Genomic DNA, 72,089 nt, shown 5'->3' with positions numbered 1-72,089 from the left:
GGAGTTTTGAACTTCAACGAGTGTGTACTTCAGATCAGGAGTCTTCAAATGTTTGGAAAGGGGAGAGGCATTAAGAATTCTAGACTTAGTGGGACACTTGGTCTATGTTGAAACTCTTCAGTTCTTCCATTGTAATATAAAGAAAATATGAAATGCTTCAGTATAGCTGTCTTCCAACAAAACTTAGTATACAAAGGCAGAGAGCAGGATGTATTTTTCACATAGGCTGTGGCTTTCATTCCCTAACCTAGAAGAGCACTGTCCAACAGAACTTTCTGAAATCATGGATGCATCCCTTGGCTCTATCATAAACATAGTCATGAAGAGCTATGTGTAGCTATTGGGAGTGTCAACGTGTGACTAGTGTGACTCCAAGGAACTACATATTAAGTCGTATTTCATTTCAGTTAATTTTGATATAAACAGCCACATGATGCTAATTATTATTTATTGATCAGCTCTGATCTAAAGGAATAGACAAGCCTGGGGGAAATTATTCCATTGCCACCCAATAAAGTCAAACATTCAAAGACAGGTAATGGGTGAAGAAGAGCTTTATTGGAAATAAGTCAGCAATTTAAAAGATGAGGACACTTATCTTTTAAAAAGCCATCTTTCTTGGGGATTGTAGGCACCACACTTTTACAGGGATTCTCAGAGGGGTATATCAGAAGGGTGTGTGTGCCAGGGTAGTTATAACTTTCAGGAGGCCTGCTTTTCAGGCACACTGCCTACTGTTTTCTGTAGGTCACCAGAGGTTCTGAGTTCTGTAAATCTAAAGGAAATGTACTGATTAGAAAGTCTTATGACTTATGTCCCATTTCATTCCTTCCCCAAGAATAGTCAACTCTGCAGTTAACTATCAGGATACAAAAAAAAAAAAATACTAAACAACATTTTTTTCATCAGAACAGGGAAAGATTGTGAAAGATAACTGTGTCCCAAAGGACAGGAAAAGATAACCGGAAAGACACTCTCATCAGACAAGATAGTATAAGGCAACTTTTCACAGAACAGTTGTAACTGGTTAGGTAACATCAGTCATAGGTATCCTCTATAGTAGAGCTACTCAAAGAGCCCTCCAAAATTAGTGATCAATGAAAAGCAAGGGGAGTTACAGGATTTATTTAGGTTTTCCCTTGACAACAACTACATTACCTACCAATGCTTATGTTGGGCAGATTTTCAGTGCTGTGACCAAAATACCCAACAAGAACAACTTAGGGAACTTTCAAGCTAGTTCTTTCAGAGGTCTCAGTGCATAGATGAAACCTCATAGATGGTTAACTACATTTGTTCTAGACCCAAGGTGAGATATCATATTATGTTGGAAGGGCATGGTGAAGAGAAGATGCTCCCTTCACAGCAGCTAGGGAGCAGAGAGAGAGGGGTAGGGGCCACAGGAAAGATCCCCATTCCAGGCATGCCTCCTTCAGCCATGTTCCACCAGATTAAAGATACACCCAATTAGTCCATTAAAACCAAAATAGACCAATTAGGTTATAGCTCTCATAATCTAATAATTTGCCCTAAATATTGATGCATTAACAAAGTAGCTTTGAAGGGAAACCTCATATCCAAAATATAATATTCCACCCATCATGTTCACCTCATAATGTAAAATACATTAATCCACTTCATAGAGTCTCCAGAATCCTAAAAGTTTCAATATTGCCCAAAAGTTCAAATTTAAAGTTTCATCTGAGATTCAGTGCAAGCTCTTTTGGCTGTGAGCCCCTGTAAAAATCAAAAGCAAGGTACATATATCAGCATATAGTAGCACAGAGTGAATATTCCTCTCCCAAAAAGGAGAAATAGGCACATAGAAGAAGCTATGGGACCAAACTAAGATTAAAACCCACGTAGGCAAACAGCTCCCCAAATTTCGTATACAGCATCTGGACAAATTGGGGCCAGATCTTCTCTCCAAAGGGCTTGGGCAGTCTTGCCTCTAGCCTTACAGGTTACAGTACATATAGGCTCTCTTTTAGCCTGGCTCTTTCTATAGCCATCACTTTGCGGGGGCAGGTAGCCCATATTTCATATTACTGGCATCTCTTAATTCCTGAGCTCTCCATTTCAGATTTGGCTTTACCTTCAAAGTTTCATGCATCACTCTCTCACGAGCAGTCCACAGGGATTCTGACATTGGTATACTTTGCCTGGAAATCTTCCTTTGAAATTTTTCTTTGAAAATCTCAGTAGAAGTCTCCATGACCCCTTAACTTGAATATGCTGCAGTCCTGCAGAACCAACCAGCACTATATGGATAATGCCAAGTTCTGCTGTCAGCTTTCTCAGTAGCTGGGCCCCTTGGGATCACAGATGCTGTGGCTTCTAACTGCTTGGATAGCTGATTAGAGTGAAACAACTTCCTAGCCACCCTCCCCAAGCAAACAGGGTGCACCCAGGATCTCTTATCAAAGGATTTTTCCCTTCTATTCCTTGAACCTGCAATGGATGTGATCTTGTATATTCTTTAGATGCCCTCAAGCATATTTCCCATTATCTTTTTGCAAAGTACTTACCATCTTTTTAATGGCTATAATCTCTTTAACAACCACACTTTCCCTGGCCCCAGTTTTACATGCATTTTTCCAGCCAAACTGCAGGTTTTTAAAATCCTTCATTCTACATTATGAGCCTAATTCTCACATTAAACTTGGATAAAAGCTGCCAGAATTATCTAAGCAACAGCCTAAATGCTGTGCTGGCTTGAAATTTCCTACCTAAATTAATTAGTCCATCATATTTAAATTCAGCCTCACACAAATTTTCAGGACATAGGCAAAAGTTCTTTGCCTCAGTATAGCATGAATGACCTATAATCCAACTCCTAATAAAGTCATCACTTCCCTTTGAAACCTCTTGAATGCAGTCCACATTTCTATCCGTTTTCTGGACTTCTAAGCTCCAACTAGAATAGCCCATTAAGCTCTTTTCACAAAATTCTAAGACATCTCCAGTCTGGCATCACCAAATTTTTTTCAAACTCTTCCCACAAACCACTTCCAAATGCTTATGAACCACACGGTCATGCTAGTCACAATAATGATCCTATTCCTTGATAATAATTTATATGTTAGTTATCATTCATCCTGTGACCAAAAATCCTGAAAAGAACAACTTAGAGGAGAAAAGGTTTATTTGGGCTTGTGGTTTCAGAGGTATCAGTCCATAAATGGCCAATTCTCTGCTTTGGGCTCAAGGTAAGGCAGCACATTGGGCAATATGGTAGAAGGGCATAGCAGATGGAATCTCAACACCCCCTGCCAGTCAGAAAGCCAAGGGAGGGAGGTAAAGGGGCTAGAGGAAAGATAAACTCTTTCAGTATGCCCTCAGTGACCCACTGTCTAGTGACACCCCATCTACCTACAGTTACCACCCAGTTAGTCTATTCAAACTTGGATGGGTTAATTAGGTTATAGCTCTCATAAACTAATAATTTCACCTCTGAATGCCCCACACTAACACAGAATCTTTTGGGGGGACATCTCATACTCAAACCATAACAATGCCAGAAGTCATATTATGTGAGAAACAGCTAAAGCTGATTAGGAGTTAAATTGATGGATTCAAGGACCAAGTGTCATTTGAAATGGGTCTTGAAAAATACACTTCAGTAAGCTCTCTTTTAACCTTGAATGCAAAACCAAAATATAAATAATCACATCTACAATAGGGCTTCTTTACAATGTATTTCTGCTTATATCAACAACGCTTCATAATCAAAAAGTATTTTATACTTAGAGCCACTTTTCAGGTACTCCACTAAGTTTGAGAGTACTGTGTCACAATGGAATGAGTACAAGATATACAACTAAGAAGAATTCATTTAAAGCTTTGTTCTGAATTTTACTTACCATGTAATTTTGGATAAGTCCCTTACAATTCTCAGAAGATGCTTTTTCACTTTTACAATGGAAAAGGTAATGATCTCTTGGATCATTTTTTAAAAATTTAAGCTAATTCGGTTATAATACTTATAATAACACCAGGAACTTGGGATCAAGTTACTGAGTTATTAATCATTGTAATTCTATAAACATCCTTCCAATCAATTCTCAAAATTCCATGTAAGGAGGAGTGGGCATTATCACCTTCTTTAATAGGAGAGTCATTTGTGTATGACGTGTTAAGATATCTGCCCCAAGAAGACAGAGCTTATAAATGGTAAGACTAGGCTCCGAAGGCTCAGCCCCCTTTTGATTTTCCAGTGCTTTTATCACTACCCGTGATTAACTACCTTCTCAAGACAAACTAATGAAATACTTGGAATATCAGTGCTAGTGTGAACCTGTCTTCTGTGTGGGTTATAAGAGAGATTCAGGGAATGCTGGGGCTTTGTCCAACTAGTCAATTATAGTTACTAGTCAGGCTTCCAGTGCTGATATAAATTTGTCCAGACTTCACTTCAGTCTTTAAGTAGTTTTTACAAGATATATCTATCTGTATAATCATTGCTCAGTGCCACACTCTAGAGCAATGAATCTAGATGTTTGGAAGCATTATGCAAAACAAAGCAAACATGCTAATACATAGGGCTTTGTATCTTAGGCCTTCCTTGAGATGGATTTGTCTTAAATTCCATCCTTTATAACAGTTTATAATTAATTTATATTTTTAAAGGAAATAAACTACTTCAAATATAAGTGATTTCATTTCAAGTCATCTCCATCCCCACCTTGATTCTTAACTTTTACTAACACAGGCACCAAGCAACACAGTAGTCTTTCTTGCTTCCATTAAGGAAATAATAAAATGACATAAATAATTAGGTTCTCTTTCTTTACATTCTAGCAGAACATAAATTAATAACAACACACACTGTAGAAAGTGCATATGTTAAAAGGCAAGACAATTTTTATGTTTGACTTACTCCAACTTATTCAACTACTGTTTAAGTTTCTCTTATTAAGTGGGATTCTCCAGCTCTCACTTATCCTTATGGGATGGCATTCCTCTGGGAGTATATGGAAGAAAACTTAATAGTAATTTCTAAGATACTGATGTTATTTCCCACTGAAATAAACTGCAAGTGGAGGGAGAAGCTGCCTAGTTCAAGGATAAAAGTGATTGGATTAGAATTTCTCTTTCCAATCCTGACAGCAAAACTTCTCCTTCACATAAGGCATAACCAAGTACTTCTGCATCTATCTTGTGTTAGTTTGATGTCTCATTATGGAATTTGAGGTTGGGATACAATGCACCATGTCACTGAAATGAAGATTGTCAAAGAAAAGACAAAGTTATTAGTTTTTTGGTTGGATTTGAAGTAGGTACATTTCATATATTTCCAGTTTACCTCAGCTTCCAGTGAACTTTTCTACATTCAAAATTATTAGTTCATTATTTCCACACATTTTTTTAGTCATTTCAAAGAGAAATTAAGAAATGAAGATCAGGAAATGAGCATTGAATCAATTGGGAAACATTATTTATTTACTTGTTTTATTTAATTCATTCTTCTTTTTAAATTTGCATTTCTTTTATTATGAATGAGGCTGAGCACTTTTGGCTCCCTGAAGTTCAGAGAGGTGAAGCTCTTTGCCAAAAGTTTAATGCCAATTAATAGTAGAACTGTGTTTAGCATCTGTGTCTAAAAAGTTTCAGTTCAGTAATTGCTCTATTGAACATACTGTTCCCTTTATATATAGTCATCTCCATAAATATACCATATTATTTTAAAATATTTTTAAATAGTACAGATAGCCCATATATCCCTGACCCAGTTTCCTTTAATGTTCACCTATTGCACAGTTATAACAAATTTCCAGAAATTAGTCAATTAAAATTGGTGCAATATTACTACATAATCACAAGATCTTAGTCAATCTCTTAATATTTAAACTTTTTCTTTTTAAATTTTTTAGTTTGTTTTAATTAGTTACACATGACAGTACAATGATCTTGACATATCATATTTTTTTTATTTTTAAGAAAAAGCATAATGTTCTAAGATGTGTGTGTGTGTGTGTGTGTGTGTGTGTGTGTGTGTGTGTAAAAATCTCTTCCTATAAGCAATCTGTCTCTTTTAGGTAGTTAAATATAAATTTTCCATTATTGAGAAGTTATAGAATTTTATAGTTGTTTTAATGACTTCGTATAGATCTCCCTGTTTGTATTTTCCTACCTCTTTCACATATGCAAACTGGTCAGTTGTTCTATGCCTAACTACATCCTCTTCTTCAAAGAACCTAGCCTTCATGGCTTTCCCTTTTAGTCATTCCTGCATGCTTCAGCCCTTAATGACACATGCACATTGCAATATCAATCTGCGGTCCTCAAACAGATCCTATTCAACATAAACCTAGAAGGGGAATGATTCCATATCCAGTTTGTGTGTGTGTGTGTGTGTGTGTGTGTGTGTGATTTTAGACATAATCATTTCTCAATTATATGTGACTTCAAAACATATAAAAAGACATTGAATTGGTACTTTGATTATTTTAAAGAATGTCTATAACTTCCTAAATTACTCTGAAATAGTTCTTATAGCTGGTTTACTAAGTAGATGATGAACCTCAAAGTCTACTGTAGGATTGAATGCAATTACTTCATTAGTATTCTTGCCTCCAAATACTTTACCACATGTAGCTGAGCCAACAACCTCCACAAACATTGATGTTTCGTTCACATTATACTTCAGGAAGCTTTGTTTCTCTCTTAATTGCTTAGAATAAAACTTTAAAGGAAAACATCTCTGTGGGACATCCAGCATTGCTTAGGGATGAATAATCTCTGGCTGCCAAAGAACATTACTTATCAGTTGAATTTTTGCTTGCTCCTCAGTTTCATCCCATTAAGTATTTCTTTTATTCTCTCAGACCACCCCAGACTGTTGTTCTCCCTCCTGGATCTCTCTGTGTCTTCCAGATATTTGGCAAGTTGCATATTTTGATTGATCCCTGTTTTTTTTTTCTTCTCCCCAAGTGCTAACTTCTATCTTCAATGAATTTCTGTCTATTGTTCTTTGAGATTAAATCAATGAAAATTACAAAAGCTAAAGAATTCTCTAACAGCCACTTTGCCCCTCCTTTCACTTTTATATAAAGGATTTTTTTCCATTTTATCAGTTTCCTTCCAAAAGTACCATATACCTTAATTAAATTATTACAATTCTTTTGAGGATTATGAATAAATCTTCATTTGTTTTCTTTATTAGCATTCGATCTGCTTTTGTTAATTGTGTAAATGGTCCCCATAGGCAGAAAAGCAATATAACTCAAATGAAGCAAGGCTTTTTGTTAAGGATAGTCAATTTGATTAACATCACCGTCAATATGATGAATGGAAGCATTTTGGAACAAGTTGCCCAGTAACTTGAAATTGACAATATAATGTGTGTGCCATTAGGACTAGAACAATAAATTCAACAATGTATCATAGCATTGATTTAGGATGCTCCTGTGTTTAGGATAAAATAATGATTCTCTGCATTTACATAATATCATTCATTCCTAGATTCAGAGCTTATAAATAGATTTTGTCATCTTAATGCTTAAATAATATGAAAACAAGTGGACTTCATCAGGGCTGAAAGAATAAAATTGTAATCAGGGATCTGGATTCAGGGCTTATAGTGATAGAAATTGATTACCCCTGTATAGCTAACATTATGGAGTTAATAAGGAAGGATTTATAGCAAATATAAGTAAATATTCATGGGAACTACTTAAAATGCAAACCAAGAAATTGCAAACTTCCAACTATAAACTTCTTCTGTGTCAAACAGATGCTTACAATATTCACCAGTTGCTAAATATCTGACTGACAATTTTCTTGTGATAAAGAAGTAGATGAAGGGAAACATACCTAAGGGTTGGAATAAGACAATTCTGAAAATAAGCATTCTTCCAATTGTCTAAGTCTCATTAATGGATTCTGTTACCTTCTATAACTAGGATTCTAGATCTTTAAAAAATTATGAAGAAAATACATTTGGTTTTTCTTCAGTGTTTTCATGGTGGTGTTGTGGTGTTGTTTTTTGAATTTTGTTTTTAGGTAGGATTGCAAAATGTTTTGTTTCCTGGGAAGGAGAAGGCAATTCATTAGGATATTGAAAGTGAAATATCAACAAAGGAAGAAAGATGAAGAGAGAAGAGTGTAATGTGATATTTATTTACCTTGTGGAAAAAAATAAAATTAGTATAACCATGAAACAGAGAAGCAGCAGTAACAAAATAAATCTGTTCTATGTGAAAGAAAAATATTCATGGAAAGAACACCATAGACTTCACACATGAAATCTAATTTCATTTTTCCTAGTCTTCCTACAAAGGAAAAAAAACCCCTGACTCTTAAATTAATAAATATATACAAATCTGCATCAAGTTATTATCAATCCACAGCTACTCTTCATCCAAACTCTTGTTTTCACAAACAATTGCTGAGATAACCAGATTTCTTATTTGTCATTTTAATTTCACTATATTCTATTTATTACCCCCATGGACTTACTGGTAGACTGTTTGAAGAAATTACTACATATTTCTCTTTTGATAAACTGACACAGACAAAACATATAAAATTTCCTTTTATATTTTATAATTTTTTCTACATATTTTTATTGGTACATTATAATAATATATAACAGTGGGTTGCATTATTACATATTCATATTTACACATGCTATAACAATAATATTTGGTCAATTTTGTTCTCTAGTATTTTTCCTCTCCTTCCTGTCCTTCTTCCCCCAATCCCTTTCCCCTACTCCACTGTTCTCCCTTCACATTTTATGAGATCGCCACCACCATCTTTCATTTCTTCCGTCTTCTCTAGCTTCTACATATGAGCGAAAACATATGACCTTTGACTTTATGAGTTTGGTTTCTTTTTCTCAACATTTTCAAGTTCCATCCATTTTCCTGATAATGACATAATTCCATCCTTCTTTATAGTTGAATGAAATTCCATTGTGTGTGTGTGTGTGTGTGTGTGTGTGTGTAATATATATATTCTTTATCGATTCATCCATTGATAGACAACTAGGTTGTTTCCATATTTGGGCTATTGTAAATTGCAATGCTAAATACCTGAGTATTCATATATCACTATAGTATGTTGACTTCAACACATTAGTGTATATACCCAGGAGTGGTATAGCTGGGCCATATGGTAGTTTCATATTGTTCTTTTGAGGAAACTCCATACTGATTTCCATAGTGATTGTACTAATTTAACAATCCCACCAATAGGGTAAAAGTGTTTCTTTTTCCATATCCTCCCCATCATTTGTGGTATTGTTGATGGCTGCCTTTCATAACTGGAGTAAAATGAGATCTCAGTGTAATGTTGATTTGCATTTCTCAAATTGCTAAAGATGTTGAATAAACACACACACATATACATATTTCATTTAACAATTTATTAATTGACCTATTTGGCTTTTTAATAGTAATTTTTGAGTTATTTATTATATTCTAAATATTAATTCTCTCAGAAGTGTAGCTAGCAAAGATTTTCTTCTATCCTGTAGGTTCTCTCTTCTCATAGTTTTAGTCAGCATTTTGGCTGCTGTGACCAAAAGACCTGACAATAACAATTTTAGAGAAGGGAAATTTTATTTGGCATTTGTGGTTTCAGAGCTCTCAGTCTATATATGGCCAAATCTGTTGCTCGGGGCCCAAGGGGAGGCAGAACAGCATGGTGTAGAGTATGAAAGCAGCTCAGGACATAGCAATCAGGAAGGAGAGAGCTCCGTTCATCAGGAACAAAATATGAACTCCAAAGGCACACCCCAGTGGTGCTACTATACTAGATACACCCTACCTTCCTACAGTTACGGTCCACTTGATCCATATCGGTAGTTTAAAATAATTCAAACATTTTACTTCTAAACTTTCTTGCATTGTTTTGCATATGAGCTTTTGGGGAACACCCCCTATGGAAACCATATAACACATTATTAATGATTTTCTTTGCAGTAGAAATGCTTTTTAATTCAATGCCATCCAGTTTATTAATTCTTGGTATTATTTCCTTATTTAGGAGTCCTAGTGAGGAAGTCATTGCCTACATCTATATGTTGGAGTGTTGACTGTATGAGAAAACCTCTTAATGGATCTAGAATTAATATAACTCTTAAAAGAAATTCTGTTGTAGATTAAGAAATTGGTTTCAGGCTATAAATTTTGGGAGGTACATGGAGCTCTTATGAAGACAAGTTATATACAAATGCAGAATAAGCATCTTTAGGGAAAAGATAAACTTCAAAGTTCCTTGGGGAAAGAAAGACAACATAAATCAAAATCCTCTAATAGCTCCTCTTCTAATCACAGTTTTCCCCTATTTTTATTTTATTCCCCCATGTATTTATTCAATGGATGGTAAAGGATACCAAAGAATGCATTTTGTAGGCTCCTTTCTACTTTAGAATGTACCGTGCCTTTCTTGATAGGCAAAAATTGAGATAAAATAAAAATCTATCACAGAAGAAAAACAGATTTTGAATAGTAGCCAAAGAAATGGGGACTCTTAAAATCAATGAACAAGGCTCAAAGAAAATTTTAAAATTATAGCCAACTGAAATCAAGAAAGTAATCGTCATTGTATGAAATAGTGATTCAAACACTTAAACCTTGAAAGACATATATTTCTTTAAGCTTTGTTATGAATTATATATAAAAAGAAGATAGTATGATCAATATACTTGAATGTTATTTTAAAAGTATTATTGTTTTTTAATAATCTACTTAAAAACAAAGGAGCAGTTCTAGGTTTACAACAAAATTGAGAAGACAAGAGATACCCCAGAGCCCACTGTCCCCCATATGCATAGCCTTCCCAGTTATGTGTGTCTCCACTAGAGTGGTTTGTTTATTTAACCTACCCTGGCACATCACAGTCACCCAGATTCCATAGTTTACAGTAGAGTTCACTCTTCCTACAGTACATTCAATGGGTTTAGACAAACATATAATGACATGTACCTACACAGAATGATTATAGTAACATACAGACCATTTTCACTGCCTCAAAATGTTTTGTGCTTTACTGCTGACTCCAAACCCACCATCCTTGGCAACAACTAATCTTTTAGTGTTTCTGTAGTTTTGTCTTTTCCAAAATGTCATATCCTTGGAATAATATACAATACAGCTTTTTTCTGATTTATTTCTTTCACTTAGTATCATACATTTAAATTTTCTCTATTTCTGTTCATGCTTCATATATCTCATTTTTTAGTGTTAAGTCATATTCCATTCTCTAGATGTACCACAGTGTATTTAATCATCTAAATACTGAAGGATATCTTGGTTACTACTAGATTTAGGCAGTTGCAAAAAACCTTCTATAAATAATCCTTGTGCTGGTTTTTGTGTAAACATAGGCTTTCAACTCCTTTGGATAAACATCAAGTATGACTGCTAGATCATATGGTAAGAGCTTGTTTAGTTTTGTAGGCAACTTCCCAACTGTTTTCTAAAATAGCTGTGCCACTTTGCATTCCCTTCAGCAGTGAATGGAGTCCCTTTTTTTCTATATTGTTGCCAGTATTTGGTATTGTCAAGTTTCTGGATTTTGACTGCTCTAATAGGTGTGTAGTAGAATCTAATTATTGCTTTAATTTGCCTTGATGATATGGAATGTGGAGCGTTTTCTCACGTGCTTATTTGTGAGTCTATATATATTCTTCAATGAGGTGATTTTTCCACTAATGAAAGTGGAAAAGCATATATTCACTTTTTATTTACTTTAATATGAAATATAGAAAGCATGATTATTTTGACAAAGAAAACCAAAAACCTGCTAATCTGCTAGCATCCTGTCTTGATTCCAGATAAAGCATCCAGGAGAAAAATAAAGGCTGCGGTTTTACAAGTTTGAGACTGAACGAGCATGATTGTAGAAGTTAATGCCATAGACTTCATCAGGACTTCGTCTATACTGTTTAATGTTTTCACATTTCTTGGATAAACGTGGGTGTCATCACTTTTTCCCCATGCACACATTTCCTATCATCCTTGAATGGAGGATACAGAGCCTCTAAGTCCAAGAAAATGAGTGAGGAAAGGATCATGAAACCTGGCTTGTACTTTCATTTCATCATATGCCCCCTCCCTTGGCAATGGTCTCCCCTGAAACGTTTAAATAAGTGAGGAAGCCCAATGCCAGACTCATCTATTTTGTTATCCCATCCTCAGCTGGGACTTTGTCCCTTTGCCCTGAACTTTCACCCTGAGGAAGGATTCAAGGCAATGACCTTTCCTTTCTTTCTCATCAACTCTTGTTTCAGAAGGTTATTGCTGCCAGTGCACTTGCTCATCTCTTTAGTTCAAATGTGCCCCATACAAAAAAATGTCTACTGACCCTGACCTTTGAAAAGAGCAAAAGGAGTTTTTAGCCAGAGCTAACAGGGAGGAGATGAAAGGCTTGACAGTCTCCATGGAACCCAGGGATACTGAAATTTCTCAAGGTGCATCTCTTCTCTCTCAGTTGCCAAATCATTGTGCTTCTTGAACAACCGGAGCTAGTAAATCGCAGCAGAGGTTAAGAAAATTTAAAAAAAAGGAAAATGGCCCTCAAAGTGTAAATTATAGCCTATAAAGGGGGAAAGAAAACTTGTCATCTTTCAACCTAACTTTCCTTAGCAGAAATAGCCTTTAAGAATTCCCTTTAAATGAGTACTCAACTTCTGGCAGGCTTCTTGCAGTGCAGTTCCCTTTGTTCAGAAATGATTGTTTAAGATTCCCAGTTTAGCTTCATAGAACAGTTTTAGGAAAGCTTTTTATTTTTTCAAAATCTTTTTTTCTTATCCTAAAACAATTTTTTCTCCCCAATACCACATCACTTTACAAGGAACTGAACTAGCTCTAATATTGAGTTTATGACTGCTTTTCATGCTTAAACTATTTAAACTTGTTTCTCTCTCTCTCTCTCTCTCTCTCTCTCTCTCTCTCTCTCTCTCTCTCTCTCTCTCCCTCTCCCTCTCTTTCTGTCTCTCATAATCTAAAGAGTATGTTTAATTGTGCCTTTCCTTTCAAGATCAGTGCAAGACTTTTGATGCAATACTTAATTAGCAGCAATACAGCAAAAGATAGCTGACTTTCAGGAACTAGAAACTCACATACAGGCAGACTCTCCCTTCCCTCCTCATTATCTTTGGTGTGTGTACTTTTAATTAAATATCCCAGGTCCTGGTGATATTACAGATGTTTAACATAATACCCGTTCATTAGAAATGCTTTATACTTATCACATCTTGAAGATGGACTTATCAGCTCTCTCTTTCAACCACATGTCTTAGATTAATATGCATTGTGAGAGAACTTATTTGACAGGTTCAGAAGAGTCGAGCAGCAAAGATAACATTACGAATCCTACTAGAATTAGTAAAAGGAGGCAGAGAGGCTGCACTAAGTCCTAGTCAATAGTTCAGTTTGAATGAGTACATGTGCTATTATCTTACAGGCACATAAAAGAGGAAGGAAAAAGATAAGAGAGCTGCATTTTCCACCTGTTGGCACATCCCTGGTTTTATTCTAATCCCTGTATCTCTCCATGCCCTTCATGAGGGCTTATTCATTTAGCTCCAGTGGGCCCACTGAGCGTGGATATTTTAGATGACTGCTAATGAGACAATAATCCTCTCATTTTGAGGTTCATAACAACTCCAATTCAAAATATGCATAGATGCCCCATTTCAGTTCTTATTGGACAGGTGGCAAACCATTTTTCCTTTGGGTCTGTGTTGTCTCTCTTGCTTGACAGCTCCATCTGTCTGCCCCTGCTTCAGAGATGCCTGGGAGACAGCAGGATCATCATGAAGAGACCAATGTGGTGAAGAGCTGTCCTCCAATCCCTGCCACTCCATGTGTTACCTTTGTTCCCAACCCCCTCCTACTCCTAGTCTATGCAGGATAAATCTCTGGAGTCCGCTTTCTCCACACATCAGCTTTCTGCTGCCCCTTCTTTAAGCATCTATACTCAGCCCAGCACAGGGGAAAGGTTGAATCCACACTATGAGAGTAATGGAGACAGTAGGGACAGCCTCAGTTGATCGTATCTACAGTCATTCAGCATCACTTGCAAAATTTAATTTTTCTCCAAAGCATTTTTGCCATTGGTGTTTGCCAAAGAATGATGCTTTCTTTGTTCTTATGAAAAGTTTAAGGTAAAAACAGAAGTATTTATTGGAACAGGAAATGTGGTACATTTAGCCCTAGGGAAAGAGGAACATTGGCTACTCACTATATACACTAGAACTAAACCATCGTAATAAATTTTGCTTTGATTTTTAAGGGTCTATGTTCCTTTCCAATTTCCAAATAATAGCTCTATTCCTAGATTGTCAATGATTACTTTCCTTCATAGTCAGCTTTTTTTTCTCATTTAAGGACAGTTATTTCCTTATAAAGAGGGGACTAAAAAATCTATTTTGTCAGCATGCAAGCAATGATGATCATGAGAGAGAAAAGGAAGTAGTTAGGTACAGTCTATGAAGCACTCCAAAAAGAAGTTATTTCTTTTCGCTCTCCAGTTTTTTGTTTCAGTTAGACTTTTTACCTGACACATTTCTTGCCAAACACAATGTACTTACCTTGTAGATACAAAGATTGTTCTTTACTTAGAGGGCCCACAGGCTAACAGAGAAGATGTGTGTAATTCAATGCACTGTGTGATCATTAGGTTTATTCCAAGTTCAATGGAATATCTGCAGAAAAAAAGAAAGGAAGGAAGGAAGGAAGGAAGAGAGGGAGGGAGGGAAGGAGGGATGAAGGAAGGAAGGAAGGAACGAACGAAAGAAGGAAGGAAAATGGGTACTATTTAGGGCACCAGAATAGTGTGAGTTCATATTTAGATGTGTAAAAGGAAATGTCTCAAAAAGGAAGGGCCAAAGCACCTGTTACAAGAGTAATGAGTACTGGATGAACAGGGAGCAAATGTCACAGAATATGTTGGAGTCAGGTCTCAAGGTGCCCTGTAGTCCATGCTATGTAATTTTTACATTGTCCTAAAGAGAAAAGATCTTTTCAGGTGAAGCAGGTTTGAGTGCCCTGTGGGTACCAAGTCATAAACAAGGTTTATTTAATCTCTCAGTGGGAACATTGGCTTCCTGTTGCAAGGAGACCGGCAATGTTGTTATCTACCTCCCAGAATGCCTCAGAAACTACAGGATTCAGCTGATGGGAAGGTTCCACAGCAGAAAACTGCCTGAGAGGGAGGAAAAGGAATAGTCACAGAAGATGAGCAAGTATTAAGCATCAAATTACAAATGATCCTAGGAGAGCAAATCATAGTAGTCAGAAAGGAGAACATGAGTATTTTTGACCGAAGCCATATGTTTTAGTCAGCTCTTTTGTCTCTGTGACCGACAGACCTAACAAGAACAATGTAGAGGAGAAAAAGCTTATTTTGGCTCATGGTTTCAGAGGTTCAGTCCATGGCTGGTCAACTCCATAGCTCTGTGCTCAAGGTGAGGCAAAACATCATGGGCATGGTAGAGGAGAGCAGCCCAGGAGAGGGCAGCCTGGAGGCATACAGCACTCCACTCACCTACCTCCTCTAACATACCCACCTGTCTACAGTTACCACCCACTTAATCTATATCAGTGGGTTAATCTACTGATATGTTAAAGCTCTAATCATTTCACCTCTGAACTTTTTGCATTCTCTCACACATGAGGTTTTGGGGAAGACACCAACATGACACCATGTTGGCTGATATATATATTTTTTTATTTTATTTTCACTTGTCTCATTTTCTTGGAGAAATGTCATCAACTTTTATAGTTTCACTACAATGCTACTTATGTGGACAATCCCCATGAGCTTAAGCAATGGCATGTTTTACACATAGGATGTGGAACAAGAGGAGGCAGTGGAACAATGAGTAGGGGATAAAGAATCAAGACAATTGCTATCAGTGACAGGAAGCCATAGGCAGCTTTCCTTAAATTCAAATGTAAAAGCTTCAAGGGAATCTGTTACCATTTTAGTGATGGTCTGTCTGTCTTAAGAATTTAAAGAGGAAAGTATCTATCTTGTGTTCCAACAGCTGAAGAATGGATTAAAAATCTTGGTACCTATATACAATGGACTACTACTTAGTCATAAGAAAGGATGAAATCCTTTTATTTGTGAGAAAATGGATGGAAATGTAGATCTTTATAGCTAATCAAATAAGCCAGGAATAAAAAGACAACAGCCAGTACTGCATGATCTCACTCAGACAAGAAATATAAAAATGTTGATCTCATAAAAGTTGAGAATATAATGGTGGTTGCCAGAGCCTGGGGCAGTAAGGAAGAAGGAAGATGAGAAAAGCTGGTCAATAAGTACTAAATTGTGGTCAGATATAAGCAAGAAATTCTGTTGTGCAATTGCATAGAAGCATCACTACAAGTATGAATAATGTACTAAGTTTTTAAAAAAGAAAGGATTTTTGATGTTTTTACCATAAAGAAATGATAAATGTTTGAAGAGATAGCTCTGTTTAAACACAGCCCAATGTACCCATGTATTGAAATAATCACGTGGTTCTCTATAAAAATGCACAATTTTTATGTATCAGTCAGAAATTTTTAAACTAAGGAAATGAACAAGATGCCTCTAGTGGCTGATTGATAGCCAGACGGTTTCTTCAGGTCAGTTAAAAAGCTTCACATAATGGGAAAGAAGAAGGGTAACTGGAGAGTTGGGGAAACTGTTACAAAAAGATCCACATGGGAAGAATTTATCCAGCAATGACAAGTTGTGTGAAGATGATGTGAGGTTGTCAGACACTTTTATGATCCTTTCCTTCAGCCTGGCTTATGTACCTTTTGAAGGAGCGCACGGCTTGATGGGGAAGCAGGCTTGAAATCAATTGACAGAGCGGGGAAAACATTAATAGCATCTGCAGCCACAGGACACTCTGCTACAGTGAGATTTGTTGTAGGACAGAAGTGACAGCTATATAACAACATCTTATTGATATGGGCTTCCTGAGCATAGATAGAAAAAAAAAGGATACTCTGGCAAAAAGCGTTTGCAGCATAAGTTAGGGGATTTGATGGAACAAACTGGGCTAACAATAAAGTAGTGTAAGAGCAAAAATGGAGATGCTACTGCAGTGCAGAAAGACAGTGGGTCATGCAGCAGGTCCTGGTGATAGCCGCTGTGCTGCATCAGGGCTTTGTTTTAACCCCTTCTGTCCAACCACAGCTTGGACTTCTTTTCTTCCCATATGAAGCATCAATATATGTTTAAAGCTAAGGTGACCTTACAGAAATGATATGATACGCAATTCACAATGAAATGAAATCTATCTGGTGGCACAAGTCAAATTCATAGAAACAAATGCCACCCTTAGATGCATGCTGCTTAGGATAAGTTCGTAATGATTTTAACAAAAATCCACTTCAAAATTACAATCAAATTCGTTGATTTATTATTTTGCAGTACACAGACCCAGTTTAAGATGATTTGCTTAATTTATTTTAAACCCCAAATTCATATTTTAAACTTGAAATACTGATCTGATTGTTTTAAAACGGGGAAGCATCATATAGTGCTATCAGGTCAAAATGCATAAAATCAATACAGAATATTTTTCTAACATGTTACAATCACAGTTCAAAATAGCTTTGATTTGGTGTGTTACTCTATATATTTTTGCCTCCAGGGACAGTTTTGATGCTAATCCAAATTTTTCAAGGCACGAAATGAGGTGTCTGGTCTGGTAAAGAAAGTCGTTCATCAGAGTTACAATTCTTCCTGGTTGGGGATGTAAACGGAAACATCTAAATAGTTTAAGAAAACTGATTTTATGATATTGCTGCAAAAGATGTCATAACAGTGGCAGAAACCATCACTTACTTACCACTTCCTAGGACCTAAGTACTTCAAGGTTAGTAATATATAAATAGATTCCAGTTGGATAAAAAAATGTAAAACATTAATGTTTCTTAGTTTAATTCCTGTGGATGCCTGTAAGCTTGGGCAGAGGAGAAGAGACTCATTAGGAAAAAAAAAACACAGTGTCTGACTCCATGTCTTTTCTGACTATTCTTTCCATGACCTGAATTCTTTTTTCCCTTTCTTAACACAGTTGTATCCCATTTGGACAACTCTGAAGGGTGTTGCTAGGCTTAATTTGTGACATCACACTTATTGTTAAATCTTGTCCATTTCAACAAAGTTAATTTTAAACGCTATAGGAGACAAAAAAGAATTATGAGACTCAGTTTCCTATCTTCAAATAACTTACTCGAGATTTGAAGAGAAGCATATACCATCATTTTGCCATTTCTTGGGGGTTTTGAAAAAAATACTAAAAATAAATAGTGTTTGTGTGCTCTGGGGTCAGACTCCCCATTCTTTTATTTAGGATCTGGGTAACTATGGCCTTGTATTACAGCTGAACATGGTGTTAGTACTATAATATATATCATGGGTTATTCTTGTGAATATTAATTAGTTAACATGTAAATTTGTAAAAATGGTACCTATAGAGATACACCCATGTAGTGTTATTACTCATTTCTTTAGTTAGGAAATATACATAGGTGTTGCATGCCAATTTGTTCTGAATATAGAGATGTGACTAATGCAATTTCATTTCATTCACAGGATTTATATTCTCAAGGAGAAAGAAAAATTGAGAAAACATTTTAAAAAACAAGTGTTAAAAGAGTAATGAGTATGATGATAAATGTAGGATGGGTGAAAGCAAATGTTTGAGATAGGACTTGCCCTTGGTCAGTCAGAGGAGGTCTCACCAAGGAGAAATTACTCTGACTGAAAACCAGATTATTCACTGCATGGTGAGTAATAGTCACCATGTGGTCCATATGTGAGGTAGATCATCCAAAGGAAGAGGTACCATTAATCCCTAGGGTGATCAGAAGAGGGTTCTTGGAGGAAGTGGGTTTCAGCATAATATTTTTAGCTGAGAGAAGAATGACCACCCCAGGCAAAGACTTGAAGGTGAGAGACTCAAGCTATGGAATGTAGTAAATGGGTTTTAATACAGGTATATGTTTGTATAGAATAGTTTATGCAGAAGAGTAATTGGCAAGGCGACGATGTAAACTGAAACCAGGTTATAAAGGGCATTCAAACCCAGAGTATTCTTAAATGACATATATATTTCTTCAAACAAAAATGAAGTCACTGATAGTTTATGAGAGAAATAATTCAGTTGACTATTTCTCCAATTCAATGGTAGCCTCTTCAAGAGGGCACTCGGTAGAAACTTGCTGACCGAGTGATTGATTGGTTAGTTAGTTGAGTGTTTTATTTATTGCACAAGGCCTAGAAAAATAGATGCTGAATAAATGTTTATGGAAGAAAAGAAGAAAGGGATGATGGATAATGGTAGTGATAATAACAATGGTAAGAAAAATGGGAGAGAGAAATCAACAATACTGTGTCAATGTGGAAGAAATTGAAAAGAGACAAGTCAAAGATGAATGAAGTGTCTGTTCTAAATGACAAGTACATTATAGTATCAGGAAAACACCAAGGAGGCATGGTTTGAAGTAAGAAAAAGATGAGGAGGTCCATTTTAGATGTACACACATCAAAGAAACACCATAATGAGGGTCTAACAGAACACACAAATTGTTAAAGAGGATGTGGAATAAATGAATGCAATGAAAGTAACAATTTTTAAGAGCTGTCTCAACCATCTACTAATTAAAAAAAATTCATAGAGACTCAAAGCTAAAAAAAAATCTTTAGTTAATTAGGAGATCCATTGTTGATATTTGAAGGGGCAAATCCAGTGAAATATTGGGGACAGAATTCAAGTTGCTCTTTTGTCCTCACATCCATCATTCCCTGTAGTACTCAAGAAACTTCTATCAGTAGACAAAAAAACAGGGAGTTTGTATTTTGTATAAATGCTGAAAATAAATGACTAGGTCATACCCATAATTATCAAATTGCCAGATTTCACTTTTTCTTTCAATAAGACAACTAAAAGTATTTAAAAGACAACAAAATATGACTCCCCCCACACACACCCTTTCAAATGTACTCAGTATGTAATTAAAAATGTAAGATAATTATGTTTTCTCACATTTCAGGCTAATAGAGTTGACACCTTGAAGAATTTCTCAAAAAATAGAACTAGTAAATAAACACAGTAGAGTTTTAAAAGATAACTTTTATTTACTTGATCCTAAAAGACAAATTTAATAATAAATAAGAAAGAAAGGACATGGGTTTTGAAGGTCAAGTTAAGCATTTTTCTTTAACAAGGTTATTTTGACATTACTAAATGGAATAGCCACAGCACTTTGGGCAACCCTATTAGATTAATGATAGCATCAACAGCAAGAACAAGTTCTATTTGTTAAGCACCTTTTCCCCTCAATACTTTAATTCTGCTTGGGACAGAGAAAATGGAGATGAAAAGTAAGGCTAATCTAACCTTGGTCACTATATATTTTCTTTTTCTCTTTTTCATTTTTTATTAATTCAATGAGAATGAAGCAAGAGCAAAAAATAACCATTTCCAGACAATACAAAAAAAATCAATAATCAATCTTGCCAGAAAAATTTCAACAATACTTTCAGTGCTGTTACAGATTAGACAGTCTGTATTGTAATCATTTTTTAAAAGCCACATGCCTTGTCTTTTATAGACTCTAAAGAAATTATCTTAATTATTATTATTTACATAAAGCCTCCTTGCCTCACTCATGTGCCTAAGTCAAACTTAATCTCTTTTTCCTGTGACTGGCTTAGAATTTTACGTTGCAAATTGAGTAAGAGCTTCTGGAGAAGAATAGAGGTTTAAATACATGAGAACTTCTTTCTGTGCTGCTTCCCGAAAAACCCACACAAACAGAAAGAGAGGAAGCTATCATGAGATACAGAGAAGCCAAGGAAGTATTGGAAGGTGAGCCATACCAAGCAGAAGCAGGACGAAATCTCATAGCAGGAGCTTGGAATGGCTCCTCTATCTTGATACCAGATACCACAGAAGGCTAGGGTGAGGTGAGACTGAAAAGTGAAAAGTTTCTTGGGAAGTGTTTATCTTGGCTCCTTTCCGGGAGTGTCCAGATATGAGCAAACTTGGCACAGAAGAGAGTAGGGCAGAGGAACTGTTCTGAAAAGTTGCTGTTTCATCAAACGCTCTGAACCTTGTAAATGTCACTCCATTGCAACAATACCCTATGTTAGGTCAATGTCCCTAAGCAAGAGTTCTGGATAGTCTACTCTGGACAAACACAGCAGCTGCCAAAAATAGAGAAAGACATAACTATTGACTTTTAATGATGCTTCAGTGAAAAAGCTGGGTCCTCTCTCAGTCTCTGTATAGTGAAACCCACTGGTCCTTTAGGTCGAGCCACATGCATAAACTTGGAGGTTTCATCCAGGAGACTCAACGCTCCCTGAACCTTAATCTTCACCTCAAAGTTCACTTCACCATGGAGCAAATTTTGTCATATAAGGATTGAACAAAGAGGCCCTTAACCATTGAGCCACAGCCTCAATCCCATTTTTTCCCCCTTAATTTTTTTATTTTGAAACAAGGCTTTACTAAGTTGCTTAGGGCCGTGCTAAGTTGCTGAGGCTGGCTTTGAACTTGCAATCCTCCTGCCTCAGCCTCATGAGGCACTGTGATTACAGGCCAGCACCACTGTGCGTGGCAAAAAAAAAAAAAAATTAAAGATGTTAATTTTTACACATCAAAAGAGTTAGCTAAGTTGCCAGCTAATTAATGATAAATGACCCAAATCACATCAAATTGCAATTTCAGTCAGGAAAGAAAAAGATCCAAAAGGCTTCCAGGAAAGAAAGAAATCAGATAACATAAAAAGAACCAAAATAAGGTTGGACTTCTGAACAGCAACTTCACTCACATATAGAAGATGAAAGAGCAATGCCTTCAAAGTTTTGAGGGTAAATAGCTTTCAGACTGTTAATTGTAAAAGCTGCCAAATTGCCAAGTAAGTGTGAGAGCTGAATAATGCTTTTTAATATATGCAAGTTTTTTTTTAAAATCTCCCATTCTCTTTCCTATTGTTGTATGTGTGTCACCAAAACAAAAGAGGAAACAAAGGAAAAGTCCACACTGGATTTAGTTAATGGAACCCAACGGAGTAGAGGCAGAGTGAAACCCCAGGACAGGGACTGTGCAACAATCCAACTAGAGCAGGGGTCCATCAGGTAGCACGAAGGCTCGGAGAGAGCTTTCTAGAAAAATGATGGAATTGCTACAACACTTGAAGTTTTCAGTGGGTATGATTCTGTTAGGAAATAGGAAAAGGAAATATAATCAGAGTACAATACTTCAACCAGTTATGATAAGATAAAATCTGAATATCAGTTTAACAAATACTGTTATATAACCACAACAGAGAAACACAGAGAGATAATTGAGGAGAAAATAGGATGTAGAAAAATATCAAAATTGAGGAGGAGTGGTCAGAGGAATGGTGATGTTTACAATTAGCCTTGTTGTACTACCTGATTGTTAGGTTCTGCACACGTACTTTATTGACAAGGACTAAAAATATTTTTCAGGTGGAGTGATGAGTGATGTAGAAGAAGGGAGGGTTGTTGTTTGTTAGCTTTACCTTGAGTGCAAGCTCCAAATCATATTCATTGGGATTTCTCTTGTATTCGTCCCATGTATGATACAGTATAATTTATCATCATTCAAGAGAAGTTTCCAGAAACAAAAAATATACTTATTTATTTCTTATGATAGCACAATATCCAATTTAAGGTAGTATTCAGAAAGTAGTAATTAAATGAACAAATTTAGAAGAAGAGTGTTAGCAGATACTGATAGACATGTAGTAAAAATTATTAGGTAATCTCACATAGAAATCATCAAATGAATGAGTGAGTGACTGTGTGAGTGTGTATAAGAGAGAAAGAAGAGATAGGTAAATTAGTGAGTTTGTTTAACAATTACATAAATCACCTAATGATTTAATTATCATAACAAATTTATTCTCTACCCTTTGTAGCTTTGCTCTTCCTTTTCAGATCATGTCTCTAGAAAAGCAGGAGTCCTATTGGCTATCTCCGAAATGGCATTAAGAATACTTGAAATCAGGGTCTGGGGATATAGCTCAGTTGGTAGAATGCACAAGGCCCTGGGTTCAATCCCCATCACCACCAAAAAATAACAACAAAAAAACTTGAAATCAGCCTGGCTCAGTGGCACTTGCCTGTAATCCCAGCAGCTCCAGAGCCTGAGGCAGGAGGATCACAGGTCCAAAGCCAACCTCAGCAACATAGTAAGGCTGTAAGCAACCTAGAGAGAGCCTGTCTTTAAAAAAAAGAAAAAAAGAAAAAGACAGAGGGGGTCAGTGGTTCAGCATCCTTGGTTCAATCTCTGGTATCAATAAATATAAATAAATAAATGAAAAAAAAAAAGAATACTTGAAATCAATTTTCAACAGGGAAGTAGGTAAGCAAACAAACAACAACATTGTATCCAGGTACTGGTGCTAGTCTGGGAAGCTTTAGTAAATAGGCTGCTCATTGTGAAGAAGACAGAGGTAGAGGTGAACTTGGGAAGCATTCTGGAACTGAAGAGATAGACTTTGTGAACCTAGAATAGAGGCAGCTGGATCCATAGTAACATAGCAAATATGGACTGGAGGCAAGTCAGATTGTCTGTCTTAATGCTACCTGGAAGAAGGAAGGAAGGAAGGAAGGAAGGAAGGAAGGAAGGAAGGAAGGAAGGAAGGAAGGAAGGAAGGAAGGAAGGAGAGAGGAGACCAGAGGAAATGAAAGGAGAGGAGTGGGGAGGGAAGGAGGAAAGGGAGAGATGGAGGGAGGACTAAAGGAAAGAAAGAGAAGAGAAGACAAGAGAAAGAAAGAAAGAAAGAAAGAAAAAGAAAGAAAGAAAGAAAGAAAGAAAGAAAGAAAGAAAGAAAGAAAGAAAGGGAGGGAGGGAGGGAGGGAAAGAGGTGTTGGTAATATAGTAAGCTATAGCTAAACTAGCAATGTAGGGATGGCCTGGCAGTGAGTACAAAGGGCTATTTCTAAACCCCAGGAAGAACTAGCCCTAGCAATGGGATAAGACCCATGGAAAAGCTAGTGAACAGGAGAAGTGCATCAGCACAAAATGGAGTTAAAAATCTCCAATTTGTTTTTAGAAACTGACATCTACATTCAGTTCATTTCCAAGCAATCTAAAATGAAAATCTTCCTTTTTGAGAGAAATGTCTGAAAGATGGAAAGACCATGATAGCCACAGAATCAGAAAATACATATTATTAATCAAAATATACTTAGAAAGAAAAACAGTACAATAGAGAAAATTCAAGTATCCCATACATATAAAAGAGGGCATTAAAGACATGGAGCCAAAGTTGTTCTTTAATAGTTGGTGTTAAATTACTTTTTGCCATTACGTTATTAGCCTAAGTGTTTTCATTCATCTACAAAATGAAAGGATATTTTACCGCAAGTAACCTCCAGTCAATCTTCTTTCCATAAGTTGATTATACAACTGGAAATGATTTAGCAGTGAACTCATCATAGCTTAAATCTATTCCAAAATATGCTATGCATGAATATTAGAAGATTGATGCATTCATTAAAATGAGAAGCATTAATTCCTTAATATTTATTTAAATTAAAAAAAAAAGCCTTAGTGGCACAAATGTAGATTAGGTGAAATAGGAAATTATGTTTAAAAATGCAATACACATTTTTGCCATAGATATCAGATAAAGGATTCAAACTAAAACATGACTGATTTTTCTTTGTCAGAAATTATAAAATGTGCATTTTTTAGCAGATGATAATTGTACCAATGGGATTTGTTCAAATCACTATCATCTGGGACATAGTTAATTCTTACTACATCAGCATAACTATTCTTTTCTGAGACTTAAGTAAAAAAAAAAAACATAAAATAAACTTATTTCTACCTTTACATGAAGTGAACACATGGGGCTATTAGTTCTACTGATTTTTATCAAGAGCATATTGTGTACCATTGTACTTTTATAGGCAGCTATGGACAGGTGCCATGGGGCTGAGAAAACAATTTTAACTCTCATGACACAACGTAAGAGTAAGATAACGTATGAGGATAGAATGCCATTTGGGGTACTATGTGTTGACAACTAGAGACTAAGAAAGTATTAAATAAGTTACTAACTGCATAATAAATACAAAACATTTAAAATGAGTTAAAGAATGGAAAGACAAAAGAATATTAGGTTTTATGCTCAAGAGAAAGAACACTGATAAAATTCAAGGATTCCCCTTATTCAACAGCATCTGTATATTTATCTGGGACTATGTGGACTCCAAACATATTGGACCTGGGGGAGCAGCTCAATGGAAAAACACATGATCAGTGTGTGCTGGGCCCTAAGTTCTATCCTCAGCACCAAATAATAATAGAAACTATAATTATACACACACACACACATAATATACATTATATAATATGCATATAGTGAATATGCATTTATAATTTAATGTAATATATTGTATAAATGAATATAGCAAATATGCACACATTATACATAATTATCATTATATTTTCTAATATATATAGTATATATATACACATACACATATTTTAATAACACTATAAATTTCAATTACACTTTATATCTTTCAAAATCCTTCCATATGTTAAGCCAGAGTGTGTGTTTTTATTATCATACTACTGTCTACCTCAATGACATAAGGTCACTTTCTTAACACTACACAAAAGCCACGTGCAAGGCCTCAAGTGGTCTTGTCTCTACCCATGGCCTTGCCACAAGACATCAAGAAGCGTGGCCTCATGAGAGAGCATGTGCAGCAACACAAAGGCAAAGCGTCATAAAAATGATGATTTTACAGCATCAAAGTGTCAAATGGGCTCCTGAGATATTGGTTAAAACATTTTGAAAAAAATCTCCATCATGAGTTCCCTTGAGCCCAGGGTTTGGAGGAGGGGAAGGGCACATGACTGGTTATATTGAGGGCACCTACTCTCCAGTTTAGTGAAAGCCACCTGTTTTAAACAGAAGCCTCTGTCTAGACAGCTGCCCTTATGTGTGTGAGGTGGATGGAGAGCCCCTCCAAATAGAAAATGGGAGGGAAAGCTGAGAACAGAAAGGGTCAATGGGGGAATTATCCCAGGGCTGTATTTATAGTGAAAATATGAAAAACCTTTTGTTGCTTAGTAAATGCTACAAGTGTACAGAGAAAAATGTATTGTAGATACACTTCACAGAGTAGCCACAGAATGATGACAGCTTTAATGTTTCTGTGCTAGTCAAGGATGAATGAAGAACATGTATCTTCCATATACAAATATATGTATGCTTGGGATAAAAGTACTTTATGCAGGGGATTATCACTATAGACCTAAATAAAATCTAGTTTAAGTGTTAGCATACAATATGGATAGATTTCTCCCTCTAGATCAGACTCTTTTCCTAAGTAAAGCTATAAAGTAATTTATACTTATGTGCCTTGTCAAAGTCAATCAAATTCATGGGGAAAATTCCTTTCTTAATAAAAAAGAGATCCCTATCCAAAAGAGTGCATTTTAAAAATTTGGTTGATGTGTTAGACCTATGGGCTACTCTTCTGCCCTGAATTACCTTGTTTCTCTTCTTTCTGCCCTCCAGTTGCTACCAATCAGGGTAAAGCCATAAAGAATTCTGATTTGCTGGGAAAATCACACTACTGTCCTCTCTCGTGTAGGTTTATTGGATCCATGCACCCAAATGGGAGATGAAATGTATTTTTCCTGCAGTAAAAGTCATCAAAAATGGCTCAAAGATTCACAGGAAACAAATATCTATGTTAAGAATGTAACACATTTGTACAGTTACTTTCTGACCACAGCTAAGCTTTCAGGAAGAAAGAAAAGCCTGAAAAACTAAGGGATTCAAGTAGAAGTTACAGAGCCCACTCATTAGAACACACAGCATGTCATTTCTGCACTACACTGTGGTCATGCTTTTCCTTCTACCAAACAGATCTATCTCAGGAGCCCTCTTGGAACTGTCGATAAAGTCATTATCAATTATGTAATGCAGGGGGAAGCAAAGATTAATAATTCAAAGCTAAGACATCCTCATGATTTATAATCTTGCATGTGACTGTCCACAGCTAGCATTGGGAACCTGTCATTAAAAGGCATTAACTTGAGAAAATTAGAGTTCTGTATTGATCACCAAACACATATAGTTTATTGTGGAGTTGATGCTTTAATTTATATTCCCAGCCAGGCTTTAGGTGAATATCATTTGCATAGGGAAAACTGCATCCTAAAGCTACTGAGTTAGACAAAATGACAGAGACTGTAGGTAAGCTCTCCCACTAAGTGTATTCCCATGTACTCAGCAGGGATTGAACCCAACACTGCTTGTACAGGGTTGTGTGGTCTGTGGTTAGAGCACAATCACTAAACAAGGAGATAAGAACTTGGTTTATCTTGAGTAAGCAGAACTTGTGATTAGTCAATGGCTAGATGGATGTTCTAAAGTGAATACAAACTTTCTACCTTCTTACCTTTAGGTAAGTAAACTGCCTCTCTGTTTTCTCTACCTCTCTAACAATTTGCCTTCCTTAACAAAATTAGAAGGATGTTACTGAATGACTTAGCCCAGTTTCTGAGTTTCTGTAGGAGAATTCTAGAGGATGACACTGTGCAGTGTTAGTCCTGAGAGAACTGGATATCAGGGTGCATTAACTCAGATAATCAGATTGCCAGTGCCAACCTTGAGAAGAGGCACCTGAGAGTTCTGAGCTGAACTTCAGAGATAGTAAAAGGACCTCTGCAAACATTGCCTAATACTAAGTTAGGCAGAAATCTCATAACCTCTAGGTAACAATGGGTTAACAATGGTTTGCAGTGTTAGCTGCATCTTATAATCTTCCGGGGAGACTTTTAAATGTTGATGTCTGAGTCTCATCCCCTGAGATTCTCATTTAATTGGTCTGGGGTGGGTAACTAAGCACTGGAAAAATTTTAAAGTTCCCCAAGTGATTTCAATGTGCAGCCAATTTTAAGTACCCCTGGTTTTAGAGTGTTGAAGTATATGTGAACAAATGTAAGATAGAGAGGATAGACTCTATTGAAATGGCTAAGATTTAGGGTTGACACAAAAATAATGGGTATGAAAATATTGAGCAGCAAAAAGCAATTCGTGCATAAAAGAGAAAAACAGGTGCAAAATTTTGGTTTGATTTTTGCATCAGGCTTGGCTGTGTGGCCGAAGAAACTCAGAGGGAACATGGTAGTGTGGACAGCACCAGCATGCCTCCTCTATTTATATCATGACAGAAAAGCACCACTGTTCATTTAGAAACCCAGCAGTTAAGGCATGTGGTGGACAATGGTTGAATTTAGTGGAAATCAGACATGCTGTTCCTGGCTATGAACCACAGGGAGGGCTACAGGATAAAAGTGGGATCAGAAAATCGGATTTTGCAGCTTTGAGGTTAGGACTAGAAAATCATTCCTCTAAAAAATGTCTTTGAGGAGCTGACGAACCATGTCTCTGTCCAATTGTGTTTCACAAGGACTGCTGGGAGAATGTTCACTGGGTCCCATCCACCGTGTACCTGTGCATTAAGACCTGGATGTAAACAGGAAAGAGAGGGTGATATTAGAAGAGCTTCTAGCCAGATACTGAGCAAAATGATAAAGGGAGATTAAAAGAGTGTTTCTGAAGGCTTAAAAACCTCAAAGATAAGCATCTGACAAAGAGCATTCAAGGCAAAGAACAATAGATTAGAGAGGTAGCTTTGATAAATTTTCATGCTGAGGAAACAAGAAGAATAAAGAAATAAACCAGCTAAAATGAGCCCAAAGACCTCACTGCTTGTGCATTATTAATAACTAAAGGGGAATAAAAATAACTAATCTTGACAAATAGAATGATGACAGCTTTGATGTTTCTGTGCTAGTCAAGGATGAATGAAGAACATGTATCTTCCATATACAAATATATGTATAGTTGGGATAAAAGTACTTTATGCAGGGGATTATCACTATAGATCTAAATAAAATCTAGTTTAAATGTTAGCATACAATACATGGTGGATTTCAGAATGCCCCTTAGCACTGGGTATTAATTTTTCTTCAATATTTATTAGTTAGAATCGTCTAGACTTGTTCCCAGACAGTTAAAGACCTCTGAGATAACCAGTCTGACTGATTCTACCAGCTTTGGAGTCACAGTTGACTATTTCACCTTCCACTCCTTTGTATGTCCAGTCCAGTCAACAGTGAACTTCTAGCTCTTTCTGGGTCATGAAAAACCCAAAGGTAACAAACTTTCTTCACCTCCTCCCTTTGTGAAAGCAATAATATGTTCTAAAGACAGTGCCTGTGGACCTTTATTATCCAGGGTGAAAATGTAATGGAAGAAGAGATGATGTGCCAACATGGCCCCATCAAATAAGATATTGGCCATCATTTCTTGTGATTAGATTAAAGAAATCTCCAGGTACCTTGATGCAATTTGTAGAAAAACACATTCCTATTTACCTGGGGAGAAGTGACTCAGGTTACAGCTCCCAGATTCTGGCCTTAGTGCCTTAAATTTGATTAACAGGGTATATTGCTTGGTATTAACCTGAATCAGGCTGGGATATAATGAGATGTGGAATTGATAGAGACTTTTCTATTTTGGCAAACCAGTTCAGATGAGAGCACAAGTTTGAAAGGAAATGACTTGGTGTGAATTCTTTTCTAATTCCTTTCCTTGGAGCCAAATATTTGTATTCTCAAAGTCCATTTCAATTTTGTGTGTCCTTTCCCTTTGTCTTTATCTTTAAAAAATAAATCTACATAGGTACCAATCCATTAGTCCAAGAGCAGTGAGTTTGGATTGCATTATCAATTTGAAGAGCTCCAAAGCCTTAGCACTGCCACACTGAACAAATAATAGCTGGTATTTATTGAGCACATTATGAATCAGAGAAAAGTTAAGACTTATGTTCATCATTTTCTTTTATGTTAGTGAGGCCCCATGATAAGGTATGATGGCTTTCCATTGTACAAATGATAAAATGGAGGCATGAGAAATTAAATTATCTTTCCAAAGTGAATGAATAATGGAGTTCAGTTTTCTCATTCAATGCATGTTTGTTCAGAACCTACTATGTGTCAAGAAGTACTACACTAGGACTAGGAAGCACTGCAGTGAGAAATGCAGAGAAGTGCCCTCATGGAAAAAAAAACATTTTTTTTTCTTTTTTCACAAACTTTTTATTGGTGCATCGTAGTTGTACAGAATGATTGGATTTGTTGTTATATATTCACACATGCACACAATATAGCAATATGATTTGGCCAGTATCATTCCCCAGCATTTCCCCCTTCCTACCCTGCCTCCCATCCCTTGATCCTGTCCTCAACCGCTCTCCCTTTGATTTTCATGAGATCTGCTCCACATTTGTTTACATTTTTTTTTCCTCTCTAGCTTCTATATGAGAGAAAACATAACCCTTGACTTTCTGAGTTTGACTTATTTCACTTAACATATTCCATTTTGCTCTAAATGACATCATTTTATTTTTCTTCATGGCTGAATAAAATGCGATTGTGTATGTAGACCACATTTTTTCTTTACCCATTCATCTGTTGATGAACATCTAGGCTGGTTCCATAGTTTGGCTATTGTGAATTGTCCTGCTAAAAAGATGGGTACGCATGTGTCACTGTAGAAAGGCGACTTTAATTCTTCAGGATTAATATCAAAGGTGGTAGAGCTGGTTCATATGGTGGTGCCATGCCTACTCTTTTGATGAACCTCCATACTGATTTTCACAGTGATTGAACTAATTTGCCATCCTATCAACAGTACAAAATGTTCCTTTTTCTCCACTTTATTTCTAGCACTTATTACATGCCTCTTCTTTTTTTAAATAAAACCCCACACCCATATCTCAACTACTTCAAAATCAAATGACACTTATAAATACATCACAGATTAAAGAAGAAAGCTCAAGAAAAGTAAATAAAAAGTGCTTTGAGGAGCTGGGTAGTGGCTCAATGGTACAGCACTTGCCTAGCACGTGTGAGGCACTTAGTTCAATCCTCAGCACCAAAAATAAATAAATAAATAAAATAAAGGTATTTTTTTAAAAGTGCTTTGAACTAAATAATAATAAAAGCTTAAAATATAAGAATCTCTAGGATGAAACAGTACTTAGATGAACACTTATAACTTAAAGTATTTTTATAAGAAAGAAGCTAGATTAACAATAAATTATCAATTGTATTTTTTAGTTCTATAGCTTCTTTATTAGTTTTTGTTTGAAGGATATATCCAGTAGTAAGAGAGGTATGTTAAAGTCACCCAGAATTATTGTGTTGTGGTCTATTTGATTATTGAGATTGAGAAAGATTTTTTTTTGATGTACATATATGCACCATCATTTGGGGCATAATCATTTATGATTGTTATGTCTTGTTGATGTGTAATTCCCTTAGTATGAAATGCCCTTCTTTGTCCCTTCTGATTAACTTTGGCCACTTTATCTAATGTGAAGATAGAAACTCCAGCTTATTTACTAGATTCATGTGAAAGATTTTTTTTTCCCCATCCTTTTACCTTTAGTCTGTTTTTGCCTATAAGAGACAGCTATGGTTGGGTCTTGTTTTTTTTAATCTAATCTGCCAATCTACCGCATGGGGATTTTGTTATAGCCAAGAAAAAGGATAAACATACAAAAAAAAAAATGCTGGCAAATTGTGATGTCATTATATAAAGACAAAGGGGATATTCTCCTCTAAAGTGGATAGGTAGAAAAGGTTTTTCTACAGAGGGTCCAGAAACACTGAGTGGGGGAGGGGCAGAAATAGAACTGGAACACAGGATGTGCCCAAGCCTGTGTTCCTAATCATCAGACCAGAGGGGGTGCTCTTTGACCCTCTGCAGGACAGTCTGAGGCACTGTTTTTTTGTTTTTTTCTCAACACATGTAGTCAACCCCCACAACCACCACAGCTGTAGTTTCTACACACATTGACTTGTCTTCAGTCTAAAGGAAGAGGTGTCAGTAACACCCTCCAATCTGACTTTCCAGGAATGCTCATACCTTGTGACTACCCTGAAGTCTTTCTCCTCTAGCTTCTTTTTATCATCTCCATCTCCATCCTCAACTTCTCTCATTTCTTTTCTTTTTGTGTACAACATGCACGAGTTTCTCATACCTCCAAACAGCCCCCAAACAGGCGTCTCTCCCTGCTGGCCCCAATCCTTGATAATATTAATCTGTAATTTCCTTCTTATACTCTCTTTTCATTCATTCCCTGGATCCTATGAATTGGTTCAGCTTCCTTCACTCCACAGCACAAAAGAGGTAGTGGAATGAAGGGAATAGACTTTGGAGCCAACAAATAGAGGAGAGACCCCAGTCCAGATGTTTAGCTGAGTAACTGTGGGAAAGATACATAACTTCTCTGACCTTATTTTACATATCTGTAAAACAAGGATAATGATAACAACATTTGCTTCACAGGTTAGAGGCAGGATAAAGTACAATACATACCAAAGCACACCACAGAACTTCATATAAAAGTACAGTGACTATTAGCTATTATTTAAACAGTACTGGCAAAAGTCACCAAATGATGAACTAATTGTTAAATCCAATGGAATGTTTTCAGATGTAATATTTCTGGAAGTCCCTTTTGATGTCTGACATTTGAACATTTCTCTGATGTTAATATCTTAATAGTCTCTGATGGCGTCCATAAAAACTCTTTATCCTATTTCTCATTCTGTCACATAACTGTTCCTTCTGGGTAGGCTGGGTTGGTCCTTCTGCGGCTGCTTCCTCTTGTTCCCTTGGAACACTTCCTTTGTTATTGTAGGCCTCCCTGCTGGTCACTTATATGGATTCTATTGACATCTATATGTTAACAACTCATAAACCTAACTGTCACCAGATAGCTGTTCTGTGGACTCTAGGTGTGCACATATGCTCAACTGCTTACAGGACTTCTTCACCTCTGTGTCCCATGTGCATCTCCATGTCAATACAGAGAAAGCTGTTTCTCTTCCTTTGATTCCCTCTCTCATTTTATATGACCCAGATCCACCTTATCTCTCAAGGAAAAATATTAGAAATATCTTAGGCTTTTTGGCTGGTACATTCAGGATAAATATCCAGATCTTTTACCTCAAAATCCAGTACTTTTTGACTCAGGGCACTGCATTTAGCAGTACATAGTAGGCATTTTAACCAAGTCGGTAATTACTTGGTTATTACTGTGATGGTTAATTGGATACATCCACTTGGTTAAGTCATGGTACACAGTTTTAAGTCCAATATCAGTGAGGTTGTTTCTGTGATGGTATTTTTTTAGATGCTTCTTTTAAAAAATAAATCAGGGTTTTCACTGCTGTGACTAACAGACTTGACAAAACAATTTTAGAGGAGAAAAAGGTTATTTGGGGGCCCACAGATTCAGAGGCCTCAGTCCATGGACAGCTGGTACCATTCCTTGGGGTTCAAGGTGAGGCAGAAATGTGTGGCCAAGAAAGAAGCTCAGAACACATTCATCAAGAAACAGAGTGAGTCCACTTGCCAGATACAAATACACATACCCAAAGGCACAGTCCCAATGTTACCTCCTCCAGCCATACCCCACCTGCTTTCAGTTACCATTCAGATAATCCCATGGGGGGGGGTTTGATTCATTGATTGGGTTAAGGTTCTCATAACCAAATCATTTCACCTCTAAGCCTTTTTTCATCATACTACACATTTCACATCCATACCATAACAGATGTGAATAACATTCAAACCAGTAGACTGTGAAAAACACAGACTGCTCTCCATACAGTAGGTGGGCCTCATCCAACCAGTTGAAGGTCTTTAAAGAAAGCACTGAGACTCCCCAAGGAAGAAGAAATGCTCCCCCAACCTGTCTTCAAACTCAACATCAGCATTTTGCTGATGCACATAACATGCAGCATGTTGTTTCCAGTCTTCCAGGCTGCCCTGCAGATGAGAGACTCCTCAACTCCCACAGTCATGTGAGCAATTCCTTAAATCAATCAATCAACAAATGAATCTCTACATAATACATGCCCTGTATTTTTTTTTCTCTATCTAGAAACATATTATCAGACTCTACCAGTTTCACTTTCCTTTTTGCACATTTGCAATATTTATTTTTGGATAAATAGATGTCTTCAATCGGTTACTTAATCTACTTAGATAAATGATGTCTGGAAATTTGTCAAATCATGAGTACAGTGGGCTCTTCAGTCTACAAAAGGAAAAGCTGCTCTCCTCACTTCTCCCTCTTCAGCTTCCTATGCCCTAGCCCTGCCATCCTCCTATTCAACCCAGAAACGAATGTCAGCTGTCTCATTCGCACTAGTGGTTGGCAAGGATTTGCAATCCAAGTATTTCTGGCTCCTAAGCTAGGAAAACAAACTCAATTGCTATCTTGAGATCCAGGTGGTAGAAAAAAAATTAAAACCTAATAAATCACAATTTTGTGTCTTTTTTCCCCTCTCATACTTCTACTTGATTATTATGTCCCAAATTGATTAATTTACCATCTATCATCACTCTCAAGTGATAAGTTAAGGATTGCAAGAGCTTTGCATGTCACTATCAATTTGGTTTCTCAGAAAAAAGACAAAAACCTGATTTAGAGAGAAATCTCTATGGTATTAATTAACTCAGAGAAGGCACTTCCAGCCCTGGGTAAAGGCTGGATGATGGACTGAAGATGGAGTTCATTCCCTGTGTGCCACTGGCTGAAAAATGCAATTAATCTAGTGTATTAAATAAATACTTTAGGATGTAAAAGGAAGGCAGAAATGTTGTGTTTTCTGTGTTGTGGTGGTTGTTTTTCCTTGCAGCTAAAACTACAGCTCATCCTCCTTCTCCCATCTGGAACAAGTAATATCTAAGGAGTGCCTTGGATGGAGCAGGTTAGCGTCCCCTGTTAAGCTTGAGGCTTTAAGATAATATTCAGTGATTCCACTCACATTTGCTGAGTTACCAGAAATTTTAATAAGCACATGTGCTTTGGACTTCTTATTTCGGGTCTGGGGATTACAGTGTTTTCCTAGGTTTGCCTGTTTTTTTTTTTTTTTTCTCATTCCAGGCTCTATAGCCATTCGCTTGGGTCATTCTTCTCAGGAATTTAAAACTTCTCCCCAAATGCCATGGCCTGCTCCTCTGATGTCTGTATAATTAATACTCAGAGGTGAACAGAAGAAATCTGTCATACAAAAAGTTCAACAACACGGTATCACCCATATGTAAATATGGTCCCCACAGAGATCATCTTTGGTTTCCTGCCCCTCTGTTGATTCTTTTACAAAAAAAAAAAAAAGATGCCCTTTTTTTGTCATTTGATAAATGTTACAATGTTTTCTTTGTCCTCCCTACTGACTTCCTTCCTTTATTTATATGTTTTTATTTTGACAATATATGGGATATTCATATTTTTTAAAGATTAAAGTAGAATCTTAACCCTCCTGAAAAATCCAATGACTTAGTAGAATGTCCATTTATGTAGTGCACGTGATGGCACGGAGATGCGTTAAGACCAATAATAATAATAATAATAATGGAGAAGTATTTCTCTAAATTTAAAGAATATACTATGCATAAACCTTTGCAAATAATATGCAGCATGAAAGGAAATAGAAAATGGGTAGATGCATATGGCTCCTTCTAAAATCTCCTCTGGATGTCATTTATTCTAAAATCAGAGGAGCGAATAAAATAAAACTTTTGATCTACCTTCTTGTTCTAGAATTCTAAGACAGAAGAAAATATATTCAGATCACAGAGATAGTGTTTCTTGAGTTGAATACTTGCCAAAGGGAAGAAGACATGTTCCAATATTGTTGCAGTAAAATTAACATGTTTTGCTCCAACTTTAAAATCTAACAGATATTTCATTAAAATTAGGATTAAATTATTCATTGTGGCTAATACTCTTGACATTTCAATAATTAACTGCCCTAGCTTGAGAGAGAATGTCCAACTCATTTGTTTACTTCCATTCTATTATCTAATTGTTCTTGCTGTCATCTACATCTACTTTATAATGTCCCAGTGACTAGAAGACATCAGAAATTATTCAAAAGCTGAGTCTCAAGACGAAGGTCTCTTCTTCTTTCCTTTATATAGTACCTAGAATGACAACAATAACTGTCTATCCATTTTGTCTCTCTCTTTCCCTCTTTTCTCTGATTGTCCTCCCTCTCTCCCTCCCTCCCTCTCACCTTTTCTCTTCCCAAATACAGCATGTATTAAACTTGGGAGACTGGAGATATTAACTAGTGTCACTATTCATAGCACAAGTAACAAAACATACATACCTTTTGCTAATAGTTTTTATACACATAAAAACCAGCAGATTCATACAGTGACACAGTCTCAGTTTATGTCATCTAGTAATGTTACCTCAACCACCAGAAAAAAGTTATTTGAGCCAACAAAGAACAATTTTTAATAATGTAAGAAGTCTCCTGTGTATTTCTGAAACTCGCTCGACCTTCAAGTACAGCTCTCCACAGTAAATATGATTCAAAAGTTCAATCATTAATTCTATTTAGGCTTAATGTGTCATAAAGCTTAGGAAAGCAGGCCCATTTTCCTCTCTGCTGGGGCACAAAAAGTGTATTAACTATTCCAGCCAGTACTGTGGATGATTTATTAATTCAATTTTGGAAACTGAGACTGTCAGATCATATAAGCACATATTATAAACAGACAAACTCTCGGAAGATTCTTACTCCTTCTCTTATTCTCCGTCTTAGCTAAATGACTGGCAAGGCACTTCACTGCTGAAATCGATACCTCTCCTTCTCCTCTGCTCACTTCCAGCCCCCAAACAGCGTTAGTTGAATAATCCAGGGATGGTCAATAATATTCTCTCCTACTCGAGACAGTAGAACTGACTCTGAATATGAATTTGAAGCATGCGGAATGAAAGGAAGGACATTTTCTAAAGCACAGAGCTAAAACATACTGAGTCAATTGTGTTATGGTTAAAAAGAACATGAAGTACAGGACTCCTGGATTTTAGACCAGGATTTTCTACAAAACTCAAGTGATCAGCAATAAACCACTTTCCTGTGTTGTCATCTCCAAAGTGGGAGGACTAAGATCACTAGGTTCCTTCCAGATTTAATTTCCCATAAACGTAAGTGGCAACATGAATGACAGAGAAGAAATAATCCTAGTCTAGGCTCAACCCAGCTGTAAAATTCTCTCCATATAAATCTACATAGAATACAACAATTACTAATAGGGCATTATGTAAAATTGTGGATGTGTAACCGACGTGATTCTGCAATCTGCATTTGGTGTAAAATTGGGGGTTCATAACCCACTTCAATCTAATGTATGAAATATGATATGTCAAGAGCTTTGTAATGTTGTGAACAACCAATAAAAAAAAATCTACATAGAACCTGAAAAAAAAATCAATTTCAGGTTATCTCTTCTGATTGACACATTGTGTGGCAAATTTATAATTATCTAATCTTAGAATCCTGATACTGGGGCAATATCATAAAGTGTGTGTGTGTGTGTGTGTGTGTGTGTGTGTGTGTGTGTTGTTCTAAAGCTCTAAAATTATTTTTGTTATCTCTTTGCACAAGTCCTTCAAAGCTTTCTAAAATTCCTTTTAACTTGTAGAAGAGGTTGGTTTTATTCCCACCAGAACTCTGAGAATTAAAGATTAAAAAAACAAGATTATTTTAATCATGTGATGGTGATTCATTTCCTAAGATATTCAGAGTGTGATAAATATGGGTGAAATCAAGGGATAATTTTCAAGATCAGAGAGCTGTTTGTAATTTTGCATCATGCTGAAAGTACATTCACCTGTTTCCTAACCAAATTATGCTCAATGGGAAATGTTTATTTCAGGTTTCTGGCTAAAACTTTTGATAGGGATATGCCCATTGATGTCTCAAAAAGCACCTCAGGTATAAATCAATTAAAGTTAAGATCAGGAAAGGAGTGGCACAATGGAAAGGGTAGAAGCAAACTTGGTTTTATAAAAGAAGAAAAGGAGCACAAATTATTTAATATAAAAAAGTCAACTTTTATTTTTAGGAAATTCTGTACGGTGCTGCTTTACATAGAAGAGATACTTAAGTTATAAAATGTGTTCCACAATATCTGTGAACACTTTCCTCCCTGGGGCACTCCTACAAGTGTCCTGTTCTGAGAAATTCACGTGTGATCCTATGTCCTGGATATTACAAATGCAAACAAAGATGGTCCTTTCATTCTCACTAGGATCTCCCTCAATTACGACACAGGAACTAGATTAGAATTGAGTTTCCTGAATTCAAATGCAAAATTTATGGCTTAATTTTTTTTCTTTGTTTTTTTTAAATAATATTTAAAATTATAATAATTCTGCTTGTTAAGAGCTAAATTTTATTCTCTCAAAAATTCATAAATTGAAGTCTTAATCCCCAACACCTGTGAATGGGATGTTACTTGGAAATAGGTTGTTTGTAAATGGTATTTTTAAGATGGGGTGAACAGAGAGTGGATGCTAACTCAATAGGGAAAACTTGGACTGATGGAAATAAAAAAGAGGGGGACCAGGGGAGAAGGTCATATGAAGATACATCAGAGAAGCATGATGTATCTAAACACCAAAGACTGGTGGCAAAACCTGAGTTAGTGCACCATGGAGCAGGGTTTTCCTCAGTCCTCAGAAGTAACTGAACCCAGAACTGTGAGACAATACATTACTGCTAATTGGTCCGTGTAGTTTGTGTTACTATGTTATGGAATCCTGGGAAACTATTGCATGTCTGCGTGTTTGCTTGTTATTCAAACGTGAGAATGCTGTAGGTGCCTGAAATGAGACACATAGTTTGGAGTAACCAATTTCAGTAATTGGCAGAATTTGAGCAAAAATGAAGGAATGCTCACTTTTTTTTTTTGTCTCCAGTTTTTGCTGTATACAACTTTTGCTGTTTTCCCTGTTGCTTTAAGTTCAACCTATTAATTTGTGGTGATAGCATTGTTTCCATGGATTCTGACAAATACATTTGAATGGACTGTCAATTAGAGAATAAATGGACATCCCTCACAACTCATTAATCATTCCCTCTTTCTTTCCCCTCCTCCAATTCTCTTTCCTTTTTGCAGTTTACCCTTCAAATTTCTTTCTGCATCAACAAGATTTTGGCAATTTGCTTCAGGAGAAATCAGCCCCAGTGTCTCCTAGGCAGCTGGTCAGTTTCTCTGCTTGCTGCCATTCTTTTTCAAGGCCTGGTGCGTGGAATACGAAATGGGGTTAGCAGAGGGGGCAGAAGGAGGATGTGAACCTGAATCTGACTTTAGTTAAGTCTTTTGAAATACGGAGGTTGGGCTTTCTGAATCCCTTGAATCCTCCTCCAGACTTCTCCCTGTTTCATAGAGTCTAAGATAGCAAGCTCCTGGGTCACCTGTACTCTGTTCTCTGTCATTTCCTCGGAGGCCTGGTAAGGGATTCTGTAATAATGCCCATGTTGACACTTCTCTATTCCCCAGACAGAATACAGATAATTAGATGCATGCTTCTATTATTATTCTCTATTTATATGGGATTGTGAAGAGTGAATTAATATGTCCAAAGATCCCACTCATAATAACAAAAAAGCAGATAAGAATTGATTTGTATCTATTCTATTGTGCTTAAATCCCTATGTTTCTCTATTTGCTTTTCAGCCTCACACAAGAGAAGTCCAGGAAAAGAAAGGGGGGAAAATGTGAAAATGGGAAGATTTTTTTTCCCCCAGTGTCCTGGTTTGAAGTGTGTTTGCCCACTGGCACACCACTGTGAGCAGATTGTGATGTGTCAGTCTTCTCCACTCTCCCCCCCCAAAGAAAGAAACATTCCACAAACCAATAATCCACTTGGTTTTTCATCTAAGCCTCTTGGGTCAGCAAAATTAAACCGTAGATATTCCTAGAACTGCTTCTCAGGAGATTTCCAGTATTTCTGAGTGGGACAGAAATCAGTAAAAATGGCCTCTCTGTTCCCATGTTGAGGCATTTGGGCTACGAGAAAGAGAAAAAGGCCCAGGTGAACTTTTTACCTTCATTCTTCATCAAGCTGCAGTAGCTTAGCACCTGATTACATGGGCCTCTGGGGCTTTGCCTTAATGCGTGTGACCTGCAAGTGACAGCAGCCGTTGGCAGCACAAGTAAATGTTGCCTCCTAAGAAGAGGTGCAAAGGAGGTGAGTGTGTCTCCTCTAAGATTTTCATCGCTCAGAAATTCTACTGGAATTACTTTTATAAAAAGGAATGTGATAAGTGTAAAGTTGCCCTTTAAGACTTGCTCTCAAAGAAACATATCATAGAGCTTGGTAGGAAGGACGATGTTTTCACAGCACATGTTTGGACCAGATGTCCCCCTCCCTCTAAGATAGACTTTTTTTGCAGGGCCTCTGTCTATATAAACATTTTGAGTCACTCCAAATCACTGTATCAGTTCCTTTCTGATGGCCTGATCCCATACTATCTTAAGAAAGAAATTAGGCACCTACAGAGAGAATGATGGGTTGGTCAGGCCACCCTCCAGGAAGTGACATAATTGCTGGATTTCTGGGGCTTCTCCAGAAGAGAGGCTTGGAGAAAAAAGAAAATGAGCTCATGTATCCTTCATGAAAGGAACTGTCTTCCTGACAGTTGGAGGCTAGGCAAAGAGACTCAGAAAATGTCAAGGAAAGCCCTCCCAAAAGTGGGAGAGAGTAGGGGCCACCACATGGATTAGTAACTGGGTTCTACTTTCCTATATTTATGGAAGTACTTCTTTGGGTTAACCTATTAGTTAGGTATTGTTCAAATGCGCAGTGCCCAAAAGATAATTTTAAACATAATGTATGACAGATATTTAAGCAGCACCACTTATAGTGAAAAGGGGAAAAATCACTTTTATTTTATTAAAACACATTTACCTGAGTGTTGTTTAAATATTCAAATGCTTATGCTTTGGTACATACACATAAATATATTATCCTATTGTCTGAGAAAATAACCACTTGTGAAATGACTACATATGATTAGACTATTTGCAATATGTTTCACAAAGTGAAAATGAAATGGCTGAATCATATGAATTATTTGAACAACATATGTTGATGTGCAAAGTGTTATGAAAATGGACTATTTTTATAGAAGTTAAAAATGCTGCAGTGATTATATGCATTGCTACAGTTTAAAATTGTTTTATAAGATGATATAGAAAGTTTTTCTCTTCATCTAAATTTCTTTGCCCGTTTAAAAACTTTTCATTAACATTTTTTAATTGTACATATTAGTGGGGTTCAGTGTGATATGTCAACACATGCATACAGTGTGTTAGTACTTCCTTCTTATCATTTCTCTATGTTTGGAGTCCTCAAGTTCCTCTTCTCAGAATTTTTATAAAATATGCAATAGGTTTTGTGAACTATAGTCATGTCTCTGTGCTATGGGATCACCAGAACTTTTTCCTTCTGTCTGTGATTTGGTACCTGTTTTCCGACCCCTCTTTGCCTCTCTTCTTCTCTATTCACCACTGTTCTACATTCAGGTGGAATTTTTTTAGCTTCCACTTGTGAGAGAGAACATGTAGACTTTGTCTTTCTACATCTCACTTATTTCACTGAACAGAATGTCCTCCAGCTCCACCTATTTTTCTGCAAATAACAAAATTTAATTCATGTTTGTCCATTTTAATCAAGAAGAGGAAATACAAGGAACTTTCATTTTCAGCACTATGGCATCTGATATAAAACAACTTAAAAGCCTGAAAAATATGTGATGGACATCTTTTAAAATACATACTTGAGGAATAAAGACATTTAAAAAAGCAGTCCAAATAAAGAAGATACTGAATGAAACTATTCACAAGACCCTGATGATTCTGCAGGGGTTGAAGGCAATAGCAACAGCAGACTCAGAACAAAGGGCTGAGGTTAGTGTGAGTAACAGTGTCCAGGAAAAGTTTTAGAGAGTAGGCAAGGAAGACTGAGAACCAAAACTCCCCTTGCTACACAGCCAAGACTGACAGTCTATGTTCTCAGTAAAAAAGTTATTGTTATTGGTTATTGACAATAATCATAATAATCAGCAGCAAATAAATTATAAATAAGATTGTTTGTCTTTGCCTAGACTCTAGATACAAAAAAAAAAACACCAAAGAAGAACAAGAAGAAGAAGAGGAGGAGGAGGAGGAGGAGGAGGAGGAAGAGGAACAACTTTAACAGCTGGCTCTCTTTTACCTTTTCCAACTTTTCCAACACATTATCAACCCTGCTCCAGTCATGATTCTTAATAATTTTAAGACAGAACACAGATAGTCTTTATAGTATAATGCCAGTGAAGTGAATTAATTCCTTGGTTTTATTCCCTTCGATGATACTATCCTTCTACTTCACCTCAGCCACACACATCCATGTTCTTACCATATGCCATCTCAACAGTGAATGAATATTCTAGAAGAAATATAAATTGAAATGAAACTTAGTTCATAGGCATAGTAACTCAATAGTATTTAGATTGATCTATGAATTCAATGCACTTCAGAGTAAATGCCAAATAGAATTCTTCATGAAGTTTGACTCACAATAAGCTAAGAATCTCAATTCAAAAATAGTCATAACGTAATTCTTGCAACTTTGAGAAACATCAAAATATCAAAGCTTTATAAAAATATCCAATTATTATACTAATTAAGATAATGGTGTGAAATCAGTGCAGAGATATAGAAATGAGAAAAGCAGAGACAACTGGAGCATGTAGAGCAACACCTAACTCACAATGAAGCTCATTTCACAAAAAGGTGTCCATTTAGATCATGTCGAAAGGACAGGCCACTCAACAAAAGGTTCTGAGACGTTTGGTTGTTCACATTTAAAAAATGAATTATTTTATCATACTATTAATAACTACACATACAATAAATCTAAAATACAAAACTTTTATAAGAAAACATTGAAAAATATCTTTATATGCTCAGGCCAGGAAAGGAGACTGCCTATTTCCTTTCCCCTAAGATCTTTCAACTATTGCCAATAGCTGATTTTTCTACCTCTGCTTTTCTTATCAAGAAAACTTTTTAGGTTCTTGGCTTTAAACTCTGTTTTCACTCTAATTTGTTTCATATTTATTTATATACTTTATCACGCTGTTTTATATCAACAAAATACTATTTTTCTTCTTTCTTATTAAACAGATTGGATGACAAAGAACCCTCCTTAATTTCCCAGCTATCTAAGCAAAAGAAAGCCAAGAATAGAACTCCATATGTGAGACTTTAGGAAAAATATCCCCTGACCAAAATATAAACTCAAAAGCCCTAGAAACTCTAGCCACTTAAAACAATAATGACACCACTACTAATAAGAATAAGGCAAAAGGAACTGTCCATAAGCACCGTACTCTGGTTGTGTGTACTTGGATATGATGTCATGCGAATGCCACTTTATGTCTGTGATCTTCACCCTCAAAGCCTAATCATGAAAGAAAAAAAAATCAGATAATCCTAATCAAGGGTCAATCAACAAAATACCAGACAAATACTTTATAAAACTTGTCAAGGTTTTAAGAACAAGGATATTCTGAAAACTGTCACTGCCAAGATGTCCCTAAGAAGACTTGACAACAGAATGCAATGTGATATCCTGGATCAGATTCTAGAACAGAAAAGGGATGGAAGGTAAAAAGGAAGGAATAAAGTATGAGCTTTAATCAATAATAATATATTAAGATCAGTCCATTCATTATGACAAATGTACAATATAATTGGTGTGGTATATGGGAACTCTGTACTGTGTTCGTGGTTTTTCTGTAAATTTGAAAGTATTCTAAGAAACAGAGATTGTTTAAAATATCTAAACAAAAGAAATCCAAAATCACTGTAGAACATCTTGGGTTCTTTGACATCGGTCCTGGAGTGGGGTCCCTGGGATCAGGTACAGTTCAACTGTGGGCTTCACAGGAAGAATTTTCCTGATAATTTGATTCGACAGAATCTCCAGTTGCTCATTGCCACAGTATGTCATATCATTCTCTCCTCAGAACTTAACACTGCCTAAAATCCTAGATTATTTTTCTCATATATCCACTAAATCCTGAGGCAGAATGTAAGTTTCATGAAACGAGGCATTTTGTCTTCCTGAACCTGAATCTTGGGCTTTGAATTATCTGGCATTAGTAGGTACTCATTAGACATTAGTTGGATAAATGTATCTTAAAACCATTTAGAATCATAGACTTACATGGTGACATAAAGATCAAAAAAATCACTCACCATTTTGACGTGATGTATACTACTTCCCAACATCCACTTTTCACTCAGGAGTGTTGACTCCCAGTTACGTGTCTCTAGACACGATACTTCAAACCTGAACATGTCCTGAAAGATCATGCAGTTCAGGGTCTGCAGTTTATAAATAAGGGATCATGGACTTTAGTGGTTTTGACTGGCTTTAGATAAAAAAAACAATTGTAATTAAATTAATAGCAGATCCATGGAATTTTAAGTTATTAAAGGAGAAAGAAAAGCAAATGTTTACTGACTATTTATATTTCAGTTTCCACATCAGCATCATACAAAGAACAAAGTGGGGAAAGTCTTACATGATTAAATTATACAAACTCTCTAAGCTCAGTTTTGAGATTCTTTCTCTGTATTTCCTGAGAGTGAGAAATAAATCTTGTAAATAAAATAATTTAATGGCTGAAATTTATAAACTAACTTGCTACAGGAAATTTTTTGTGCACTTAAAATATTGTCGCGACCCCCTTGCCCGCAAGGAAGACGCAACACCGGGAATCTTCTTACAGCTGTTTATTCAAGCTCTCGAGAGTTCTTCTAATCTCCCAGAAGCCCCTCCCAGCCTTAATAAAGTATCCAAACACCCAATGCGAAGCTGCCACGTGGAGCTTTCTCGTAGGGTGTCAAAGAACCATGTGCCAACTCTCCCAAAGAAGGAGTTGTTTATCACAGACCACCACAAGGCCAGCGCCATCTTGTAATGGCGACCACAGTCCGCAGAAGCGGCTCGCCACAGTTCCCCCTTTCGTTTACTAAAAACAAAACAGGCAAGAGTAGAGGTGAATCGCCATTACTCATACGAAGCCTTCAACCAGGAACCTCATCAGACCCAAGCAGGTCAGGACGTTCCCACATGACCGTTATTGGCTGAATATGAAAACAGACACCACAAAGCTGTTAAGGCCCTGTGAGCTGGCCTCCTTGACGTGCATACAAATCAGGGCTGGATCCAAGCCCTGGGGGCCGGGGGGAATCCACTGCCAGCAGTTTTTTCCTTCTGTTTATAGCACGTCAAAGGGAATCAAGTAGCCCCTGTCTTAGGTCGTTCACTGCCCTTACATTGCTTACCCGTCTTTGGGGAGGCCCCATTCCCCTGTCTTAGGTTGCAGTGCAAGCGTGAAAGTTGCCCGTCTCTGGGTACTACAAGATCAGCTCGTTGTTGCCAAGGCGTTTAATGGTATCTACTCAGCCAGTCATGATTAGGTCTCTGAGGCTGAACTGTGGCTGTATAGAAATACAACGACAAACAAGTTGGCAACACCCTAAAAGAAAGGCACGGGTCATAGAGCGATAGAAAAGTACTAGCGTGGAAACCCATCTGTGTGCAATGGCAGTAAAGCCGGCAGAGTGCAAGGGCTTTCCAACACTAGGAGAATAACAAGGAAGGACATGTCGTTCCCAGTGCAATGTCCGTAAAACTTGGGGTGCAACGACCATGTCAAAGGTTTACTGTTTAATTTGTGCAAGCCAAACTTGAGGTGAGTTGCCAGTTTCCAAAGCTGCAAGTGCTTGTATAATCATAGCTTTATCGCGAGCATTGCGGGCCTTAAGGCGGCAGAGAAACCACAAGCAGAGAACCATACCGAAGCAACACATTGCGCCAAAAATGCCTACCCCCACCCACTCTTTAAAAAAGGAAAAGGCAGAAGATATCCAATCAGTGAATTGACCCAACGTTATGGGATCAACGTGGGTACTATTCAAGACAGCTATCTGGGTTAGTTGAGACTGGATCATGTCTTCCGCTGCCATGGACCAATTTCCGGCCAAGTATTCTCCGATGATACGGGAGGCATTCCTGGAATCATTAAATCTGACAGAGGTTATGCATAAATGTGCACGTTGATCAACACAGCCCAAAAGCACCAAATCAGCCAATTCTTCTACCTGAGCTTGGAGTAAATCTATTCTTTGGTTGGCAGCTAAGATCCCTGACAAAATATGTTGATTAATTGCATTTTGGGACTCAAGTATCATAGAAGTTTGTTGAACAACTTGATTAACGGAGGCAGCAGTCTGCACTTGATTGGTCATGGCCACTCCGGCCGCGACCGCTGCAGCAGCAGATACCGCCACGGCTGTCACTATAGCAGCTGTGATTCCAAAATCCCTGCGGACTCTAAGTAGCTCAACAATGGGGAATTTATCAGGGTCCGCAATAACTGGGATTGGAACAAAGGTTGGAATTTTCATAACCACTGCTACAGCCGAAGAACCATCCCAACATTCAGATAAGAAACAATTAACATTAAAACAATCCAGCATTTCTGACGAGGTGTCATTAGCCAAAAGGAGTAAGAACGGAGATTGAACACAAACCGCTGCAGGGGGCAATGTGGCATTATCCAACAGAGAGTTGAACGAAACAGATGTGAGTCTACTACCTCGCTCACTCTCGTAAACAGTGCCAGAAACATTAGCCAACCAACTTTTGGCTCCCAGCAATTGAGCCAGTGCAGAAATATCAGCTGAAGCCCCCTTTGTGTTGGAAATCAGCCATTGAAACCAGGACCAACCCACTCCTGTAGAGGAGTTGGCACTGTTGCTAAAGTCATAAACATACCTCTTAAGAGAGGGGGAAAGGGAGAAACCTTTAGCAACTTGACGTTTCTCCCAAGAATAATCCTGACAAGGCGTGAATGTTGGGGGGAAACCAAGATTAGGGGTACAGTAAGGAGAAGCCTTAAAATGAGTGGCACAAGGAAGTCCACTAGAATATGGGGGCATTGGAATTAGTACCTCGGAGATACTAGCCAAGGTAGTTGCGGTTAAAGCAGAGCTATTTACGGAGGTTCCTGAGCCTGATTGTTCCCCTGAGACTACTTGGCCCAATACAGTACTGAGAATGCTCCCTGAGACTTGACTGGACTGCAATGGATTGTCCCAGTTAGTCAAATTCTTGGTCTTAAGACGGATACAATGAGCGTTCCCAAGGCTAAAACAAAACACTCCTGTGAGATTAACTTGAGATTGATTGTAAATGCGTTCCACGTCCCCTCTAGGAGAGGCACAGGGCGCAGACATCTCACACGAGGTAGAGAAAAGAGTGGGAAGGACACTGGAATTACCGTGAACCGGCATCGGCATTGGCCAAGCCCGTGCCACCGCCCACCATTGCATTGGTGTCGTCTGTGTCATCGGCATCAGCACCAGAGCCAGAGCACTCAGCAGAATGAAGATCCTCATCACGGGATTGCTGTGGTAATTCTTGTTGCTGAGTAGCTGGCGTCAGGACTCTTCTTGTCAGGCGTTCAGGGACCCACAATGGTTCCGTGCGATCCTGGGGAAAAACACATACGGATCCTCGTGCCCATGTCAGCACGGGGTCGGGGCCGTTCCATTGGCCCGTAAGAACATCTTTCCACTTAACATAGCCAATCACAGAGGGCTGAGGGAACACATGTCTATCGGCCGCAGAGCGACCATGAATATCCAAATTCAAAAAATTAATAGTAAAGAGAGCTAAGGACAAGCATTCTTTAGGAGTATGTCCAGCTCCTATTCCCCCTTTTTGTTTTTGTAAAGTTTCCTTTAAGGTGCGATGAGCACGCTCAACAATGCCTTGTCCTTGAGGATTGTAAGGCAGACCATGAGTAAGTTGCACTCCCATAGTAGAACAAAAGGACGTGAATTGTCTGCCAGTATAAGCAGGTCCATTGTCAGTCTTAAGGGACGTGGGCGCACCCCACGCCGCCCAGGCTTCCAGGCAATGAGTGATGACATTACGTGCCTTTTCTCCTGATAACGCAGAAGCATGAATAACTCCAGAGTACGTATCAACAGAAACATGGACATACTTGAGGTTACCAAAGTCAGGTATATGTGTCACATCCATTTGCCAGACAACCAGTGGCTTCAACCCCCGTGGGTTCACTCCATAAGTAGGGGGATGAAGAAGTGTGACACAATGGGGACAGTGCAATACTATCTGCCGAGCATCTGCTCTAGAAATGGAAAAACGCCTGCGCAGTGTTAAAGCATTAACATGGAAATTTTGGTGAAACAATTTAGCCTCTTCTAAGGAGGAAGCCAAACAGATCAACTGACCTCGAGTGGCTGAGTCCGCACAGGCATTACCCTGTGATAATGGACCAGGGAGAGAGGTGTGAGCCCGGATGTGCATTGGATAAAAGGGAGCAGTGCGGCTACAGATAAGCTGTCGAAGCTGATTAAAGTAAGCAGATACATTACGGGCATCACTAATAGCTCCCACAGCCTCTAGGATTTTTAGTGCTTGCACCACATAGATGGAGTCCGAAATGAGATTAAAAGGAAAAGAACACTGTTTAAACACCTCAATAACAATTTGCAGTTCTACCCATTGTGGATTTCCAGGAGCAAATTGATGCTGGACAGGGGGAGAATCATTAATGACATAAGCTCCCATTCCAGACTTGGAACCATCAGTAAAAATATTAACAGCCCCCGGAATTGGACTGGATGAAGTTACTTTAGGGAAAATAATAGGATGTTCCTTAACAAAATGGAGTAACGGATGAGAAGGGTAATGATTATCAATATCCCCTTGAAACGAACAACATAGAATAGCCCAGTTATCTAGAGTAGCACACAAAACATTAAGTTGAGCTTTAGTATAGGGTATAATAAGAGAAGAAGGTGATTGTCCGAAAAATTGAATGCTTTGTTGAATCCCTTTAAGTGCTAATGCTGCAACAGCATCAGGATAATATTCTAAGGATTTTCCTGGGGATACATGTGGGTGTATCCATAGCAAAGGTCCATCTTGCCATAGTACTCCAGTAGGCTGCCGCATAGTGGCAAGCACACATAATTGAAAAGGTTTATCACTCTGGAGCCTGTATAAAGTGGCATGTTGTATAGCTTCTTCTACTGTCATAAGGGCCGCTCTAGCCTCTTTGGTGAGGCTACGAGGGGAAGTAAGATCTGGATCACCTTTAAGAGTAGCATACAAAGGCTGTAGTACAACATTAGAAATATGTAAATATCCTCGTATCCAATTAATATCTCCCAGCAGCTTCTGAAAATCATTTAGAGTTTGAAGATCCTGAGTTCGTATGGTGATTTTTTGTGGTTGTAATTTGTCATACCCAATTGTTGCTCCCAAATACTTAATAGAATCTCCTGTTTGAACCTTTTCAGGTGCTATATGCAGCCCACATTGTGCTAACAACTTCACGAGGTCGTCATAGGCCTCATGAACTGTTTGTTCTGATTTAGCAGCCAATAATACATCATCCATATAATGAATGATCTTGATGGAGGAGTACTTTTGTCTGAGGGGCACAAGTGTCTTCCCTACATACATCTGACACATTGTGGGACTATTAGCCATTCCCTGCGGCAACACTATCCACTCAAACCTTTGATCTGGTTCCTCGTGGTTACACGAGGGAAGGGTAAAGGCAAAACGCTGCGAGTCTTTAGGATGTAAAGGAATAGAAAAGAAACAGTCTTTAATGTCAATAACAATAATGTGCCAGCCTTGAGGAACAGAAGAGAGCAGAGGCAGCCCTCTCTGAATGGGCCCCATAGGTTGCATTTGAGCATTAACCGCTCGTAGATCATGCAGTAGGCGCCACTTCCCTGATTTTTTCCTAATGACAAATATGGGAGTATTCCATGGAGAAGTAGAGGGTTGGATGTGACCCAAGTCAAGTTGTTCTTTAACTAGAGCATGGGCTGCTGCCAGTTTAACCGAGGGAAGAGGCCACTGAGGCACCCAAACAGGCTCCTCGGTGAGCCATGTTATGGGTATTTGAGCCTCAGCGGCCCCTAGGAAAAACCCAGACCAAATCTGTCAAGCTTTTGATGACCTTGTACAGGATGCTTACGTCCCTGTAAATGTTTTCCTAGTCCTAAACCTGGCCTATACCCCATATTGTGCATAATTTGTTGGGACACTGGGGAATAGTCATTACTAAGAGTGAACCCCATGTCTTTCATCAGGTCACGGCCCCATAAAGAGATAGGTAAATTAAGTACATAAGGCTGAAAAGTACCATGATGTCCTTCCGGGTCCTTCCAGGAAAGATGTCTACAGCTAACCTGAGGAGCCTGGGCATATCCAAGTCCTCTCAGAGATTGATTAGAAGTCTGCACTGGCCATCCCTTAGACCAGTCCTTAAGTGCAATGATGCTACGATCTGCACCTGTATCAAGTAAGCCCACAATTGATTTACCTTCTATGCTTAATTCCAAAGTAGGGCGATTACTCATATCTAGTGACAAATAAGCACAATTCCCTCCGGTGGTACCAATCTCATTCCCTGTCCGTGACTTTGAGTCTGCAGGGAAATGATCATGTAAACTAGGCAAAACCAGTAATTGAGCAATCCGATCTCCTGGGGAGATGGACACAATGCCTTTTGGAGCTTCCACCATAACCTTTACTATCCCTACAGTATCAGGACTTATGACTCCAGGGAAAACATGAAGACCTTGCAAAATGGAAGATGCACGTCCAATTAGCAAACCTACAGTGCCAGGTGGTAGAGGCCCTTTGAACTCAGTTTCCACCAATTGGACTCCCATCTTAGGTGTTAACACGAGTCTGGAGGTGGAACAGAGGTCCAATCCCGCGGCACCTGTAGTGGCTCTCCGCGTTTCATGGGATGGCGTAGAGATGGCCATGTCTCGGGTTCGGGTGTGACATTCTCCACTGCCCCATATATTTGCGGGCCCTGGGGTCGGGGGCCCCGTCGGCCGTTTTTTGGCCCAGCTGAAATAAGCTGTCCATGGATGTCCCTCACTGATGTACACTCTTTTGCCCAATGCTTCCCCCTTTTGCACCTTGGACACAATCCCGGTGATCGAAGGCCAGTGGAAGGGCCACCGTGAGGAGGTCCAGTAAAATTGACATTTTTGGGACACTCACGTCTGATATGACCGGGTTGACCACAATGGAAGCATGTTCTGGCGGCAGGATTGCCCCCTTTTGCAATCCGAAGGACAGCAGCTGCAAGACCTGCATTAGTTAAAGGCCCTCCAATCTCTCTACACACTTTCATCCATACTTCTATGCCTTTGTTCTTATAAGGAGCGATTGCTGCTTTACATTCCTTGGTGCATTGCTCAAAGACCAATTGCTTAACAAGGGGCATGGCTCTATCAGGATCCCCAAAAATCTTTCCAGCAGCATCCACCATCCTTGCTACGAAATCTGAAAAGGGTTCTGTAGGGCCTTGTAAAATCTTGGTCAAATTACCAGACACTTCTCCTCTATTTGGAAGTGACTTCCATGCCCGAATGCAAATGTTATTAATTTGATCATATACCTCAGGAGGGAATCCTGTCTGTTGATTAGCAAATCTACCTTGCCCCAAAAGCATGTCCTTATCCCAATGAGGATGTCCTGCTGCATGGTTTTGGGCGGCCTGCTCTATTGCGCCCTCTAGCATAAATGCTCTCCAGTCCAAATACTTGCCCGGAGAAACACAAGCCCGAACAAGGCTAGCCCAATCAGAGGGAGTCATACAGAATCTAGACAGACTCTCCACCTGAGTTAATGTGAAGGCGGCATCCACCCCATAAGTGCGTACAGACTCTGCCAGGGTCTTCACAATTTTGAAATCTAAAGGCTCCGAAAATCTTCCCCTATTCTCATCCTGAAAAACTGGATAAGCAAGACCCATCTCAGCGTTAACAGCCTTCCATGTTTGAGCATGGAAAGCTCTCCCCGAAACACCCCCACCATACGGCGGTGGGTCCGGAGGATCACATTTCTTGAGCCCCGGTCTATCTTCGTTCCCTTCTCCAGCAGCTAAACTCCCTAGCTGGCGAGACAGCCTCCCAAGCTCCTCCTCCTCATCCTCCTCTTCTTCTGACCCGCTTCCACATGGGGGTGTGCGCAGCGCACTGAGATCTGGATACAAGCGTTTCCTCCCCTGCTTCTCGCTCCGCACGCTCCCATCCTCCCGAGATACCTCACCTTTTGTCAGAGATAATCGTCTCCTCCCCTGTTCCACGCTCCGCACACTCCCATCCTCCTGAGATATCGCACTGCCTGCTGTCTCCGATTTCTCCTCATGTAACTTTTCTAAAACCTCCTGTCCTTTAGCAAGTGCGTCATGACATCTGCCATCTGTGAGGCAACTACGGACTATCTTCCAAAGGGGAATCACCCCACCCTCCAATATGCCCTGCTCACAAGCAAAGTCAAGATCCTTGCCCAATTTATCCCAACAAGGCATAGTAAGGCTGCCCGAATATGCAAACCACGGTGCAGCAACATCTACTTTCTGCAAAAATCTCTGTAAGATACTATGTTTCACTTTCAGGCCTTTGGAACGTAACAGGCCGTCTAGTGCCAGAAGAAGCGGGCTTGAAGATGTGACACCCATGACACAGCAACAGAACAGATACAGAGGACAAAACGAAAGTACACAGAAACAAAAGAAAAGTACACAGTGCAGCTGCAATAAAATATGAGGCTCTCTCTGTCTTTGTAGAGGAGCTGACTCCGCTTTGATTGCGGGTCCCACTAACCGGGACTATCAGGTCCCGCCCACCGGGACTATCGGGTCCCACTCACCGGGACTGTCGGGTCCCACCCACGGGGACTATGGGGTCCCACTTACCGGGACTGTTCAGTGCACCACCTCTGACGACTTGCAAGTTTTGATTTTCCCGGGTTTCGGCACCACTTGTCGCGACCCCCTTGCCCGCAAGGAAGACGCAACACCGGGAATCTTCTTACAGCTGTTTATTCAAGCTCTCGAGAGTTCTTCTAATCTCCCAGAAGCCCCTCCCAGCCTTAATAAAGTATCCAAACACCCAATGCGAAGCTGCCACGTGGAGCTTTCTCGTAGGGTGTCAAAGAACCATGTGCCAACTCTCCCAAAGAAGGAGTTGTTTATCACAGACCACCACAAGGCCAGCGCCATCTTGTAATGGCGACCACAGTCCGCAGAAGCGGCTCGCCACAAAATATAAAATATGTTTTATAAAAATTAAATTTTCTCATTTAAACTATGAAATAAATTTTCATGGTCTTGGATTAATTTACTTTCCTCTCTACATATCATGTATATTCTCTTGCTTGTCACAGAAGCAACCAAGAACACAAAACAAACCACTACTACCAAAAAAAAAAAAAACACTGTTTCTGGCTCTCTCTTTGCAGATTTACAAACTACATCAGAGTCAAATCTAGACACAACATAGAGTCTTGTTCTATGTTAGCAACAACGCAGGGTAAAAAATATTTTCCATGTTTCATAAAGGATAATAGCAGGCTACTACTGTAAGAACTTTATGGTATTGATTAATTTATTCTTCACAGCAGCCCTATGGAGCAGGCTCTATAGTATTTTCTTTTTAGTAAGTAAATAAAGACAAGAAATTATAAGTAACTTCTTTCAAGTCTACATAAGTGATGGAATGGACATTTAATAAGTGATGGAATAGAATTCAGAGCCAGACAGTCTAATTCTAAAGAATAAGTGCTTAACCAGCATACTAGTTAAAAAAAAATAACTTATTTGGGTCCAATCCTACTGCAATAATGAGAAAGCTACATGGGACAAACGTAGAGTCTTATTGAAGTTTAAATTCATTTATTTCCCTTCTTTGATCTCTCCTCTACAACTTAAGCCTATGTCTCTTATGCATGCAATTCTGAATGAACACAAACTTCATGAAAGAACATAGTAGTGGGCATTGTAAACATGGAGGGGAATGAATAATTTGCTACCAACAAATTTCTGAGGATCAATCGAGACATTTAGAAACAGATTTCCGATGGGGCATGGTGGCCTGCACCTGTAGTCCTAACTTTGGGAGGCAGAGGTAGGAGGATCTTTTGATCCCAGAAGTTCAAGACCAGCCTGAGCAACACAGAAAGAGCCCTGTAAACTTTGACAGATAGGTAAGTAGGTAGATAGGTAGGTTGGGAGGTAGATAGATGTTAGATAGATAGATAGGTAGATAGATAAAACAGACATTTTTTCAGTTTATCGTATGAAGTATTGTCAATCTGATTGTGATTTTTATGGCAAAAAAAATCAATCCTATCATTAACTTATTCCAATGGTATAGCCTCCATGACTTCTAAAGGACCATTAAACAAAGTTTAGACCTCTTTGTTAGGACTCAAAATCTCCATATTCTGACTCAAATCTACCTCTTCACTAATCACTTACTTGTAAATTATGCTATAGGTAAATCAAACTGATTGTCATTCTTCAAAAAAACTCTGTACCGAATACACTAGTTTTGTAGTGGCACCCCTTCCTTTACAAAAAATCTTAACTAAGCTTCTCCAGAAATCTTCACCATAATTGATTTTAGGACTATCAGCAAAAAAAGAGTTTCTACAAAAAAGTTCAACGTAAACTTTCTATTTTCCTGTTGCTCTATTACTTGGCCACTGGCCTGGAAGAAATCGGCACTCCAGGTTCTGGATGCCCCTTTACTTGTTTTTCACAAACATTTGTCCAGTATAGTAGTTTGTAAAAGTGTGTTTGCAAATGCAAAATGTGATTTAAAAAAAAAAAAGACAGATCCTTTAACAAGTCCTCTGGCCTTGAGCTGCAGCTTCACAGAGATGTCTACATTTCTAAGAAGAGAGAAGTTACCAATTGGGCTCCATGGTAACAGCTGGCAGGGGGAGGAATGGAAGGGGAGTAGAAGGTCTCCCCTTCTCAGGTTTGTTCTTGAAGGGTTAACTTGCCCAAAACAGCAAAAGAAAGCTGATTTTATATGAACTTCTGCAGACTATGAACTTCTGAGCCCCTCCCCTTACATGCTGGGTATAAAGTTCTGAAACTACCTGAACTCGGGGTGCAGGGGATTAATTGATACAGCGAAATTAATTGATACAGAGAAAACTGTACCCTCTGAACATGGCTTCAGCCAAATAAAACTACTTCCTTCTAGATCCAGTGCCTTGCTTCATCTGTCCCTTACAATAGTTATATTTATTAGCACATATATTAATTAATTTTTAATTAAAAATTTAGAATTCTTTGAGTGCTAGTTACACAAGCAGACTTTTTTCTTTTTTTCATCTCATAAGTAATATATGTTTGTAATGGAAAAATTATAAAGTATGAACAGAAAAAAAAGGCATTTTTTTAGGCCTAACACAAAGAGAATCACTAGACAAAACATTTTTGGATACTCTTACTTTATACATAAATTATATGTGCATAAACCAGACTCCTCACACTACAAGTGTAGTGTTTGTAACTATCATTCTCCTATCGTGCATGAGTATCTTCCCATGTTGACAAGTGTAAGTTAACATTATAATATTAATACTAATGGCATTATAATTATATATGAATAGTTCAATATTTACTTTCCCAAACCTGTTTTTTTAATTTCTCAGTGTTTAACTATTATATAAAACAACAATGTAAACATTCCTATATATTCATCTTTACTTATTTGTCCAAATATTTCCTTAAGAAAAACAACTTCATGCAGAATTGTTGATAGAACATATCTGAAGATTTTAACTATACCTGTCACATTGTTAAAGCTCTCTGGAAAGATTGCACAAATTCAACATCCACTCACAGGTATAATAAAACTGCCCATTTACTGGTGCTGGGAAAACTGTAAATCCATATGCAACAAAATGAAATTAAACCCCTATCTCTCACCATGCACAAAACTCAACTCAAAGTGGGTAAAGGACCTAGGAATTAAAACAGAGACTCTGCATCTATTAGAAGAAAAAGTAGGCCCAAATCTCCACCATTTTGGATTAGGCCCCAATTTACTCAATAAGACTCCTATAGTGCAAGAATTTAGTTCTAATAATAACCTTAGAACTAAAAAGCTTCAAACTAAAAAGCATCTTCTCATCAAAAGAAACAATCAGTGAGGTGAATAGAGAGCCTACAATTTGGGAACAAATTTTTACCACACGCACATCAGATAGAACATTAATCTCTGGGATATATAAAGAACTCAAAAATTTTAACACCAAAAAAAAAAAAAAAAAAAAAAAACCCCAAATAACCCAATCAACAAATGGGCCCAGGAACTGAACAGACACTCCTCAGAAGAGGATATACAATCAATCAACAAATATATGAAAAAATGTTCATCATCTCTAGCAATTAGAGAAATGCAAATCAAAACCACTCTAAGATACCATCTCACTACAGTCAGAATGGCAGTTATTATGAATATAAACAACAATAAGTGTTGGGGAGGATGTGGGGGAAAAGACACACTCATACATTGCTGGTGGGACTGCAAATTGGTACAAACACTGTGGAAAGCAGTATGCAGAATCCTTGGAAAACTGGGAATGGAACCACCATTTGACCCAGCTACCCCACTTCTTAGTCTATACACAAAGTACTTAAAAAACAGCATACTACAAGGACACAGCCACATCAATGTTTATAGCAGCACAATTCACAATAGCTAAAATGTGGAGCCAACCTAGATGCCCTTCAGTAGATGAATGAATAAAGAAACTGTGGTATATATACAGCATTAAAAGAGAATAAAATCATGGCATTTGCAGGTAAATGGATGGAGTTGGAAATATAATGCTAAGTAAAGTTAGCCAAAAAACCAAATGCCGAATGTTTTCTCTGATTTAAGGATGCTGATTCATAATGTGGTGGGGGGGGGGCATGGGATGATTAAACTAATTCTAGATAGGGCAAAGTGGAAAAGGGGAGGGAGGGGAAGAGAAGGGGCATGTGAACATCATTAACCTATGTATGAAGACATGAATGGTGTGACTTTACTTTGTTTCTACCAGAGATATGAAAAATTGTGCTCTATATGTGTAATGTGAATTGTAATACATTCTGCTGTCATATATAACAACTTAAAATTTTAAAAATGAAAAAAAACCTTCCCATTTGCTCCTTATTAACACTGGATATTAACTCTGAATTTAATATTTGCTTATGGAAATAAGAAAATAATCTCTTGTGGCTATTTTATTTTTGGACCAGGGTTTAGCAAAGTCAATATCGTGAATTCCTTTAATTATAAGGAACAAAACCTGAATCAGATCTTTGGGTGTTTTTATACTGAAACCCAGACCTTAATTAACCCTACTTTCTAGAAAAGATGCCCTAACTTTTATAAGTCAAACAATAACAAAACCAAGCCATGAGTTGGACCCTTCCTCATGACCAAACTCATTTCAAAGAGATCACACAGAACCTTTCTTGGACTTATTGTGTGTTCTTATAACTTTCTGCTTCAGAGTCTTCTTGTTTTACAAGAGTCCCACCCTCACAACTTCCTCAGTTGGAGAGAGGGTTATGATTAGAAGAAAATGTGGCCGCTCTATTTGTTGGTTGTGTACCTTTCTTGAAGATGTCTGTCTAATGATCCAGTCTTAGCAGGTGGGAAAGGGCAAGGCTAAGCCATGCCACTGTGGAATTCAAGGAACAGGATCTGTCAATATAATTGGCACTCTATCTGTCAGAGGATCTCTTAGGAACTGACAAGAAAGAGAAACATAATTAGCAGGCATGCTTTTCTCCTTGAAAGTAAAGTAAAACTTAATAAACATAATGTCCACAGGGTGCATAGACAAAACAGCTCTCCTGATACCCTTCTGAGTGTTTCACTGCCACTTGCCATTCCATGAAACCCATAATAATGCAACACCTCCTACAAGGATGAATGATTTATTCTATTTTGAAGTTGCCCAGAGCTAGAGTTTTCAGTTGCGCCTGCGGCTTGGGTGCAATCTGAAGTCTAACTTTTGGGAAGCTACCTGTGCTCTCAGGCTCTGTTTATTGTCCTTGTGCTTCAAGGCATCTTTGGACTCAAACTTACCCCTAGATTTCCTAAAACTAAAAAGGAAAAAGAATAGCAGACTGTTCTGTGCAGGATAGAAACAGGTATCCACACATCTCAGCAATGCCCATTATACTAAAGGAAAAGAAAGCTTTCAGGAAACAAATTAAGAATTAGAAAGGAAAAGGACTAAGCTAATGAAATATGAAGTTGGACCAAAGTTCCACTGCCTAACTACGTGGTGTTGGAAAATCTACTGACCTTAAAATAAATTTGCTCATTTTTAAAAAGAAATGGCAACAGATAGATAGAGATTAAATGAAAAATAGGAGAAACAAAACAAAAACTATCTGACAATATACACTCCCTATTACCTTTGGCTTGATTCTGTTTTTCTTATTATTATCATTTTTCCATAGGCTATATATTCACATGGCATAAAATGTTTTTAAAGACCACAAAATAAAATATACATATATGAGGGGTTGGGGTTGTGGCTCATTGGTAGAGCGCTTGCCTAGCATGTGTGAATCACTGGGTTCGATCCTCAGCACCATATACATACGAATAAATAAATAAGATATTTTAAAAATTAAAAAGGTAATATACATGAAAACTCTTTCTCATAGGCCTAACATCTGCACAGTTTCAGTCTTTACAGTCAATAAATTTTGTCACTTTTATTTGTGTTCTTCCAGAGCTATTGGATCCGTCTACAAAAAATTAACTCTGAACACTATAGGTATATATACATCTACTTTTTTATCCCATATTTTACAAATTTTAGGATACCAATATACCTGTTCACATTTTCATTTTTTCACAGTTAATATAGAGTTCTTTTTATATAGGTCACAAAAAAATCTCAGCTTGTTCCTTTATATTATTATGTAGTACTTCACAATGGGGCATTCTATAATTTAATTACTCCCATTTGGTGGAAATTTAGGTTCTTTTTTAACATTTTGCTACTTAAAAAAGAAATATTTGCCTATATAAACTCAATTATGCATATGTGTATATATCCCACTAGATATAATATTTTATATGCATGTATATACAATTTACATATGTGAAGGATGCCTTTAAGATAAATCCTTAGCAGTAGAATTGTCGGTTCAAAGGGCACTTTATTATTTTGCAATTGTTACTTTGATAGCTATTTTTAAATTGCACTTTCTAAGAAATTATAGCAATTTTTATTACTATCCCAAACATCTGATATTGCCTATTCACCCTCAATCATTATAAATGTGTATGCCAAAACAGTATGTGAAATTGGTATCTTAGTATAATTTGGGTTTCTATTTCTTATATTCTGAGTGAGATTGAGCATTTTTTTAATGTTTGAGTTATTTATGCTTATTTTTGTGTACTATCTTGTTTTTGCTATATTTTTCCTACTGATTAGATTTTGTTACTAGAAATATCAGATCTTAAAAGAATGTTTTCTTGTTATTTGTATTTTGCTTATTGTGGGTTTTGTATGTAAATGATGAGGAGGAGGAAGAGAAAAAGAATGATCTAGCTGAGTATATCAATCTTTCTCTTTACCAATTGAAATTTCATTTTCTACACATAAATTTTTACATGTATTACAGTTTATATACATATGTATTTCACGTATATGAGATAGTAACATAAATGGAAATGTGTAATTCTTCCATAGCATCTCTAAAAATTTTATTTCTGTTTTCTTTTTTTTCCAGAGGTTAAATTTATTTCTGTTTTCTCTATTACATGTATGACCCATTTATAACTTTTTGGTATAAGCTGGAAGTTGGAATCCAATTTTATTTTATTTTGTTTTGGCAGACAGACCCCCAGCCATCCCAGTACCTAGTATCCCAGTACTCAATATCTTGTACTGAATGCTGATTGATTCTAAGGATAATTTCCCATTCAATACCAGCACACATAGTTTGAGTTTAAAAGTGTATATGAAATAGATGAAAACACACAAGCAATTGGCTGAGTTTTCAGAGCCCCAGGAGCTAGGCCTGGACTTATCTTTGACTTACTTAGTTTAATGGGCTATTTTTTGTCTCTATATCCAGCATCACCGTCTTCCAACATGTGTACATTTAACACTGATGCCCAGTTGGTCTTTCTAAACCACAAAATGTTTTTTAAGAAGATCTGCATACTTATGTAACAATAAATATGTACTGTTGGAAATAGAAAAGAAAAAAATAGATCTGTCGATAGTTCCACAGTACATATAGGACAATGCTCAGTTTTTAATATGGATTCTCCTCCTTGTACCAGCCATGTGTTAGATTACTGCTCTAATACTACATTTTCACCTTAATTTTTGGCAAATTTAATTATGTAATTATCTTTCCAAGAGTGGATATTCTACGAAGGAAAGGAATAAAGTCTCACCCAGCACATTTGAATGTGCAATAGATAGATACTAAAAGACACTTTATTGAAGTAAAAGTAACTCTCTTATAAGCAGCTCATCTAATGCTTTTGGTTACAACTCTTTCAGCAAACTTCTCTAAGCACCAGGCTCTGGACCTGAAAAAAGGCGTTGGGCAATCAAGCCCACCTTCTCCTCATCTTATAAGGAAGAATTGTGGCTAAAATATTTACTTATGAATTTGTAGTTTGAGAGTAGCTACAAGAATTTTCAGAACCATACTCAGAGATTAAAGGGAACTATTCGTCCCTTTTATTTAAACTCTTATTGCCTGGTACTTACCTACTTTGTAACTGTCTCCTAGGGCTAAATAACTGACAAAACAAAACACATGCCACATAAGGTAGATAACGTCCTGAAATCCACATTAACAGTATCCTAATGGTTTGCTACAGAACCCTGCACATAGCAATTACAAATCAGATGTTCTGAACCTGAAGTTCCACTTGCTGCTTCCAGGGATCTCATGAGCGTGGTGCCTATGTTCTGTCTGCAACTCTCGTAGTTATCATTCCTTCTTCAGGTGAAGTGGGGCGTGCTGAAGCATTTAGCCATTTTCCTTCATCTATGCACAATTTTAACTGAACATCAGTACACCACAGACACCCATTGCCCTCCAACAGATGGCCACCTGGTCCCTGCCAGCATGCCTGAGAGTACCCGGTATTGCCAAGGAACATAGGCTGCGGGGGAAGTTCATGAGCTGTTATTCCAGGGACTCCTGCTCAAAGGACTGTCACCTTTTTGGTCTCTGTCTGGGTTTCCACTCCAGTCACAGCTGCTGGCTAGTGACTAACTCCACAATTTGTCAAATTCACTTGATATTTATCTCCCCTTAGTAAGACAGAAAATGCTCAAATAATTGAACCTACTACACTGTGTTTATTTCAACTGCCACCTGGCATCCCATTCAACTGACATATGCAGGAAAACCACCAGGCCAGAGGGGTCCTGCGCAGGCCTGATTCTTGCCATAACATAATCATTAAGCCAAATCACGGGCTCTCTAGGGGGCAAAGAGACAGTGGGAAAAAAAAAAAAAAAACATGTGCCAATTTGTTGCTCCACCTTCATGGTAATCATTGCAGATCCTTTACTTTAAAACTAAATCAAAATGTACATTCGAAATGCCCATTTTAGTTTTACTGTAATGCCCCCATTTTATCAGATTGTATTGCTCCCCTAGTTAAAACTCTTCAATAATTTCCTATTGCAATTAGAATAAAATGAAAAATCAGAACTGTGCTTCCCTAAATGGTCTGTTTGGATAACAGACACTTCTTCCCCTGTTTTCTGTCTCCCAGAACCCCTTGCTTCCTTTTGCTTGAAAATTCTGAGACTGTTTACTGCTCTCTCTACAACCCCTACCTGCTTTTCACCCTTCCCTGTAACTTTTTCCTCAAATGTTAGGACTCAGCACAAATTTGACTTCAGCTTTCTTTGGTTGCCCTGTCTAAAACAGATCACCTCCTGATGCCCCCACTTGGCCTGTCTCCTTTTCCATATTTCATGTCTATAACAGTACTGGTCACATCATGTGTGCGAGAGCATGCACACACATACACACACTACAAAAAAGCAAAAAGCTGGTAAGCACTACAAAAGCAAAAAGCTGGTCTTTCTTGTTCTTTTTGTGATAACAGCAACAGGCACATCATGGGCAATTAATAAATATTAAGTCAATGAAGTCTATGCAACAGTAACAAAAACTTTTAATGTTCTTCTTAAATATTTATTTCCAGTAAATGGAAATCGTTGAGCACAAGTAATCATATGATAGAGAAAGAGACAAGGGCTGTTTATAAAAGAGCAGGGATTCTAATGGTTAGAGACAAAATCATCACTGCATTGCTGGTCAAAGCAACCGTGACTACCCTGTTCACCTTTTCAAGACTCACTATTGAAAAGCCAATAACCAAAAGAAATTGGTGAGAAACAAAAAAGCAATAATTATATTATAAATCTTATTTTTAAATATTTAAGCAGGCCAGAAAAGTCATCGCTCTAACAAAAGAATGTACAAAAGCCACCATAAATTTGAAAATTCAGAAACATATCTATTCTAGTAATGATTACACTATGTTCTCATTGCCAAGTATTTTAAACTGGAACCAGTCTTTTTTTGTTGTTGTTGTTCTAAGGGTGGAAATAGAGTTCTGCTCCTCTTAATAATGTTTTGGTTTCCATGATTTCAAGAGTGGATTTTTTTTTTCAAATTGAATGTAGCAAGTCAGTGAGCTTTTAATGTAGTCCTGTAGCTGTCAAAAAGAAAATAGAAATGGGCATGTTATTAATGGCTGAAAATTAGTTCGCTCCATCTGTTTGAGAAGCTCTTCTGCCACTTTAAGCCCTCGGATCCACATTCACGTCAGGGAGATAAACCAGACTGACTGCTGGAAACATGAGGAAGCATCACATCAACAAGCTGTTCCATGAAGAAGGATCCATGATGTCTCAGTGGCCCAGATGATTGCTCTCCAGAATGGTGTGGGTTCGTTTATACGGCACGACATTCTGTCTCTCTTCTTCTGATTCAGGTACATAAGTGCAGATGGTGACACCTTGGCACACACCTGAGAAAGGACTCTGAGACAGTTGGTAGACCAAATCACCAACAGGGTGCTAGATAGGAAATCATGAGATGCAAATTCAGGCCTCGCCCTACTTGTGATTACATGAATGGCCCAGAGCACATGATTTCATTTCTCTAAAAGCCAATCTGTCTTCACAGATATACACCATGAAACGTTCTGAAGAGAATAAAATGAAGTTAAAAGAACATCCGTAGCAGTCAGTCTAGTGAATAGAGTTTCAGTAAAAACGTTCCTTTTCTCTTTCTTTCCTTTTTTCTTTCCATTTCTTCTTCAAAATAACAATTCTGTGGGATGTAAAATTAGGGATTTAAAATGACAAGAGGAATATCAATAGAATTTTACAAATTTCTATTAAACTGTTAGGGCTGTACCTCCCATAATTAAAATGTATCTGCATCTAAGTAGAAAATTAATGATGCAGCTTAAAATTAGTTATTTTTCTTGTATTTAGCTACATGTTTCTTCTTGTGAAAAAATTATTGCAATGAGTGAAAATGGAATTCCCCCCCAAAAAAAAAACTCTGATAATATTTATTTTTGGTCATATAAGAACACAGAAAAAAAGTCATCTATCCATAAACCAGTGTATGGGCTTTTCACAGACACTAAATTTCCTGGCATCTTGATGTTGGGCTTCTCAGCTTCTGGAACTATGAGAAATAAATTTAATTTATTTATAAGCAAAAAAAAGAGTTAATTCTATATGTGTTTTTGCCTTTACATTATTTCAGCAAATATGCAACATTACTATGTGACCCAAGCTGAATCCCAGTTTGGAGATTTTTAATGAAGGTCCCTACTCTTAGGGAGAACATGGTGTAGTGGTGAAAAGGATGCATAGATCAGCAGCTGCATTACAGGAGGTGAGCATTACAAATGAAAGGATGGGGAAGTAATTTTGAAGCACATGGCATATATGACTTGGGCTAGATAAGTGCACAGGAAAGATTCAGAAAAGTTCACTGAGATGAAACCATCTTCGAGTTGGTTTGGGAAAATGGCAATATTACTAAAGTGCAGGAGAAAGGTAGAAATTTAAAATATATATTTGCAGTCCTCTGGGTTTTAGTGGCAAGAGTTTGGATGAGGTTAGTCATTGTCACTGTGTAGAATGAACAGATAGCCAACTTCAGATTATTGGTTTATTAGTCAGCTTTTACTAGTTTTATCAAACTAGAATACATTCATAACTTACAGAAATAGACATTTATTTCCTGCTCACTTAATTTGTTATAAAATCCATGGCTGACCTGAACTTCATAGGTCATTTCTGGGCTATTGTGGACTTTGAGCTCCTAGAATCTTCTCATGAAAAACCTAATGCAAGTAAGAAAAAATAAAACTCAAAGGAAACAAGAGTTCTTATATCATAAAACTTAGACAAAAATCTTCCCAAAGACAAAATATTTCAATAAGAAATAAAAGAAATTGCCAAAAAAGAAAAAGGATATTCAGAAAAAAAAAAACCCTGAGGTCTTAAATTTGACATTCTTTAAATATTTGCTGAAATAATGTAATGATAAAGTATATATTCAATTCAAAAAATATTATCCCTATTTTATAACTGGAAAAAATAAAAGCTCTCAGAAAGTTAGAAATAGAGGGTCTACATCAACTTGATAGAAATATTGTAGGAAAAAAAAACTAAACTAAAATTATACATAATAATAAAAGACCGAATGCTTTGCTCCTAGGTTTGGGGGAAACTTGAGGATGTCCATTCTCACCACTTCTATTCAAATTTGTGTTAGAAGTTGTAACTGTGTAATAAGGAACATAATAAAGTCATATAGATCACAAAGGAAGAAGTAAAACTAGCTACCTTGAAGAAGACATGTTTGTCTATGTAAAAATCTTAAATAAACTATGATAAAGTCACAAAACTAAAATTAAGTGCAAGTTTACAGATGATAAGATGAAGATACACAAATTAGTCATTTACCTACATCCTAGGAATAAACATGTGAACACTGACACTAAAAATACAAGGTGTTTAGAGTCACTAAGAAAACTAGTTAAGTGTAAAAACACATTTATAGTCTTTGTATGTTTAAAATCACAAAACATTGACAGAATCAAATTGGGGGAAAAAACATTAAAAAAATCCTACATTTATGGATTGAAAGACTCAACACATTTAAAATGTCAAATCTCTTGAAACTGATTATAGCTATTCAAATCCCTATTAATATAGCAATACTTCTTATATACATAGACAAAGTCACTATAAATTTACATATATGAAAAGGTAAAGAAACTAAAATAGTTGAGACAATTTTGAATAAAAAGAAAATCTGAGGAATCAGTCTATACAATTTCAAGACTCATATAACTACAAATTCAGGATTCTGTAGTACGGCAAAGTAATAGACTCACAGATCCATAGAACTCAGGAATACACCCCAAAATATTTCAAATTGAATTCTTGACAAAGGTAAAGAGCAACTTTATAGAGGAAAGATATACTCTTCAACAAATGGTGCTGGAGCAATTGGATGTCTAAAGGGGAAAAATAAATCTTGACCATGTCAATCAGATCCTGTTGGTTGATGGAATTAAGAGATCATCTACATCACTGCTTATTTTCTTTCTAGTGGTTCTATCAATAAGAGAGGAATGTTTAAGTCTTTTAATATAGTTGTGGATATCTCTATTTCTTCTTTCTTGTAAACCAACTTTTGCTTTACATATTTTGCTCTATATTTATATATTCATTTAGGATTATTATGTACTCTTGATGTATTGGCTTTTTATCATTAATGTTTCTAATGTCTGATCATTTTTTTATACTAAAGAGTATTCTAATATCAATATAGCTAATCCTACTTTTTATTAATGTTTGCATGATAAAACTTTATCAACCTGTTTATGCCATTATATTTGAAGTAAGTTTCTTGTGGACAACATACAGTTAAGTCATGTTTTATAATCCACTATGTTTATTTATGTCTTAATTAATATGTTTGAAATATTTATACTTAATGTAATTATTAAGAGATTAATGATAACATCTGACATTTTAATATTATTTTCTGTTCATTCTCATTTTTGTTTCAGTATACAAGTTTGTTTTTTTGCCCTCCTTTCAGTTAAATATCTTACATTAGAGTTTGAACAAATCCTTTGCATACTTTTTAATTATTGATCTAGGTGTTACCTCACATGCGCATAACTTATCACATACACTGGTGACATAGTTTTGTTAGTCCTAGTGAAGTGTAGAAAGCTTACTCCTCCATTGTCTACTGACATACCACCCTTAATGTACCCAGTCTCATCTGATTATATCCTAACTCTATTTATGATAAAATTCTCTTAACTATTTTTCCTTATACATTTATGATATGATCAGAAATTTTTATTATAATTTTCATGTAATAATCAATCATAATTGAGAAAATTCAAGAGGAGAAGGAACATGTATTTTATTTACCCATGTGTTTACTCATTCCACTTTTCTTTCTTCACCTTGATCTTCCTGGACTTCTTCTTTGATTATTTTCCATTGTATTTTGAGAATTCCCTTTAGTCATTCTTTTCATGTGAAGTCTATTGATAACAAAAAGTCTTAATTTTCCTTTATGTAAAAATAGTTTTATTTTCTGTCATTTCTGAAGAATATTTTGTAGAATACAGTATTTTGAGTTGATAGTTCTTTACATAAAGCATTTGAAAAATGTTTTATCACTTCATTTGGTCTTCTATAATTTCTAATGAGAAATACATTATATTTGAATGTTTTTCCATAAGTAATAGCTTTTTTCCCTCACTGTTGATTTCAAGATTGTTTTGTCTTTAGTTTTTGTTAAGTTTGACTATGATGTGTCTTGGTATTAATTTCCTTGATTTTACCCTGATTGAAATTCAATCAGGTTTGGTTGTTGTTGTTGTTGTTGTTGTTGTTTGACTGTATACTTATGGTCTCCAGCAAATTTGAGGAGTTTTCAAACATAATTTCCTTGAGTACTTTTCAACCCCAGTCTTTCTCTTCTCAATGTTCTGAAGAAATGAATGTTAGATCTTTTGTTATATTTCCATAGATACTAAAGTCTGTTTTCTCTTGTTTTCCAGTCTGTTTTCTCTGATATTCAAAAGAACTAATTTCTCTTATGTATCCTCCAGTTAATTGATTCTTTCCTCCATTCCACTAGTGAGCACATTCACTGAGTATTTTTTTCAGTAACTTATTTTTGCACTGAAATTTTGATTTGCTTCTTTCTTATATTTTCTATTTCTTTTTCTTTTTTACTCAGACTTTCTATTTTTTTCATTGCTTGAAGTTTGTTTGCAATTTCTTGTTTATGTGCTTTTTATGAGAGCTTAAATGTTCATCAGCTAATACTAGCAATTTTTTCATCTCTGTTGGTATAGTTTCATCCATTTGAAATTTAACTGGTTCTTGGTATAAGTGGTTTTTATACAAACTTTGAGATTCGGGGTATTATGTAATGAGATGATAGATTTTATTTTTCTTCCTCTGACACAGCTCCAGCAAGGGAGGTAGGTGGCACTGCCTCACTCCTTCCAGGTAGATGTAGAAACCCAGGTTCCCCACTTAGTTTCCACTGACACGGGAGTGGTTCATGGGTCATCATTTCTGCTTGATAGAGTGGGAGTTCTGGCTTTCCAGGTGACCTCAGCTGCATGGTAGGGGACCTTGTTATTACTAGGTAGTGTTAAAAAGTTATTGACTGTCCTCTAAGATTCCTGACACAACCCCAATAGGGAGAGGAAAGGGACCCATCATTACTGCTGGGAGTGGGAAGAATGCAGGTTCCCCATGCAAGGCCCACAGACAACATGGAGAATGGGGCTGGTTATTAATTAGTGATGATGAAAGTCCCAACTCAATCTCTTATAACACAACCTTAGTGGGTATTGGGATACCTCATTACAACCTGCTGAGGGCAGAAATCTAGGTCCTGAGAACCCTTTGAAAGTGTGTGGAGGTGTGGACATAGTTCTACTCTGTGGCATTTGGCTGAAATAGGGTTGTAATCATTGAAAAGAAAGTATTTTGTCTTACTAGACTGTCCTTTTCCTTATTCTTTACCTGGAGGGTTTTTTTTTTAATCTGTGATCCTTGATATTTCCAGGTTGCTGTTTTCTTTAGCCTCAAGTCTGGGATACAGAAGATTAAAAAAAAAGGAGGAATTTACCGCTCTACCATACCTTGGGTCCCAAGAATCTCAGAACTGCCTTCTTCTCTCCACCTTACAGAGTTGTTATAACACACCCTAGAGTTTTTAGCTGTACTTAAAGAATACCTGCTCCATCTTTCCAGAAGCAAAAATTCCATTAAGTTTTTTGTTTCAGTTTTCATTATTTTTTATCTTCCAATATTTTTATTCATTCCCATTGACTCTTCATGACTACTCTTTTGCAGCATTTTTTTTAAATCTATTTTATCTTCATATCTTTTTAGGTTATTCTACTACCTAAAGTTCTCAGAATACTAATCCCACAGTTTGTTGTATCTGCCAATTTCCTTCCATGATAGTTCATTGCCTCTTGAGGCTTGTAATTTTTGAATGATTGTTTATTTTCAACTTGAACCTCTTCTCCTGTATTGTAGAAACCCTGAAGAGCAGTTTTGTTTTGCTTCCACCAGGCACCTCTGAGAATTCACTGGTCCAGGATCAGTATTTACATTTCTAATTTATCAGCTTAGAATTCATGCCTGTACACAGAATGTGAATTGATATTCCATACCGAGGCATGGCATGAGCTCTGAGTTTCAGTTCTTAATTGGATATTTTTTTTCTTACCCAGAGCATAAAGGAGAGAGAGGCTTCCTTGTCAATTCTTAGAACATATGATGTTTTCTTGTTCACTTGACAAACTGGGCCGCTCTTAAAGTGTCCCACCTTTGTTCTGCTGTCTCAGTTTCAGCAATCAGTCTTGCTGCAGTTCTAATTATACCTCTCTTCTATGTCTCTCTCTCTCTCTCTCTCTCTCTCTCTCTCTCTCTCTCTCTCTCTCTTTGTGTGTGTGTGTGTGTGTGTGTGTGTGTGTGTTGCTGGGGATTGAACCCAGGGCCTTGTGCATGCTAGGCAAGCACTGAGCCATATCCCAGCCCTATGGGCATATCTCTAATTTAGGTGAATATTAAAACCCCAGCCTCTAGGATCTCAGCTGCTCCCACTAAAGCTTAAATCTATCAGGGTACCTTTGGTTCCATCTCGACATTCCTTATTCACTTGTATAAATCATTTCTGGTTCCTCAGGCTTCTGGTCATATGTGCTGAAACCAGCTTATATAGACAAGCAAGAGATAATGGCTAAATTTTTTTTATATGCATAAACTATTATAAACAAACTGGTTGTTTTTTTATTAATTTTGGAGGTACTGTGTTAGTTCAGAACATCATGATGGTGAAAGTGGAATTTTGTCATTGATTTAACAGAACCAGAACATTAAGAAATGATTTTACTTTTCATCCAGGACAATGTCCTTCCACCCTTCTACCCACTTTACTCCAATCCCTCCCTCAGAGAGAAATGAGAAATCTGAGACCCAATAAGTCAAATCGCAAGAGGCTTTTTTCCTCACTTTTAATCACATACCTGCTCTTTCTGCTTCATCCTGTGTCCTGCCCATACTTGCTTGGCTAAAAGATTATTTCAACGTTTTTATTTTAAAATAACAACCTATGCAAAGATCTAGACGCTTCCAGGTGGCAGGGCGTTGGAAGGCATCATCAAGAGCTGTCTGGGCATTGGATTCCCTGTTGAGGTGCTCTTGGCTGGATCAATCAGGAAAAAACCCTCTGAAAGACAGATGTCTCTTCACATCTCCCCAGAGGACACCAACACCTGCCAAATTGCCCCTGTGCCAACAAAAGTCCCCAGCACTCAGCTTCATTAAGCCTTTGCAGAGCCAAACAGATGTCATTTTGAGTCAGTTCTTATTTTCCCATTTTCTAACTTTACCCTTCCCTCTCTTTTCATCTCTTTTCCTTTGGGCCTCTCTTCTTCCTGACATTGTTCCATTACTATTATTACTATTGTAGTAAAGGAATAATCACTGAAATGTGTACAGATATCCATGAACATGCCATGCGAATGCACTGTTTCCAAGGTGCTATGTTTCAAAAGGAAATGGCAGATTTTTAATTATCAGCAAAAAGTGACCTAAGAACTACAAAAGTAAGTGTTTGTGACATGAAGAACCTGCACATAATCAAAAAAAATATTGTCAATATTAATAAATATAGTACATTTGTTATCTTTACTTCTCATCCTTAATCAGTAAGGATATTTGAATCAATATACAATTCGGATGCTGAGGGGACTTAGATTTTAAAAAGCTGGATGACTAGTAGTTATTCAATCTGACCTCCATCATTTGTTGAATAAGGAAGAAAAATTAAGAGAAGAAGCACATAGTATTTTTTATTGTCAAATGCAAGAATTATATCACTTCTGTATGTTATCTTCCTTATGCATGCAATAAAATCTACTTGTATATTTAATGATATAAACTAAATTTACTTGAATATAAAGTGACAAAACAGTTTAAAAGGGCATGCTCTGTGGTCCAGAAAACCAGCACTATCCAAAAAGTCATATGTTGGTTATTGGTAACATTTGAACCTCAGTTCATATATGAAAATTAAGGCTACACAATTAGCTGTTATAATGCATTCCTATCAAATAAAAAAATTTTAACAGTATTTGGTAATTCCAAATACAGACTCTGAAGCCAGACTATGAATACTGTTGTAATCATTGAAGACCAATGTGACTGAACAAGTCATTGCCTTCTCTGTATCTGTTTCCTCACTTACAAAATATTTATAATAACCCTAACTACCTTAATTGTTTTGAAGATTAAGTAAAATGTTTATGTAGAATACTCAAAATAGTTTCCAGCAAAAAGTGAATGCTACCTATGGATTAATTGCTATATTTTTATATGGTTGTAACTGCCCACTTCCCTGTCTCTGTGCAGAGTTACTGCTTAACAATTCTCAAGAAGGGATATACTATTTCTCCAGTTCCACTCACTTACAGAGGTAATGGTGTGTTGATTTTGTTCCTTGGCTTCAAGAGGCCATGCAAGCTCCAATACTCACTCAGACCTTGTTTCCACCGAAGAGGCTGCTAAGGGTCACCTACAGGGCACGAGACCATACAAACCAGAGCCAACTTTGTCCAAACTGAGGTCTCAGAAAGAATAGGCAAAATCAACAAAACCAGCCTAAAACTGACCACACATGCATGAAGAAGCCCAGCTGAGAGTCACCAAGCTGAGTCCATCCTAAATTACAAACCACAAAACTGTGAGCTAAAGAAGCTGCTCTTATTTTAAATTTTGTGATATTTTGTTGTGCAGCAATAACACACTGATATATCTATTTAAGTACATTTTTTATATTACGCCAAATTCTTTGATACTTTTCTCATCAAGAAGACAGAAGATACTCTTTTAACACTCTTCCAATCACAAAAGGGATGCACAGCTTTTCCTCTTGAACTTGGATTGGTTTGTGACTGATAAACCAAAATAATGCATCAGAAGTTACATGACTTCAGAAACAAGGGCAGAAAGGCTCCTTGAAATATGGAGCTGAATATGGCTCCTTGAAATATGGACTCTGGGAGAAGTCAGGCATCAAGGAAGATGCACCACTATACTGAGGTGGTCATGATGAAGAGGTGACACAGAATATTCCATTCAATGGCCTCAGCTGAGCTCCCAGTTGACAGCCAGCCGTGTGACTGACCATCTTGTACATCCAACACTGTCAAGACCTCACTTGACTGCAGCCCAAATGACATCTGACTATAACTTCCTGGGAGACCCCATGTGAAAATTACCCCATCAAGCCCTTCTAGAATTCATGACCCACAAAATTGTGAGCAAAATTAAGTTATTGTAAGCTTCTAAGATTTGTAGTAAGCAAATAATCAACAATCGAAACAATCAACAATTGAAACCAGAACATAACCATGGTGTTACTGGATTGTGGTAGAAAAATTTTACTTCTGAAAAGCTACTTTGGGCTGGGCATAGTGGTGCACACCTATAATCCCAGTGGCTTAGAAGGCTTAGGCAGGAGGATCATATGTTCAAAGCTAGCCCCAGCATCTTAGTGAGGCCCGGAGCAACTAAGCGTGTCTCAAGACCTCAAAATTAAAAATTAAAAAACTGCTAGA

Source organism: Spermophilus citellus, assembly GCF_964194105.1.
Source record: "Spermophilus citellus genome assembly, chromosome: 16".
NCBI classification, from domain to species: Eukaryota; Metazoa; Chordata; class Mammalia; order Rodentia; family Sciuridae; genus Spermophilus; species Spermophilus citellus.
The sequence above is the reverse complement of the archived record's forward strand: the minus strand, read 5'-3'. Positions refer to the sequence as shown.